The following is a 60675-nucleotide window of genomic DNA, read 5'->3' as shown; positions in this document are numbered from 1 at the left end:
ATTTGTGAGGAATCGAGAGGAGGAGGGGTGGATCCTCCACAAATAAACTAAGAACAATGACGGGTGGATCAAAAAAACTGAGGGAGAGAAGCCCAAACATGATGATTGACATCTTTGGCCTGAACTGACCCGAACTTTGTGTCAGGCTTGGACTTAAGATCTTAACTAAAACTCGAATATTTCTTTCAAGACGTTTGTTTTTCTACAGGCATAGAGTAAACAAAAGTATTTTTACAAATTAAAAAAACACAAATTTAGCACTCTTTTACGTAAATGATGTGTGCACGTTCTCCCCATTGAATTTTTAATTCCTGTGTAAGCCACGCCTCCTTCCCCGTGTGCCGCCTACTATTCGCTACTAGTGACACACAAACAAATATGCAATTAAGATCTGACGCCCTGATTTCAGTATTTTATTTTATAGTTGCAAATACTTGTAGTCGAGTACATACAGTAGGGAGAATATGAGAGTATCAGTAGGGAGAAATTACTATGGGCTTGAGACATTGCCACAGTTACTGTATTCTGTTCTATTTTGCAGGTAGCTATAAAAACGCCGTCAGGGATTGGAGCCTAATTTATTAATTTTGCAATTTATGATCCTCTATTAAAACTTAGTGGAGTAACGCACCGAGTAGTAATGTTCTAACAACAGTTGAGTGACAACATTTTATTACAGACGCGTTACGGTATTCTTCACCGTGTAGATTAATTGCGTTCTGCGTTATTCCCAACAATGATGGGAACTCGTCAAATTGTGAACTCATTTTCCTTTTAGATCATGAAGTGTCCTGATGCACGTTTTCTTTAAGTTATTTTCAGCTCTCAACTCTTTTTTACTGCCACATCTGGTTTCCATAGAGCAAAGATGTCATAAAGAGGTGGATTGGGGGGCTGGAGGAGGCCCAGAAACAGATTTTTGATTGAGTCCCCCTTCTCATAGGGCACGCAAGTCAAACACACGGCCGGAGGGCCAGATCAGGCCCACCAACGGATCGAATTCTGCCCGCGTGACAACGTGTCCAAAAAAATGACCAGCAGTTTTAAATATGTCTGTTAGATGTTGCTAAAGTGTATACTCACAGACTTTTCATTACTTTATGTTCCCATCTGCCACTGAATATGCACATTATTACTACATATCATTAATATATTATATATTTTAAACGTTTATCTCTTTGTAAATTTTTACCTTCTTAGTTTGTTTAATCTGCACTTTGTTTTACTTTTTCATAACCTTAAGTACTTTTCAATATGTTTGAATACTTTTAGAACTTTTGATATGTTTGAGTCCATTTTTAACTTTTTTACTGTTCAATTTTTTTAGAACCGTTCAGTGTCATGAGCTCTCTTTCTCTACCGGTAACAAGCAGCAATCATCTCCCTGCTCTGTCACTGCACCCTGATCTGTTCCACCTGTCTGTTCTAGTTTACCACCAGCTGTTTTGAATTCCCTGCCAATAATGCTCTGTATTTAAAGCCCTGCCTTACAGCCTACCTTTGTCAGATCGTCTGCAAAGCCTACACCCGGAACTTCTTTGTCTGCGCTTCTGACTCTTAACTTGGACCTGTTTGACCTTTCTGCCTTCTCTTCTGCCCCGGTCTTCCAGACCCGTGGTGAGTGAGCCCGGACCCATCTCCTCCTACTACCCCCAACGCCACTCAGCCACTGGGGAACACACACACACACAGACACAGACATTCTCTCCTGTTTCCCCATCCCAAAATAAACTTTAACGTGACAATTGTGGTGGTCGTCTGTGTGACAGTTCAGTACTTTTTTCATAGTTTCTACTACTTTTCAGTACTTTTTCCATAATACTTGTGTGTTTCTTTTCAAACGTTTTATTGTTATTACATATATTTGAATACTTTTCAGAACTTTTTCTTACTTTTTGAAGCATTTTTCTATTTATTTTATACATTTCATTTTGGTACAATTAAGAAATGTTTCATAGTTTACAACACATTTTATACTTTTCCCATAAATTTCAGTACTTTTTCATACTTTTCAACACTTTTCAAAACATTTGAATACTTTTAGAAGTTTTTAGTACTTTTCAGTAAAATGCTCACTATTTACATTTCAGTTTTTAGTAATTTTTCATACTTTAGAGTCAATTTATACCTTATTGTATACATTTTTCACTTTTTTACATTTCATTTTTGGTACTTTTCAGGTTTTTTTTTGTACTTTTCAGTTTTTTTTTTCAATCTTTGTTTTTTTACTTTTTCTATGCTTTTTAGTACGTTTTCATACTTTTAAGTTTTTGTAAGTCATTTGTACTTTCCATACATATCATTACTTTTCATATTTTTTTACTCCTCGTTTTTTTCTTTTAATGTGTGGCCCCTGAGCAAAAATGAGTTTGACACCCCTTTGATAAGGGATGTACAGTATATGATGTGTGAGGAAAAAGGAGAAGCTGCCGGGAACACGCTGAACCCTGAGGAAAGTCAACCAGACGTGCCGAGATCAGAAAGGCCGCATGAGAGATTTTCTTTGAAAGAGGAGCCGAGAGGGTCTGCGTGTTGAGTGCCGGACACAAAGACTGCAGCGGTTTTATCGTGGGAGGAAGGGGGAAAGGAAACTTTGTGCTTACAGGGCGAAAGGATATTGCTTTTTCGGATAACTTCTTACCAGGTGTGGCCTTGTTAAGCTGACTGGTCAGTCCCCGTTGACTCTGAATCTGGACTGGACGCAGGTGGGCCGATGTGGTCCTCCAGCTGCTATTACGGTTTCAGTTAAGTAAAAAAAATAAGCAAGGTCAACACTTCAGGGTGTGAGGTCAGGTCGTCCTGCTATGTGACCAAGGCACAGTAATTTCTCCGGTCGCTGTTATGGACCCAAATGCCGGGAAGCAGGAACCGAGGCAGGGTCCTCAAAAATAAAGGTATTTAAGAAATTAAATCACCAAGAAAGTAACAAAAAAATGGTCAATAAAGAAATACCAAATCTGTCAGAAACTAGGAAACAAAAAACCAAACCTCACAAACCAGGATGAAACTGGGAACAGTGTGATGGTGATAAGAATGATGACCCAACCCACTATTCTTTCCAACCAGTCCTTATATAAAGTCATGGTAATCACAACCCGAGATTAGTCAAAAGTGTGTCTTGCTCCACATCTGGTTTGATCCCTGTGGAGGAGAGTGGCGTGCCAGATCCTGCCGATTCCTTCCCTTCAAGGGCCGGATGCCAGATGGATCAACAAAACTGAAAAAAATCAACAACCATGGAGGCTGGAGCACACAGTCTTTAGCCAGAACCCTAACCCTCGCTGGAACAGAAGCCAAAGCGTCGGGGACCTCTCTTTGCAGCCAGGAGGTACTCTTGCAGCCGAGGCACAGGGGCCAAAGCGGCCGGGGGCTCTCATTGCAGCTGGGGCAGGGAGGGCGAAGTGTCCGGGGGCTCTCCTCGCTGCCAGGGCAGGGGGGCCAAAAGCGGCCGGGGGGTCTCATCGCAGATGAGGGCTCTCCTTGCAGCTGGGGCAGGGGGGGCAAAAGTGGCCAGGGGCTCTTCCTGCAGCCAAGTAGAAGACATAGGACGTGGAAACTACCCCCCTGGTCCTTTGTTGGTCGGTTCATTACTTGATAGATGATTTTGCGGGGGAGGTAATGTCAGGATCTGACACGCCACCAACCCCTGGAAGGCACGGTGTTGTGTGTTGTGACTAACACCTCATATCAAAATTTATAAGATGTTTTTCCACCATCATCCATGTTCCACTAATGGTGGGATGACATACTTGTCAACCACAGGCAATTGCTCCCCTTATGATTTGTAATTTACCTTACTTAGTGATAATACACCTTGCAAACACAATGCATTGATTCACAGAAAAAAAGGTTATGTAGAATAGCGCAACAATATTATCAATCTACAATGACGTTGTTGTCTGCTCCCAGGAAACGAGACGGCCCGCACAAGATGTTAGGTTTTCAGGTCGGACGCAAATGCGGGAAGCATAAGGAGACTGTGGTGCTCAAAATGATGATGTTATTAATTAACAAAACCACGAGCAAAGTATCAAACGAACAAGGGGACACAGAACAAATGACATGTCCAAACAAAATTAAACCTGACAAAGTCCAAACCAGAAACAAAGACCTAAAACGGAAATGGAATATGGAATGAACAAAGTAACGAACTAAATAGGTGAGCACTAAACTACTAACAAATGTCCAAACAGGAAACCAGAAACAAATAAAAACAAACTGATGTAGCAATGACAGTGGAAATGAACAGTTTGTTTCCTATACAAAAAAATGTTACACGGCGTACACAATTTGAAATGATCCAAACCGTATAAAATAATCAGTCGACAGGTATGGGATGAGAACATAAACCGAGTTTTTAACTAATTTACTACAATTGATGGCTAGAGACGTTAAATGTTAAAATCTCCTGCTTTTTTTCACAGTTAATGGGGACCAGATGATAAGATTAAAATTCTCTCTCTCTCATGTACATTTTTTTTATCACTGATGTTGAGCTGCTTTCAGAACTTAAACTATGTGATTTTTTAATCTTTATGTCAGTGCCCCACTTACGAGGTGCAGAAGCACAATGCAGAAACCAATTAGTTTATGTCGGGCAGGGTTCTGTAAATGGGCAGTCAGGTATTGAGGCAGCAGCATCTACACCACTAGAGGCATTCACTCATGGTCCAAGAGGCAAGCGAGGGGTCAGTGATCCAGCAGGCAGCCAAAGTGGAAGCCCAAGAATTCAGCATGCGGCACTCGTGATCCAGAAGAGCAGGCATAGGCCTGGTAAAGGGACTATGACTAGGCTTAGGACATGACAAGATGGGAAACAGAGGGTTTAAATAGTGAACAGAGAGGTGTGATTTGAAGGTATACGGGACAGGTGGCACCAGGTGCGGGGCACAACCAGAGAGTGAGTGACCGAATAAGGTAAGGACAAGTGAGAAAAATACAAACTTGCAGGTGCAGGTGCAGGTGGGGCGGCAGTAGCTCAGGAGGCAGAGCGCTCGTCTTGGGATCAAGGGATCCCAGTTCGAATCCCGGCTTGTCCGTGTTACATGTCGAAGTGTCCTTGGGTAAGACACTGAACCCCTAATACCCCCAATAAGCAGGTTAGCGTCTTACATGGCTGCAATACAAGGCCGCTATTGGGAAATGTGGCGCACATTGCAAAGCGCTTTGGGAAGTCATTGACTTGAAAAGCGCTATATAAATGCAGATCATTTCATCATTTCATTTCAGGTGAAACAATCTGGTTGCATACACTACATTGTTATCACTGACAAAGATGATTCAAATCTTATTATAGATTGTCATTTACGTCATGAAGAAACCTTTTGATTTCATTGTGTATTTGACATATTTCAATTGCACCCTGGTCATCCTGGAAGGGGGATTAAAACTTGTGAGGCCCCTACTCAAGGTTTCTTATTCTCCTCATGCTGAGTTTTTCCTTGCCCGCGTGTTGGTTTGAGATCAGGGGATAGTGTCATTGTAATCCTTCTTGTGAATAAGGGACTTGTAAATAAATGCTTTTTATTCTGACACGAGTATGAGTGTTGGTAACAAGACATGCGTTCAGATCTCTTTTAATCTTATAAGAATGTTAAGACGGGGAAGTTGCCAGGGTGGCGTAGAGGATGCCGCAGGTACAGAAGGAACACAGTTATCGGAAGTTGTGACTGTTTTTTCCTCTTCGGCATGGATATGCAATCACACAGTCAATACAGTTGCTTATTCCCAGTGCGAAGACTGTTATTGTATAGTTGTGGCCCCTTTGTTGCGGACTATTCATCATGTTTGAAAGCATGGTCACAAAAGCCACTAAAATCTAACGCGTAAAGAGGTAAAGTTGGAGGGTACATATTATATTGGTGGGGACAAAATAAAGATCGCTTGACATCGGTGGGGTCACGTCCCCTCCGTCCATGCCAAAACTCTGCCCTTGGTTCACTGTACTACATAATAGGCAGTAAATCCGTTCTTTCCTAGAATGTGTACCGTCACTTCAGTTCTGAACAATTTCGGTCAAACTTTGAAATTTTCCTAGGAAGGGTTAATGAGGCTTCTTGTAGAACAGTGCCAGAGAGGCTGCGAATGCACTTTAGGCCAGAGGAAAAGACGAAACCTCTGCATTGCACATTTATGACAGTCAGTTACATACACAGGTTTTTTTTCCTTGATATTTGTCCGACAACCCCCACCCTACCCCTTTCATGTCATCTTTAAATAAGACTGTATCCAAACCTGTCAGACGTCCGAGCTGTCCTCGTTTTTTGCCTGCCAAGATTAGATGGCAGAGACTTCACCAGTCAAGACACGTGGACTTGCATCAGGGCACAAAAATGTCATGCTCAGCGACCGATGGGCTGTAATTACACGGCAGCTCAACTGTGGTCTGCAAGATACGTCAAACGCTGACAAATGGGGCAGAGAGGACAAAGACCGGGTAAGGAGATGGGAAAAACTCCTTACATAAAATACTATTCTAATCCCTCGCTAATTCACACATCGTCCCTTGCAGGCTCAGAGCATTGCGGCTTGAAAAATATTCTGCAATCCATGGTCCCTCATCGCATATTTCTGCGAGCATATTTTGTTGTTGGCTGGCCGCTTTTTTCATGTTTTGTTCACCCAAAAGTGAACTGCACTCGTGCTGCCGCGATTCATAATACCCAATCGCGTATTGCTGCAAGCAGGGACCGGTAGAGCGCACTTTTGTCAGGCGTGGTGGCTGTTTTTTTGCTGTTACTGTATATCCGCTTAATGTGAATTGCGCTCATGTGGCTGCAGTCCATTATCCCCATATCCCTGCGAGCGGGGACTGACACAATATACTTTTGTCAAGAGGTATAGAGTTCTGACATGCTTAAAATGTTACGCAGTTGTGCCCGGGATCAGTGCATTTTTCTTCACTGAAGCACTCCACTGTGGACCGCTAAAATAAACCACACAGTTTGTATTATCCCTTATCGCATACTGTTACGAGCTGGGCTCGGCTGAGCAACTTTTTTATTTTTGTCAGCCCTATAAGCTCTTTTATGCCATTCTGTTTATCCAAAAGTGAACTATCCTAGTGCGGCCGCGATCTACTGTCCCACACCGCATTTTGCTGCGAGCGGGGACCAGCAGAAGGGACTTTTGTCAGGGGCTGTGCCGTTCTGGCCAAACTTAAATAAAAGGCGCAGGTGTGGTTGGGATCCAATATCCACAGTCAACTAGTGCTGAAAGAAGGTGCTGGCAGCAATCCATTATCCTTGTTCGACTATTGCTGCAAGTGGGCCGGCAGGGACACATGTTAAAAACGGAGGGGGACCACTTTGCGGATTTTTACACATTGGTGCTTATAAACATAAAGCGCGATAAACGAGGGATTACAGCATTTACAGAAATTTACCATATTCAATTTAAAAACGTTGGAAAATATCATGACCCTTTCAAGTTTCACAATAAGTATGAATTTGATCACGGGTGCTTTATGGTATATGTTGATATGGATGACCAAAACTGCCCAAAAATAATAAATCAATAAATAAGAGAGAAAAGTAAGAACGACCTCCCAGTTATGGAACATTTCCTGCTGTCAGGGCGTATATAGCAATAAACAAAATCTTTTGGCCGAGCGTCTTGTTCTGCTGACTGATATTTAATTGCATTTAAGAATGATTTGCATCCATTTATTTCCACATTTGATTTTCTTTAACATTTATTTATCATTGTTTGTATACACAATTATTCATATTTAATTTCTAAATGACTATTCTTGCCCGTTTTCTTTTTAATTTGTTTTTATTTCTGTATTTTTAATTTCGAGTTTTGGTACCGACATGTACTGTATATGTTGAGGATACTCAAACACAGAAAGTACGCTATCTTGTGGACTGCTGGTGTATGACACTATAACCCGACCTTTGGTGAACAGCACCTTCCAAAATAAAACAGGGTGTTTCACAAGTCTTGGACATGTCTTTACATTGAATATCTCGGAATCTATTAAGGATTTAAAAACACATCTTGTCAATTGTAAAAGCTTGAAATCCCAATTTTTACATAGAATGTTAAATGATGTTCAACGTGAGCACCATTGGTCAGTCGGCACACAAGCTGAAGATTTTTGCCAAACGCGTCCCAGCATTGCCAATGGTTGCAACAGCTTGTTAATCGTGCCTTCAGCTCATCCATCTCTCTTGGAATAGGGGGCACATAGAGCAGTACTTTCATAAATCCTACAAAAAGAAATCACATGGTAGGAGACCTGGGTGACCAGGACATGAGATTGTGATCATTCAGAATATCAAATACATCTGTCTGGCAGTGTTGTGTTCAGAAACTGTCTAATCCTGAGGCTCCTGTGAGGAGGTGCCCCCATTGTGTATGATAATGACATCACCACTCTTTCTGATTCAATTTATCTATGAAGCAGTTTTCCAGCATATAGAGGTACATCTTACCATTGACTTGCTCTTGTAAAGGAGAATGGTCCGTAGACATCTTTTTCAGACAGCACAAAACACGGTCATCTTTGGGGAATCTCGCAGAGGCACAAGAAATTCCTGTGAGTTGATAGTACCCCATATGCAAGGTTTCAATGGTTCACTTTGCCATTACTGTGGAAAGTCGCCTCATCGCTAAAAACAAGGTGTTTATCAAATTTGTCATCTTTCATCTTCCGTTGCATTCCAATGCAAATGTCACAATGAGCTGGTTTATCAGTGTCCTTCATCTGTTGGACTAAGTGTAGCTTGTAAGGCGTCACGTGCAGTCATCTTTATAAGAAACACCAAACAGTTCCCAGTACCCAAACTTTTCAAAAAGCAGGCACGATTTGGTTAGCTGAAAATATGTGAGGGCCGACTATTCAACCCAGCATTCTTTGAAGAGTCTTTAATAAATCCAACAAGACATTTCCAACAGTTGATATTGCCCGGAACCTTTGCCTACCCAAATATCCGAGACGCCCGTCACATTTCAGGAGAAAATGAGGAACCCCCCCCCCCCAAAAACAAGCAGATATCTTCATTTACCAATTTGGTTTTTATTATTTTTACATTCACCACTGATGGGCGTAAGCAAAGAAGCAATTTAAAATAAATTCAAAAAACAAGTTATTTGTACTAAAATGATAAAACAATATGAAAATCAATTGTGAGAAAACCAAATAATACAAGTTCCCTCGATGACCACTGTAGGGCCCCAATATGGAGAGAGCGCTGCGGGACATCGAAGGAAGAGAATGCTCATAGATGATATAATAATAATAATAATAATGGAATCCCGCTCGACAGAAAAAGTGTCGACTCCAGGGTCCGAGTTGATTTTTTTCCCCCTCTCCAAACAGCGGGAGAGAGAAACACTGCATTGCCTAAGATCAAAATACTCCAAAGCTGCCTCAGTTAAAAACGTATGATTACAAGTCTGTACAGAATGCCGCAACGTTTGCCACAATTCAACACATCTGGCCAGAGTCGATTTTTCTCCTCCTTGGTCTCGCTCTCTCAGCAGGACGGCTGAGAATATTGTTGCTTTCCGCACAGATAAGAGTCCTCCGAATCGAAAGTGTGAGCATATTACCGTATTTCCCGGACTATAAGGCGCACCTAAAAACCTAATTTGGCCAGAGATTTAAGAGTGCGCCCTATAACCCGATGCGCCTTGCATACCGCAGAAAAGGGCGGAAAAGATTGGAAATGCAAAATAGGTATGCGTTATCATTCAAAGTTCTACAGTAAATTACTGTACCTGAGCAATGATTGTACAATGATTGATCAAATGGATAGACATCGACGACCTAAATTGCAAAACATTGTATGCAAGGGGAATCGAACCCAAACAGTAGCAGTGAGCGTGCCGACACTTGATCAGTGATATATATATATATATATATATATATATATATATATATATATATATATGTCAGACAAGGCATTAAACTTTAACTCATTATTACACTATTTTTACTCTCGATACCAGGAACACTGATTTGCAAAGTGCATTCTGATAGACAATGATTTGTTGGTCACCATATTTATCAATTACAAGCAAAATGGCTCAGAGTTGCTTGGGCCGTTAGAAGATTGTATTCAGCTGCTTGGAGGGGTCTGGAGCTGTAGTACCCAATTTGGCAACTGGAGACCTCACGAAACAGACCCCACCAAACAGACCCCACCAAAGCAGATGTTCATCCATTTTGTTGGTATTTATTCGGGATGCCTTGACATGAATCCTAGCTTAAAACATGACTCAATTTTCACGAATTGTTTCAGCTGTTTTAGAGCCTATAAATCACATACAAACACGAATGCACACAAATCGTGATGTATAAAGTAACTTAGATATGTTAGCAGTTCGTCTACTTTCTCATGAACACTAGATGCTTATACAACAACGTGGCAGAGTTAATGAAATTCTGACAGCTATTGCCTGAAAAAGATGCTTTTGGCAAATATTTAGTGGAGGGACTGTAAATTATCAGAATGCACTATGCAACTCGGCACTAATGAATGTTAGATAATGGAAACAAAGTAATTCAACAAAATATAATACAAGCGCTTTTGGTCACAAGGAACGGCAATGGCTAATTTCATGGAGAGAATATAGCATCTTCATTCTCGTATAACGCGTTTGTTTAACCGATAAAAAAAAATAGTTGGGGTTCGCGTAATAAACAGGGTTTTGACATATTTGTGCAATGATTGATCAGTCGAAAAATATCATTTCACATGTTATAAACTAACAGAGCATATTACTGCTATGATTGATCAATTGTATAATGTTGCTGACCATAATCGCACGACATAGGATGCAACGACAATTGAAACCTTATCGCGACAGTTAGAGTGCCGAATCCTAACCACTGGAAACCTTGTGATATAGACGACATATGAACAGCAATATATTTTTATTTTATTATAAAAGTATTTTTAGTTGCGGGATTAGAGACGAATGTTAGAGGATCAAGAAAACAGATCGTTGCCCTGAAACATGCAGTACAAACACATTAACACTAGGGAAGCAAATCTTTGGTATATCTGATGATCAGCGGTTTCAAATATGAGGCCCGCGGAATGATATTGTGAGGCACCTGCCTTAGTATGTAACTTTAATGTTAAGCGTCTGATATAAATCCTCCCTCAGAGCAAGAAATAGTCACCACTGTTAAACTGAAGCTGAAAAAACTGAATGCAAATTGCACTTAACTTTGAGGAAGTTTCTGCCTTTGAGCCAAGTTTGTTAAACATGTTCTATCTGCTTAAGCATGGTTGTAAAACATAACTTGGTTGTATATTGTATGTGTTTCTGTCGTGTTGTCATAAATGACAAGAGTCGAAAGTTACATCACATTAGTTTCCAAGAAACCAAGTTCACAACAGTTCATGGGAAAAGGTTAAAGGCACACATAAGAATCTGAATTATAATTAACTCTCATGAGTATTTGCTAAAATGTTTTATTTATTACTGATTGATTTTTAAAATCATTTTTAGAGCTCATTTTGTGTAGAAATGTGGCTCAACCTCACCCAGACCCAAGCTCCAGCATTTTGAGACCACTGCTGATGATGAATCTGACTTTAAAGAGCAAATAAGTAAAATAGCACATTTTATGTTGGTATCAAAATCGAAGTTATCGGTGTCAATAAATGAGTTTGATCATGGCCTCGCGTATTCAACATCATTTGCTGTTTACAATGCTTAGGAAAAAAAAGTAGAATAGAATTTAATGTCCTTGCAACATGTGAAATGTACAAAAAAATTAATATGATTCTCTGGTACTGTAGAATAAAATGGTGTGATGATAAAATCTAATGCATTTTTTATAAAATTTATATCAGTGGTTCTTAACTGGTTTAAAATTAGAACCCACCATTTCACATTAATGACAAATAGTGAGCCAAAAAGAAAAAAAAATCCACTTCTCAATTGTATCCAATGAAAGGATTGTGCAGTTTAAAGCAGAGAAAGATAGGGCGCACTCTCAAATCTCTGGCCAGACATTTACCTGAAAAAGAAGACCAGCAAAACATAACACTTCAAGTACCGTGTATACTTGCATATAAGCCCACATCACATATAAGCCCTTAAAACGGCTCTGAAACATCCAGTTTTCCACTTTTGTTACCCCTTAACACTAACTTTCTTCTGACTCATTATTATGAGCAGAATAAGGAAAACAAACAAAATCACACTAAAATGAGATGTGGTCCCTCTCAAAAAACCATAGGGACGGACGGTGCCTATTGACTGAATGGGAAGAAGAGAACGAGTAGGGCATTATCGCCATCTACTGTGTAATTGACCCTCTGTTTTTTCTTTTAAGCAAAACGGGTCTTTTGGGTCCGAACCCATCAGTTGAGAAACACAGATCTATATCATTGATGGTCCAGTGGTTAGGATTCGGCACTCCCCTCGCCACGACACGGGTTTAATTACCATTGCATCCGACCGCAGGGTTTGAGCTAACAAAAAGGGAAACCAAATTTTTTTTTACCGGATTTTAATCCAAAAAATTAGGGGTGCGCTTTATACACGAGTGCGCGTTATACACAAATAAAAACCGTAAAACAAACCTTGAACGGGAGCGACACGTACGATGCTGCATGTTCGTTCTCTGGTCCCCTTTTAACGCTTGTGTGAAAAGAGAGTTGGCGCGACGACACGGGTTGGTCCTCTGCTGGGTGGAAATAGCGGAAGGCAAACGGAAGAGGGCGGCTGGTCTGCGGAAACAGTCCCGTCCGCCGATCAGCGCCGCCTTTCTCGGGGGTCGCTGCGACTTCGGGATCTTCTGCTCCCACCTTCGCCGCTTCCTCCCGGCCTTCGGTAGCCATCCCTGTGTTTGTCAGAGTCCCTGTCTCTCCCTCTGTCTCTGTCTCGCTCCTTGTCTTTCGCCGACTCGCTTTGGTTGCCCGTCGCCACGCGCTCCTTGCGTTCCTCTTTCTTCTTTTTCTCCTCTTCCTCCTGCAGCTGCTTCAGACGTTTCTCCCGTTCTTTCATACGCTCCGCTCTAGCCACTTCCCGCTCTGCAAACTGAAATGGAGACGGATAATTGAACGCGTGACTTCTTAAGCGGGCTCTTCTCAAATACAGTGGTACCTTTTTATACAAGCACCTTAAGGCAAAAGAGTTTGTGGAACAAAAATCTGGCTCTACGTACAGGGCTAAATCAGAGCTACGAGCAGTCCCAGAGACTACTGATGGGGACCACCAAGACCACTCACAGTCAGCATTGCCTAGTCCGAGTTTGCGCATGCGTCTGCCTGATCCCACCCACTTGTTTATATTTCGCAGTTTTTAACATACCGCACCGCATCTCCTTTTTGTGACCCTAGCCATGAGTTCTGGAAAGGGAAATGGTAAGGTGTTTCGGAGAAACGAATTGAAATGAAGCAGGAAATGGCCAGGATTGGTTTTCGTGTGAGTGAACTAGCTAAAGACTACAATCGCTCAACATCTTTACTTGTAGGCTATTGATACAGAAAGATGCAGTCAAGGCTATAAAACTGAGCAGGGGTGTGACTGTTTTTCAACATTGGGAACTACTATTCATCACGAGATGGAGACTTGTTACTGTGGATATACGACAATAAGCTAGTGGGAGATAGTTCAATGCCCGCAATGGCTAGTTTGAGAAATTCAAGAAGGCGATGGACTCTGTGAATCTGTGGTTTGGCATGAGGAAGCAGGGAATGCGGGCTAAAAAGCCGCGGAAGAGTTTTTGCAGCGCTTTGCATCATTAAAATGAAATGAAGGGAAAACAGTATGCTGTAAAATAATGTCAGGTTGTACGTTTATTTAAAGTTACAGTAACTTTAAATGTGTACAGTACGTGCTTACGCATCATCAAAAGTCTCTCCTGCCACCTGCCCTACTCCTGAACCTCTACACTACGCACCCACTTTTACTACTCCCATATAATAAACTTCTATTTTGTCAATATCATCTCATTTATATTATTATTTATTTTTTGTTGAATTACTATTTAAATGTGGTTTTAGCAATCAGAAAGATGTTTTATAGCTGTTTACAGTTAATGTGGATGCTTTTGGGAGGTCTGGAACGGGCCAATTGTTTTTTATTATTATTTCATATTGGTAAAATTTACCGTATTTTCCGCACTATAAGGCGCACCTAAAAGTCTTAATTTTTTTTCAAAAGCTGACTATGCGCCTAATAATACAGTGCGCCTTATATATGGCTCAATATTAAATTGCAAAGTCTCGCAACTTACACGACAGCCGCCGACTCGATTTTCCCCCGAACGTGGAGTAGTCCGCAGTGTATGCTGGGATTTATATACTGGCGTTTCATTGGCTAACCAATGTGTCAATCATCATTTGAATCGATCGCTATTGGCTAAAGTTATTTGGAGCCTCGGATAGGCTAGAGCAGGGGTCGGGAACCTTTTTGACTCAAAGAGCCATAAAAGCAAAATATATCAATTTTATTTTGGGAAAGAGCCACACCATATATTATGAGACAAATTTACTAAATTGCTAAACCCGCGCCCCAGACAAAAGCTTAGTCTTCAGCACATTTACTTTTGATGATTTGATAAAAAATTATGAAAAGAGAATAATGCCAGAGCCCGTGTCCCAAAATCAACAACCATACCACTTTAAACTTGTCTCTTTCTTGCAATTACTCAAGATCGGTTAAACTCATTTTGACCCTTTTTTTCATACATATTGGTTTCAAAACCAGATGTAAGCAGTTATTTTGTAAAAACGTCACAACATTCTGCAAACAGGGAGCCTGATGTGCTTATCTATGGCGCAGACGGCGTAGGACGAGAGATGGGAGGGAGAGCTTGCACTTTTTGCATAGCTCCACCCATCGCTCCCACTCACCCAATCAAAAAACTTTAAGTTATCTTCCGGTGTTTTGGCGTATTCATAGTTTGTTCTGTGGATTCATCATAAGGTATCTGAACACTGAAGACAGATAATATAGTGATGTTTTATATAACGGATTATTTAGCGTTGTACTGCGATTGGCTGGCAACCAGTTCAGGGTGTCCCCTGCCCACTGCCCGGAGATGGCTGGGATGGGCTCCAGCCCCCCCGCGACCCTACTGAGGATAAGCGGTACGGCTGATGAGATGAGATGAGATTTAGCGTTGTACAGCCAGAACAAGGTTTTTTTTTTTTTTTTGTGACACCTTGACTGTAAATTGTAGTGAAAAACGTGCCCTATATATACTGCGAAGTACTGCTCCATTGTTAGCTTTGGTTTGGCTCTGCGTGTATCTGAACAGGATTCATAGCTTATGTTTTAGACGAGATGGAGAAAATTTGCATGCAATCAAATTTGTCTCTGAGCCACAGGTACTCATAGAAAGAGCCATATATGGCTCGCGAGCCATAGGTTCCCGACCCCTGGGCTAGAGGGCCGAAACAAACCCTGCAATTGGCCGAAAAAGATGTGTCAATCATCCGTTAAATCGATCGCTATTGGCTGAAGTTATTCTGAGCCTCGGATTGGCTAGAGGGCCAAAACAAACCCTGCAAATAGCCGAAAAAGATGTGTCAATCATCCGTTAAATCGATCGCTATTGGCTGAAGTTATTCGGAGCCTCGGATAGGCTAGAGGGCCAAAACAAACCCTGCAATTGGCCAAAAAAGATGACTGAATAGCAAGCTTGCTAAACTACGCCATAAAGAAACATGTTTCATTAGTCTGTATTTGTAAATATTTTACTCTCCTGGATTTACTACACTCATGGTTGTAAGAAGACCAAAATTGCGTATCATTATTGAACGTGAGAACTTAGGTGAGCTACGCGGCTTTATATTTTCCCGGTATCTTGTTTTAGAACGATCTTGATGTTGCTGTGATGAGTTGAGTGAATTAAACTCAATTCCAAGTGTTTATTGTCATATGCACAGTAAAGTTGCGAGCGAAAAAGAAAATAGAAACTAAGGAATGGTTGGCATTTCTTGAATCCCAAGACTTTAACCTTCCGAATGATATTTGAAACGATGCATTTGAGTGACATCGTACGGACACCGCATCCGCGCACGTGTCTACGACACGTATTTGCTTCTTTGCAAGCTTTGGGAATGTTAAGGGGGTAATCAGTTTGACTGAATCATCTGACTGTTTTGTCGACGTTCCCATTGTAGCGCCTTATAATCCGGTGTGCCTATCTATGGAAGATATAGGACCAGAAACTATTTTTTGGGGGTGCGCCCTATAACCCGGTGCGCCCTATAGTGCGGAAAATACGGTACTTGTTACAAAAGCAATTTGACAAACAAGCACAATCCTGGAACTAAGTAATATCGTATGAAGGGGTACTACGATAGTGGACGCGAGGCTCCGTCAATGGGGGGCGGGTTTGACCTAGGGAACATGCTTTTTCTTCTGAAAAATAAGTTTCACTTCCACTAAGTTAGGGTGAAGTGGTGCTCTTATTGGTAAAGCGTGTGCAGGGAGCGTTTTTATTTGTACTGTGCAAACACAAGTGTAAAAAGATACTCAACTGACACCATGGAAACATATTTAACGGGGAAGACAGGCAGAGAGAGAAAGTAGAAAAACGGAAAAGGAGAAAAAACGAAGTCTCTCCAAAAGGAAAGACAAGGAAGTATGAAGAAGCGTAGGTAACGCGACAACGACGGGAGACAAGCAAAGGCCTGTTTGCTTGCTTTAAAAATGTTGGCAACAGACAGCGTGAAGCCAAAAATATGAATGCGCTACTTAAATACATTACACCCCAATTGAGTATGAGCTGAAAGCTGCTGTCTAAGGCTGTGTCCTGCTTCAAACGTCTTGATAAGCCGTCCATCTGGGTATTATTCTTTATGTGAACCAGTAATCAGCACTTTTTGTTTTGCAGGTTGAAGTTCTTTTTAATACTGAATAGTTCTGCCCAAATAATGTTGGTTAGTTTTTAATGTCTTATTTATTGATTTTATAATTATAGTATGCCTTTTTTCCTTTCTAGAGGGGACATAACAAAAAAATTTGAAAAGCACTGCCCCAAGTCGAAGACATTAGCAGAGGTCTGAAGTGCTGTTACCTGTTCATCTGTGAGTGGAAGCCAGTAGATGCATGGGACTGCTTTAGTTTTCCTGAAAAGATCATCAAGGAGTTTGGCAGGTGGTTCCTCGGCAGCTTTCTCTGCAGAGACGAACACAAGTCAGTCTGGCTCGACTCGAATATAAGTATTTCATGGGGTTAGATTGCAAAGAACTTAAACATGAATATGATGTCAAAAAACTGAAAAAGTGTCGGCTCCTTCTCGTCTAGTTGCGTAATACGCGTTTTTCTTTTTTTCTTTGTAACTCTAAAAGAATCAGTTTGGGTGCGCCTTATACACGAGGTATAACGGTAGTATAGTAACATATTTGGGAGAAAGGCGGACCATTTGAAAAAAAATGTTGACCACAATAGCAAATCATAGGATGCAAAGGGAATTGAACCTCATTGCAGATGGAAAGCAGCAAATTCTAAACACTAGTTCACCACTCATATAGATGACCTACGAAGAGTCATTTGATTTGATCTCATCATCACACTATGTCTTCTCACGGTGCCAGAAACAAATGTTAGAAAATAAAGAGAAAGTCGTCCTGTTTATGTATTGTTTGTGATTTAAATTCAGAGCCTGACTGCAATATAAAGAATCTTGTTTTGTATCAAAGAAAAATATTTTATACTCAATTTAGGTTTAATCTTATTCATATAATTTACCTTCCGTATTTATTTGTGTATAATGTCCATTTTTTATCTTGACCAGAAAAGAACTTTGGGTTTGAGTAATAAACGACGATTTACCCGCAAAACATTGGTTGTGAGATTCGAACCCATGTCGCAATCGATGGAGTTCTGAACTCTTAACTCATTGACTTTTAGTCACGGTACCAGAGGCAAATGACAATTTTGGTAAGTTAGGTTCCGGACGATCGTTGGTAAGTTGAATTTGTTCGTAAGTTGCTTGACTACTATATTTTGTATGCTTAAGGTTTATATGAGTATGTTTAAGGCTTGTATAAGTAACCTGTATTGTTTTGTATTATAAAATAAATGTTTTATAAAATAATATGCTCTTTAAAGATATATAAAATTGAGTTTAACTTGCTTTTGGAAGATGCGCTTCAAGAGGTCCTCCTTCGTGGTAAAAAAAAAAATGGCAGAAAAAAAGCGTTCCGACAATTTTCTCAACCACATCAAGCTTTCTTATTCCACTTTCGTTTCAAAAGAAACGGCTCGCCTCTTTACACTGTACACCAACCATATTGAATGGATGCACGAGATATTAAACAATAAAAATGTCAAAGTTCTTAGCGTGCTAGGGATAGTACAGTATGTTTACACACGAAGTAGGAAGTAGAAGCCGGATTTCTTCTTCGGGGTGGATGCTGGGTGACCTCTCACAGCTCCAACACATGCCGGTAGCAGCGGAAAGCACTACAGTAATGTCCATTAAATGGAAAAAGGTGCACACGATACAGAACCTAACTTACAGCAATGCCCTGATATTTTTCGACATCCTGAAAATTTTTGCTGTATCTACTGAACGGTCGTAAGTAGGGGAGTGTCTGTATGTGACAATTACAATAGATTGAACACATTGTGTTGTGTGGAAGACTCGAATTTATTGTGATAGTAACATGTGAAACGCACTAGAAAATTACCATTTGTCTCTGGTTCCGTGACTGAGAACAGTGTGATAACAAGATCAAATCTACTGCCTTTTCGTATGTCATCTATACCACTGGTGGTCCTGTGGTTCAAAATTGGTGCTCCTACCGCCGCAACCCGGGTTCAATTTTTGCTGTATTCAACCGCAAAGTTTGATCTGAGAAAAAGTGGAACAAAATGTAATACCAATTTCTATTAAAAAAAAAGGGTCCTTGGGTCGCACTTTAAAACATGCACATTTGCATGATTTCAATTATTTAAAAGTTCATGTTCATAAACCACATTTAGGTTTAATGTGTGTTTTAGTTAGTTTAACAAAAAAGAAAAACTGTCAAAAAGGCATAACTTAGTAAAAAAATACAAAATAAAATAAAACCCACACAATTTAAAAAGAACAACCCCTCGATATATTTGTTAGTTGATATCTTGGCCTTTTTGGCAACGCTGATTGTGTCTTGTGCCCATTACCTTTCTTCTCGCTCTTCTTCTCTTTGCTCTTCGCCCTCCCTTTGCGTCGCCTCTCCCTGGAGCGGGACCTCCGGGCAGCTCCCTCGCCGTCGTTTCCGGATTTTCGTAAGTCTCGAACTTTGTCGCGGTCCCACTCTCGCTCTGATCGGGCCTTCTCCCTGCGGTCCATTTCCCGTTCCCGTTCCGCCCACTGGTCTCGCTTGGGGAGGAGGGCAGGCAACCCTGCTGCTTGAATACGGTTGGAAACCAACCACTGGTCCTCCATGATGGGTTTCTCCACTACAACCAAACCTTTGTGGAAGTCCAGCTACAAAGCACAAGCACAGTCAGGGAAAATCTTGTTGACATATTAAACAAACAAGAAGAATGTTGAAATTGAAAGACAACCTCATCCTGTTGGCTGAAGTCCACGTTCAGAACTTTTGGGTTACTTAGAGGCCACTTGACTCCATGAAGTGCTTGACGTGTTGCCATTGCCTCTTCTGAACTTGAGTACTGAACAAAGCAAGGTGTTTTCTTTATGCTCATTGCAATTGTTCAAGGGGAAAACTGCACGGGATTTAAAATGAACTCACAGTTACGTAGCAGTGAGATTTGATTTTGTCAATCCAGAAGCCGTCCTCTACCAGTGTGCCGGTTCTGCTCAGCAATTCCTTCAATTGCCCAAGCGTAAACGGCCTGACCTAAAATATAAAAAAAAAAACATTGCAATTGTCAGAGTAAAACATTTCCTGAATTATAAGATCTCCTTATAATCTAGACTGAATAGAATAGAATGTACCTCTACCTATACTGAAAGACTACAGTAAGCTAAACATTTTAAGTTGACATCCTTTTTCTGATCCGACCCGCCTGAGAACAGAAAATAGTCTAGATCCGGTCCCAGAGCCACAGTTTGTCAGCCCTGTGCCTAGGGAAGGTAAATGCAGTATTCCATATCGTCCTCATGATGGCGACAAAGTGTCATGTAAAGTAAAAATGTATCCTATCATTTCCTGCCCTTTCTGCAATACACGCAGCAAGAATATTTTCTAATTAGAATTTGACAGTACAGAAATTTTAAATACATTACCTTAATTTGTTAAACAAATGCTTGAGTCTGTAAATTGAGTTTGTTCTTTAGGCAAGAAAATGGGTCATGGGTGAAAGAAAAGGTGAGAAACATGTGGAGAATAGAAAATACGTTTCCGGTACACTATACAACCTAACTAAATATTGCTATTTTTACTACCATGGCTCAATTTAGCCTCAGGTTGGTAGCATGAAAGCATGTTACATTTAGCTCAGTGGCGGTGATTTAGTCACTACAGCAAGCCTGCTCCTGACCAGGCTAACAACCAGCCTAAGGTTATCACAAAGATAAAGTCGTATGCAAAAATATGTGCATCCCTGATCATTTTCAAGATTTTCTTTTATAAATCATTGGTTGTTTGGATCAGCAATTTCAGTGAAATATATCAAATAGCAGACAGACAGTGATATCTGAGAAGTGAAATGAAGTTCATAGGATTTACAAAAAATGTTCAATAATTGCTTAAACAAAAGTAGGCAGGTGCATAAATTTGGGCACCCCAACCGAAAAATTACATCAATATTTAGTAGATCTTCCTTTTGCTGAAAAAATAGCCTCTAAACGCTTCCTATAGCTTCCAATGAGGGTCTGGATTCTGGTTGATCATTCTTCTTTACAAAACATCTCCACTTTAGTCGGGTTTGATGGTTTCAGAGCATGGACAGCTCGCTTTAAATCACACCACAAATTTTCAATAGTATTCAGGTCTGGGGACTGAGATGGTAATTCCAGAACATTGTACTTGTTCCTCTACATCAGACCTGGGCACTCCGGTCCTGGAGGGCCGTATGTTCTGCATGATTTTTGAGGCTTCTCTGATCCAATACAGGTGATTCCAATCACCAGTATCGTTAACAAGCACTTGCTAGCTTGCTAACGAGGTTATAATTTGTATCACCTGAGTTAAAGAAGAGCAAACTTCAAAATCTGGCAGGACGTATGGCCCTCCAGGACCGGAGTGCCCATGTCTGCTCTACATGGATGCATTAGTAGAATTTGAGCAGTGTTTGTGGTCGTTGTCTTGTTAAAGTATCCAGCCCCGGCGCAACTTCAGCTTAGTCACCGATTCTAGAACATTGTGAGCAAAAATCTGCTGATACGGACTGAAATCAATGTAACCTTCAACTTTAACAAGATTTCCAGAAGCTGCACTGGCCACACAGCCCCACAGCATGATGGAACCACCACAAAATTTTACTGTGGGTAGCAAGTGTTTGGCTTGGAATGCGGTGTTCTTCTTTTGCCATGCATAGCACCCCTTGTTATGTCCAAATAACTCAATTTTAGTTTCATCAGTCCACAGCACCTAATTCCAAAATGAAGCTGGCTTATCCAAATGTGCTTTACCATACCTCAAGCTACTGTTTGTGGCATGTGCACAGAAAAGGCTTCTGTCGCATTACTCTCGCATACAGAATCTCCTTGTGCAAGTTGCGCTGAATAGTTGAACGATGCGCAGTAACACCATCTGCAGCAAGATCATGTTGTAGGTCTTTGGAGCTGGTCTGTAGGTTGAGTTTGACTGTTCTCACCATCCTCTGCCTCTGCTTATCTGAGATTTTTCTTGGCCTGCCACTGTACTGAACTGTGGACCTTCCTTTTTCTCACTATGTTCCTCACAGTGGAAACTGACAGTTGAAATCTCTAAGATAGCTTTTTTATCCTTCCCCTAAACCATGATGTCGAACAATCTTTGTTGTCAGGTCATTTGACAAGTGTTCTGAGGCTCCCATGTTGCCACTATTCAGAGAGGATGCAAAGAGGAGAACAACTTGCAACTGGTCGCCTTAAATACCCTTTCTCATGATTAGCTTCACCCGTGTATGTAGGTCAAGGGTCAACGGGCTTACCAAACAAATATTGTGTTCCAATAATTAGTGCTAAACGTATTCAAATCAATAAAACATCAAGGGTGACCAAATTTATGCATCTGCCTACTTTTGTGTAAGAAATTATTGCACACTTTCTGTAAATCCTATCAACGTCCTTTCACTTCTCAGATTATCACTGTGTTTGTCTGCTATATTATATATTTAAGAAAAAAAATAATTTAAAGCAGAATTGGAAAACGTGCAACCGATTAAACCAAAATGCACCGGCCAGACGAGTTCAACCTGCGCCTTATCAGTTAGTCTGGATGTCTTTATTCCAGTTTCGTGCAATATCCCCCTGGGCAAATCCACAGCATCTCACTGAAACACACTCTGGTTGCTATTGTAACGTCGCCAATTAGATCCGCATTCCAAGTAATTAAAAAGACAAACGCACCAAATAAATCAATCAACTCATTCAGTGCCAGACGTATCTCTTAAATGCCAAGTGCCTGTGCCATTTTGAAAGGCCAACAGAAAATTTTGCTCTGTAGCTATATAGGGCAGAGGACATCAAAAGAGAGCTTGAACCCTCATCTTTCATTCAAAAAAAGTATGCTTCTAGGTTTTAATATTATGTAGTAAACAATTGTTGATCATTGCTAAGATTCTTGAAAAAACTCATTTCCAAAAACACTTCTGAGAAAAACAGCTTTTTGTGTGGGGATGCATTTCAAGCAGAATGTTCACTTTGGTGTTTTTATGTAGCTTTGTGATACCTCTAATATCTAAACATTGCTTTCCATTAACACAAGGGCACCCTCCTTGCAAAAAAAACTTCTATTTCAAGAACACTGAACTATTTTCGATTGTTCTCAATTGTTCTCAGCTCAGGGATGCTGCTGGAAATGTGAATTTCCCTTCGGGGATGAACAAAGTATCTATCTATCTATCTATCTATCTAATGCATGAACAATGTAGGAACCTTGCAAGATATTTTCAGCCCCCTATTTTTCCGCTGACGTGATCACATAATTTGGGCCATCATGGCGATTGCGGACATGCATGAAATGTCTTCCTCTCAGCCCAAAGAATAAAGATTTGAAACGTTAAAACTGTCTGTACTAATTATTTCGCTTTTCTTGTCACACTGCGCGTACATGGTTTACGGGCCACAGACACACTGCCGTACGGTGTCATATGGTATATACAGGAAGCAAAACAAAGGCACTAAGTGTCTTGACAAAGATCTGATCAAAGCCAATCCTGTCATCTAGTGGTGATTTATCAAAATGAAATTATTCCCAGAGGCTTGATATTTATTGAAGGGCTTCACCAAAACCTTAAGAATAATTTATAAAAAACATGTTTAAGTTTTGACACACGGGGACAAGTCTTCTGAAAAGGTAATAACCACGAAGTTCCAAAATTTAAGTCTCTCCGGAGTATAAGTCGCACAAGCCAAATAAATGCATGATTAATAAGGAAAATACATTTATAAGTCGCACTCAACATATAAGTCGCATTTTCGGGGGGAAATTTATTGAATAAAATCTATCACCAAAAACATACGTGTCATCTTGAAAGGGAATTTAAAATAAAAATAAGTGAACACAACGTTACACGTACATGCATATTGTAGAAAAAGTTCCAATATGTCAGTAACATATTGAGTTATTAGATAATTGCAGCATGAAGAACATGCTTACCAAATTATCAGCTTCTCTCCAAATCACTAAAAACAATAAAATATATTCATCCTCTGTGTCACCTCTACCGGTAGACAACTCCTCCAACTCGGGAAGAAGACAATAAGCCGCTTCGCTTCCTCTTTCTGCTTCAAAAAATGTCCCCCACACATCATGGCAAGGTTGAAATTACCAACACAGGCCTAGAGCGCCCTCTTGCGGTTTAGTGTGAAAATAAAGTGTGAAGTTATATATATAGAACTGGTAATAAAAACGTAAAACTCTAAGATATAATAGTGTATTCATGGAGTTAGAGTGCTCGTCTTGGGATCAAGAGATCACAGTTCGATTCCCGGATCCTCCGTGTTACATGTCGAAGTGTCCTTGGGCAAGACACTAAACCCCTAATGCCCCCAATAAGCAGGTTAGCACCTGACATGGCAGCACGGCCACTATTGGGAAATGTGTAGCACACTGTAAATCGCTTTGGGAAGTCTTGACTTGAAAAGCGCTAAATAAATGCAGATCATTTCATTTCACAATCTCACATATCAGTCTCAACAGAGTACAAGTCGCAACCCTGCAAACTGAAAACAACTGTGACTATTAGTCCGGAAAAGACATAAACGTATTATGTTACTCTATGGGTTAAATGTGTTGGTGTTTTAGTTCTCAAGTTAGGGCTTCCATGAACAGCAATGATCAATCTCAGCAATCACAATCTTTCTAATTTGTTTACGATCTAATCTATGTATCATGACATATGGGCTGCAATTGATGCATCTTTCTCGGGTGGTTAACAGGCAATTTCTCTGAAAGGTGAGACTTACATGCCTGCAATGTATAAAAGAGTAATTAATATATAAGGTTTATATATATTTTGTTAACCATAAAAAAAAAATAATTCTGAAAGAGGTGGACTACGATGTGAGGGGATGAGCACACTACCCCGATTAACACTGTGCAACATATATTGTGAATATAAAACTTTTTGTTAAATGTTTGATTTCTCACCAGGTTGCTGACGTGAACAATGCTCGAAACTTTGCCACGTGGCGGAGAAGGTTGTCGACTGGTGCGTACGGGGTCATCGATGGTGATGGACACGCCTGCTTTTTGCTGACTGATGGAGCGGCGAATGAGGTTGCTGCCTGAAGCCACTGAGAGACAGATGGGAAAACAATCCATAACAACACAGAATTTAATAACAAGGTTTCATTGTCACTTTAAAATATATCAAAAATCTCTAGAAGGCTTACTATATCACATTATTTTTAATATACACCGTATAAAGATTGCTCATGGAGAGAACAACAATGTAAAAAACCTAACCTTTATTTAATTAAAATAAAATAGGGAAATTAGGGCTTTTTTATCCATATTTGGTTGTGTGTCACCAGTAAAAAACTGGAAGCAGTGCGTGGGAAGGAAACAACATCAACAGAGGAACAACAAAAAAACAGTAAATCTGGGCTGAATTCTGATGCCATTAATTGTCAAATTTATCATTGCATTACACCAAGCTTTGAGAAAAAAAGAAAATGCCTATGCAGCTGACTTCTAGCTAAAAGTGATAATAGGCTGCTGAAGAAACAAGAAAGATGGTAGCAACAAGAAAGTTCAATATAGTGAAAAGCATCGTCAGACGGAGGAAAAAGGATACATCATTGTAAATTGCACTTATGGCCAAACATGCTTATGTGCAAGCACCGTATTTATTTGTGTATACCGCGCACTTTTGTTGTACACAAAAAATAACTCAAAAGTTGGGGGCGCGTTATACTCAAGGTATTACGGTAGTACATTACTGTGTTTGAGCAATGATTGATCAGTCGAAAAATTACGCTGACTACCGTATTGCGGTGGTGAGCGAGCACACAGATTATTCGCCGATACAGATGACATAGGAAAAGGCTTTAGCTTTTATCTCATCATCACACTATTTTTACTCATGCTACAAAAACATACATCTTTATACCTTACCAGTACTGATTTCTTTATCTGGGATGGGCTGAGTTGATGAATGGGTTTCCATGTTTTCCACGGGTTTCTCTTGATGAGAAACAGGCCTACTAATGGCTCCCCGAGTATGATTCGCCTCTACGTCTTCCCTTTGTCTGCTCCTTGGCTTCTGTCCATTCTCTTGGTTGTCCGAAGGCACCACCTACAATTGATAGGTGTTATTTATCTACTCAGCACATGGGGACATATTAAAGTCGCTGTAAACTCCACCTGGGTTACAGTGCGTCGGATCTGAACGTCCTGCTGTGAGGTTACATGATCTTCTTCCTCAGCACTAGACAGAACCAGTTCTTCAGGATGCAGGTCGACAACGGCATCTTGGCTCCCTCCCGTTCGGATGTCTGGGATTAGAGACTGGCAACAAAAAAGATTTTAGTCAAAACACGAAAGTGTCAGTCATCGAATTATGCTTATACCTTGAGTGAATCTGTGGTGATGCTTATGGAAGGTTTCTTAGAAGTGACGGCAGTGCTGGCACCCCACCTCCGCTTACGACCACTCGCTGCCCCTAAATCCTGATCACCATCTGTACCGCCTGTGCCAGGAGACGACTTAGTGCCTGCCGTTGCAATAACGAATTGAGGAAATTATTATGGAATTTGATTTACTCTTTACATGATTTACTCCCAAGAACAATTATGTTACGTGGGTGTTCAGCAACGACTGCAGGTTGTTACCGGGGCGCACATGACGAAAACAATTTGCTTATTTTTACTTTAAACTTTGTTTAACCACACCCAAAAAACTCAAAATATTAACTGCACGACGTTATACTAAGGTTTTACGGTAGTGTATCACCCATAAGCAATGATTGATCAGTCGACAGATATCGCTGACCACAAGTGCTTAGCATTGGATGCAATGAGAATCGACCCAAATCGCAGCGGTGAGAGCAGTGAATCATAACCACTAGGTCAGGAGGATTGTTGATGACAAAGGCATTAGATTCGATCTCATCATCAAAATATTATTACTCACGGTGTCACGGTGTACAATGTTGCAATGGAGTATTATTGGGAAAGGTTTTCAAACATGTTATGTAACATTATTTTGTTGTTGACTCATTGTTTTCGTTCGGTTTTTATTTTAATGTTCGAAATAAAGTTTTCAGGGTTAAACCAAAACAAATTTGTACAACGTGGTATCGTGATTAAAAATAGTGTGATGATGAGATTACATCAAATGCCTTTTTTATGCAATCTACATCCCTAGGGGTCTAGTGACTACATAGTGGAACTTTGGATAAACCGGTCTATGGTACGGTGACAGGCCAGTGTGTTATGTAGCACACACCAAAACAATGTATAGATAATAAATATCAATATATTGGTAATAAAAATATTGTAAACAATTTACTGCACCCTCAACAAGCTCTTTGATGCAAGACACTTGAACACTTTCCCCCTACCACTTTCTTGGGAATTATAATTAAGGGCAAAACAAAACAATAAAAGACACTATATCTCAATAAAATGAGATGCGGTCCCTCTCAAACACAATCGCCAATAATGGAAACAGGAAAAAAGAACGGGCAAGGTGGGAGCATAAGGATTACACCCTCTTTGTGATTATTTTGTTTTATGCGGATATAAGCAGACCCAGATTTTAGCATTGTATTTTTAAGTTTTAGAATTGGCTTATATACAAATATTTAAGGAAAATATTCAGACATTCTCATTGCTCAACACTAGCTGCCTTTTGTAAGCAATGTATAATCTTTCATATTTTTTAACTAATCACAAAGTTATATTGTTGACTAAATTGCATGCAAACAGCAGGGATCAAACGAACAAATTCACTGAGAAAAAATACTGAAGCTTGCTCTTTAAAAGGAATTGGCCGGAAAGCGGTGGTAGTCTATCCTGTAGGATAGGAACATACATAAAAGATATTTGCTTTGGGAAAAAATAGCAGATTATCTTGAAAAATGCATATTTTCAATCCGTACAGAATTACATGACAAGGCCTGTGGCTAAACCTAGCCAGGGTTTTTTAAATGTCACAAGCACAATAATCTGGTATGTGACAACCCTGATAATGCCCCTTGATTTAAAAAGTGCAATAAAATTCCTTGTTATTTAGAGATTTAAAAAAAAAAAAAAAAAAGATTTACGTACCAATGAGGGAAATCTTACGTGCCGAGAAAGCCTTCTGTCCCTGAAAAACAAAAAGAACTCAACATATGAGTTTGGATGGGTGAAAAACAATTGTGCGCGATAGATAAGTTTAAGGGTGGAAAAAAATTGGTCAGTAATAAAACTATGCATTCATAGGTCAATTCTTTTTACTGCAAATATACAAAAACAACATAAGTCAAATCCGTAGTTTGCAGACAAGTTTTAATATAATTTAAATTTGAAACCAAAATTTTCGTTGAGAAACCCCCCGCCGCCTTACCTCCTCGCTGGTCTCCGGGAGCTTCTCTGACTCCAATATTGCAGATTCAGTCCCCTGTCTTCATTGTAATACGTTCAAATTAAAAGAAAAAAAAAAAAAACAACAAGATGCATGATAAGTTCAAATTTGAAGCACAATTAAAATTTGAAGGTCATATCAGAAAAACTAGAGCGAAAAAATTGTTGTTTTTGTGTACAGAAAAAAATCTAAGCAGGTACTCAGGAGAACATGCAAACTCTGCACAGGGAGGCCAGTAGCTGGAATTAAATCAAAGACCTCAGGATTGTGAGGCGTAAGTGCTAACCAGTCATCTACCGTGCTGCCTAAATTCATGTAAATACATGGTCAATCCTTTCAAAAATCTATTATCTTGTGTGAATATATATATATATATATATATATATATATATATATATATATATATCTCATCTCATTAGCTCTACCGCTTATCCTCAGTAGGGTCGCGGGGTGCTGGAGCCCATCTCAGCTGTTTTCAGGCAGTGGGCAGGGGACACCCTGAACTGGTTGCCAGCCAGTCACAGAGCACACAGGGACAGACAAGTCACTCGCTCATTCACACCTAGGGACAATTTGGACCGGCCAATTAACCTGACATGCATGTTTTTGGAATGTGGGAGGAAACCGAGTGCCCGGAGGAAACCCACGCAAGCACGGGAGAACATGCAAACTCCACACAGGAGGTTTGATCTCATGGCCTCATAACTGAGCTGCACAAATGCCAACCACTGCGCCGCCGTGCTGGATTAATATAATTATATCAAAATATAAATGAGGTTGACCTCAGGAAGTGGTCAACTGGACATTCTATCATCTCATCTAATTGCTGCACCGCTTATCCTCAGTAGGGTCGCGGGGTGCTGGAGCCCATCCCAGCAATCATCGGGCAGTGGGTAGGGGACACCCTGAACTGGTTGCCAGCCAATCGCAGGGCACACGGGGACAGACAACTCACTCGCTCAGTCACACCTAGGGACAATTTGGACCGGCCAATTCACCTGAAATGCATGTTTTTGGAATGTGGGAGGAAACCGGAGTGCCCGGAGGAAACCCACGCAAGCACGGGGAGAACATACAAACTCCGCACAGTAAGTCCGGTAGCTGGATTTGAACCCACACAGGAGGTTCCCAAGACCTTAGAACTGTGCCGCACACGCGCTGACCACTGCGCCGCCGTGTTGCCCCATTCTATTATCATCTACAGGGAGTGCAGAATTATTAGGCAAGTTGTATTTTTGAGGATTAATTTTATCATTGAACAACAACCATGTTCTTAATGAACCCAAAAGTCTCATTAATATCAAAGCTGAATATTTTGGAAGTTGGAGTGGGGCTTTTTTAGTTTTAGCTATTTTAGGAGGATATCTGTGTGTGCAGGTGACTATTACTGTGCATAATTATTAGGCAACTTAACAAAAAACAAATGTATACCCATTTCAATTATTTATTTTCATCAGGGAAACCAATATAACAGCTCAACATTCACAAATATACATTTCTGACATTCAAAAAACAAAAAAAAACAAATCAGTGACCAATATAGCCACCTTTCTTTGCAAGGACACTCAAAAGCCTGCCATCCATGGATTCTGTCAGTGCTTTGATCTGTTCACGATCAACATTGCGTGCAGCAGCAACCACAGCCTCCCAGACACTGTTCAGAGAGGTGTACTGTTTTCCCTCCTTGTAAATCTCACATTTGATGAGGGACCACAGGTTCTCTATGGGGTTCGGATCAGGTGAACAAGGAGGCCATGTCATTAGTTTTTCTTCTTTTAGACCCTTTCTTGCCAGCCACGCTGTGGAGTACTTGGATGCGTGTGATGGAGCGTTGTCCTGCATGAAAATCATGTTTTTCTTGAAGGATGCGGACTTCTTCCTGTACCACTGCTTGAAGAAGGTGTCTTCCAGAAACTGGCAGTAGGACTGGGAGTTGAGCTTGAGTCCATCCTCAACCCGAAAAGGCCCCACAAGCTCATCTTTGATGATACCAGCCCATACCAGTACCCCACCTCCACCTTGCTGGCGTCTGAGGCGGACTGGAGCTCTCTGCCCTTTACCGATCCAGCCACGGGCCCATCCATCTGGCCCATCAAGACTCACTCTCATTTCATCAGTCCATAAAACCTTAGAAAAATCCGTCTTGAGATTTTTCTTGGCCCAGTCTTGACGTTTCAGCTTGTGTGTCTTGTTCAGTGGTGGTCGTTTTTCAGCCTTTCTTACCTTGGCCATGTCTCTGAGTATTGCACACCTTGTGCTTTTGGGCACTCCAGTGATGTTGCAGCTCTGAAATATGGCAAAACTGGTGGCAAGTGGCATCTTGGCAGCTGTACGCTTGACTTTTCTCAGTTCACGGGCAGTTATTTTGCGCCTTGGTTTTTCTACACGCTTCTTGCGACCCTGTTGACTATTTTGGATGTAACGCTTGATTGTTCGATGATCACGCTTCAGAAGCTTGGCAATTTTAAGAGTGCTGCATCCCTCTGCAAGATATCTCACTATTTTTGACTTTTCAGAGCCTGTCAAGTCCCTCTTCTGACCCATTTTGCCAAAGGAAAGGAAGTTGCCTAATAATTATGCACACCTGATATAGGGTGTTGATGTCATTAGACCACACCCCTTCTCATTACAGAGATGCACATCACCTGATATGCTTAATTGGTAGTAGGCTTTCGAGCCTATACAGCTTGGAGTAAGACAACATGCATAAAGAGGATGATGTGGTCAAAATACTCATTTGCCTAATAATTCTGCACTCCCTGTATACTTAATATGATGTCTATGTACACTGTTCATTCTCCTTATGCTGAGGTCTTTATACTTTCCCTTGCCCTCACGTAGGTTTTAGATCAGGGGACATTAGTGCAATAGTAGTCCCTACAGCCCTTTGAGATTTCTTGTGAAGCGGCTGTACAAATAAACATGACTTGACTTGGAACGCAATTACTCTTCTCTGTAATGAGTACTGTAATGCACTATTAATAAAATACTGTAACTCAACTCTCGTTTCAACATGGTGTGTTGCTTATCTACTTTTAAAAGCAAAAACTCAAAAACCAAACTTTTTGGACTGTTATCAAAAACGTTCTTTCCCTAACAGATAGCTAAGTGCATCACATTTTTTTCGAAATGTTCAAACCCCTCTTTAGTATGACATAAAAGCAGACCTTTGTTCTTCCTTTTGCTCAACGCCTTTGGCTTCTTTCCTTTTCATCTCTTCACTTGGTGTTTCGAGGAATGGTTTCTGGAATATTAAGAGAAAACCAAATGTTCGATAAACAGCAAAAGGGAATTAAAGTTGATGGATGCATTAGATGTTTTGAATGCTCGGTTGATGTGAAGACGGATTTGAGAAAGCCACAAACCTTCGCTAGACTAGCTTCGTCATCTGCTGTGCCTGTCTTTTCTACAGATCTCTCTCTTTTGTAAGGAGTTCCTACGCTTAGCTTCCGAGGTTCTTTTGTACTCGCATCTTGAGCTGTAGACTTAACTTGAGGTAAAGCACTTCTGTTGCGTTTTTCTTCCTACGAAGAAACAGCAAAAATATAGGGATAAATATTTCTTTCTAGTCCTACACATGCAGTTAAAAGCAGTTTTATGACCTTCTCTACATACCGGTGCCATGAAGTCCAATTTTTAGAGCAATATTAAATACTTTCAATCTTAAATAATAATACTACTACTACTACTAATAATAATAAATAAATAAATGAATAACACAACGCAGTCTCATAAGACTTTCACGTGTATGACATATGGAGAGCTGCTAATGATATCATCGGGCTCAGCGAGCAACCACTCAGGCAGTAGAAGAGTTCGGAGGGACCAGGAAAACTGCTCTACACTAACTTCCCATTCGTATAACGGTTTCAGTTAATTTTGTCGTTGGTCGCAAAAAGCCATCAGAGGAGGTGGTGATTAAGTACTGGGTTTTTTCTGTGCTCGATGTTTCCAGTGACGTGATCTCTGATTTCGGTCAACATGGCGATCACGTCCATGTAGACGGTGCATGGAACATCATCTCTCTGCATGGATGATGATTAAGGGACTTTATCGCCTTTTTCAGGAAGAAAAAAGTCCTGTTGAAGCTAAAACTACCTGTCTGTACCCTTTTCTAATCATAATTCATCAGTACATCTACCCGCCACATGGGCCGCCTGCACACTCTCAATCGCTGGTTACAGGAAGAAACACTAGGCAATTGGGCTTCCTTGATGAATGGACAAAGATCTGATCCAAGCCACTCCTGCCACCTTAAGGTGATTTTTCATACTGAAATCGTCCCTTGAGGCTTGATACTTAGTGTTGAGCTGTGCCAAATCCTTTAGAATATATATACATTTTTAATAAAATAAAAACAAAATTTTACGTTATGGCACTCAGGGACAATGACATATTTATACGTTAGGCACTGAATGAGTTAAAAGACAAGACAAAAAAGATTGGAATTTCCTACGGTTTTGTTTCTCTGGGTGGAGCTTTTCTCTCGAGAAGAAGACGACGAAGAAGACTGGGATGATGAGGACCCAGAATCAGATTCGGAGGAATCATTGGAAGATGAACGTTTTCCCGTTTTGTTGTCCTTCCTCTTTCCATCTCTTTTATGCCGCTGTTCAGCATTTACCGGGGATGCTGGAACTTCGCCTTGATCCGAATCTTTTATTTGAGACGTTGCATTTGCAGGCTCAAAATGCTTCATTGAATTCTCTTTCATGATATTGTCTAGATCTTGATTGGTGATGCAGTCTTTGGAACTTCTTTTTTTAATAAAAGATGACTTTCCCTCAGAATAGCCCCCAGTGTTACCTAGCACTTTGGTACCAGATATGTGTTCCTGATCAGCAGAGGTTTCAGTTGTCTGTTTTCCTAAGCTGCCAGGGGAGGACAAAAGAGGCACTTTGGTCGAGGGTGTATCGACAAAAGATGTGGTAGACTGTGTCTGACTTGGGGGGTCCCTTGAAAAATGAAACTTCTTTGAAGACTGCACAGATGACAGTGACAACCTTGATTCTAGTGCTTGAGATTCACTCTGTGGCATTGGGGAATTGGCATCTTCCTGGAATCCTGCTTCTGTTTTTCTATCTGGTCCTGTGGAAAGGGGAAGGGTGGGAGGTGTAAGATCATGTGCACCACCACATATGGATAGTGGGAGTTCAGTGTCCAACTCCTTGGTTGATTTCTTCTCTAAAAGATCTTGTTTAATCGCCCTTTGCATTGCATTTTTCTCCTCAATTTTGTTTTCAAGAGCTATATCAGAAGTCCCCTTGTCTGGTTCCTTTCGAGTAAGCTTTATTCCCCCTTTCTTCTCCGTTTTAGCTCCCTCCAACCTCTGCGTTAGTCTCTTATTTTGCACCCATGGTTGCTTCATTTTTTCTGTCTCTAATTCCCGTTGTTCTTCACTTGCTTTATCTAGACGGTCTTTCTTCAGGAGCTCTTGCTCTAGGCTGTCCTTTCCCAGGCACGCTTTTTCTTCCTGCCGTAAGGCTCCCTGTTTTTCCGAACGCTCCTGTTCAATGGATTTTACCTGATCTAGAAGCTTTTCCTTTTTCAGTTGCTTAATCTCTAAAGATTTCTGCATCTCTTGCCGTTCAAGTTCGATTTTTTTTTCTCTTTCCAGTCGTTCTAATTCTAAAACGTTTGCTTGTTCTTTCTGCTTTTTAAAAGCTTCCTCTTTTTCCTGTCGGTCTTTTTCCATTGCTTCTTGTTCAAGTCTTTCTTTTTTCAATGCTTCTTGTCGCTGTTTCTCCATAGCCTTTTCCATTTCTAGTCGTTCTTGTGCTAAAGCTTTTTCTTTGTTGACCCTCTCTTGCTCTAATCTTTCCCTCTCCAATCGTTCTTGTTCCAGTGCCCTTTCTTTTTCAATCCGTTCAATTTTTTTTCTCTCTTCTTCCAAAGCTTTCTCCCTCTCTATCCTTTTTTTCTCTAATCTTTCCTTTTCCACCTGTTCCTGCTCCAATATCCTCTCTCTCTCCAGTCGTTCTTTTTCTAGTCTTTCTGCTTCCAAGGCTTTCTCTTTCTCTATCCTTTCTTTTTCTACTTTTTCCCTTTCCAAACGTTCCTGTTCTAAAATCCTTTCTTTCTCAATTCGTTCTTTTTCTAGTCTTTCAGCTTCCAAGGCTTTCTCTCTCTCTATCCTTTCTTTTTCTATTTTTTCCCTTTCCAAACGTTCCTGTTCTAAAATCCTTTCTTTCTCAATTCGTTCTTTTTCTAGTCTTTCTGCTTCTAAGGCTTTCTCTCTCTCTATCCTTTCTTTTTCTATTTTTTCCCTTTCCAAGCGTTCTTGTTCCAATACCTTCTCTCTCTTAATCCGTTCTTGTTCTAGTCTTTCTGCCTCCAAAGCCTTTTCCCTCTGTAATCTCTCCTGCTCTATTCTTTGCCTTTCCAAACGTTCCTGTTCTAAAATCTTTTCTTTCTCAATTCGTTCTTTTTCTATTCTTTCTGCCTCCAAAGCCTTTTCCCTCTCTAGCCTCTCTTTTTCCATTTTGTCCCTATTAAGGCGTTCTTGTTCCAATGTCCTCTCTTTCTCAATCCGTTCTTTTTCTAGTCTCTCTGCCTCCAAAGCTCTTTCCCTCTCCAGCCTCTCTTTCTCTATTTTTTCCTTTTCCAGGCGTTCCTGTTCCAATATTCTCTCCCTCTCAATCCGTTCTTTTTCTAATCTTTCTGCCTCCAAAGCCTTTTCTTTCTGTAGTCTCTCTTTTTCTATTCTTTGCTTTTCCAAACGTTCCTGTTCTAATATCCTCTGTTTCTCAATCCGTTCTTTTTCTTTTCTCTCTGCCTCCAAAGCTTGTTTTCTATCTAACCTTTCTTTCTCAAGAGCCTTTTCTTTCGATTCTTGTTCCAACGCCTGGATTCGTTCTAGCTCCATTTCCCTTTCTCTATTTTCAGTTGCCTCTCTTTCACGCTTGAGACGCTTCTGCTCTAGGGCCTGTTCCCTCTCCAAATTCTCTCTTTCTGAGGCAAGTGTTTTTTCTATCTGTAAGGCTTCTGGTTTTTGATCTAAGTTTTTAAGTTTTTCTTGTGTCCTGAGCTCAAGGGTATTTGCAGACTCTAGTTCAGATTCTATTTCATCTGTTGCTGAAGACTTGAGTACACTCACAGAAATATGACTATCAGCTGAATGTGTTCCACTGATGCCCTGGTTGATGCTTGGTACCATGGAAACTGGCACATGCACTGCAGTGTTTGCCGATATGAGACCCTCAGTTTCTTTAGTAGAGCATTCTGTAGAGGGTTTAGATGAACTGCTCCCTTTCTCACTCCCTTCCACATTACTACCATGCCAACCTGTCCCAGAGAAAGCGCCTTCTGATTCCATTTTACGGGCCAAAAGAGTCAAAGGGCCAGGTTTACGTTCCACAAGTCCACTCCTCTGTGGCTCTGGGCTACTACTCCGGCTGCCACTGCTAGAGGAACCAGAGCTGGAGGTACTGGGTGAGTGCCTTGCAGGAGCAACATCAGGACTAGGGGGGCTTTGTTTAGGGGTGTCAGGCAAAGGGAATAATAACTCTGGCGGTGGGGAAGGAGGAGGAGTTGGCTGGCGGAGTTGAGGAGACAAAAGGGAAGGGATGAGCTGCTGTTGCTGCTGCTGTTGCTGCTGCTGCTGCTGCTGCTGCTGGCGTTGACGAGATGCTCCACACCTGTTCCGAGTTGTGAGGTTTCTGGTAGGTTGTCTCTGACTTCTCCTGCGAACATTACTCCCCCAGTCATCATCATCATCATCATCTTCTTCAGCGCCATCCTCGCTATCATCGTCACTGTCAGCGGGTAAGTCACTGGCTGCAGCATTCTTCATCCGTTTCTCACGAATTTGCATGGTTATCGAGCCAGAAGATGGAGTAGCAGCCATTGGAGCTTCCTGATCGCTATTATGCTCGCCCTCATTTACAGAAGCAAACCGGGTCGCTTCGTCAGAGGGACCGGGTGGCTTATGCTGTTCGGCCAAGGCCACGTCCTTTTAAGAAAGTGGAAGATAAAACATTTAAAATTTCAGGATTGTAAATCTGAGGAAGTTCTTGGACAGCCAAGTAAATTTGTTTGTTTTTAATTACATCTTGGAAAGTAGTTGCCACAGAAATGTTAACAAACATGAGTAAAAAGATGAGAAAATTCTGACCTGAGCTTGTGAAGGACACGGAAAACTGTTATTAATATCATTGTGTTCCTCTTGTTCTGTGTATGAAGGTAGAGAAATTAAATTTGGCATCATAGCGAGTGCCCTGACAAATTGTACCGCCACTTACCGTTAGTCTCATTTGCTTCCCTGGCCTCCCTTTCCTGACGTTGCCGCAAGAGCTCTTGCTGTTTTGCCAGATACTGCTGGATTAAACTATTCTGGCTTATTTCCTCACCAATCTGTACACCAAAGAGTTAATGTTGCAAGTCACTGGGTGATAATCATAAAAAAATTCAAGAAACATTTACAGGGAACAAGCAAAGAAGAATTAAGCAGCACTTTCTAACACAGTCCAACAAATCAGTTTGTATGTCCAGTAAAATTGTTTTGTCTGAAAATGACCATTTTAAATATGTTATTATTCTTGTTTAACCACCTTATTTGAAAAAGAAAATCAAACTATAAATCATATAGTTATAGAGTAATAAAATAGAATAAAGAAAAAAACATTCTGTAGAAATACATACAGGGAGTGCAGAATTATTAGGCAAGTTGTATTTTTGAGGATTAATTTTATTATTGAACAACAACCATGTTCTTAATGAACCCAAAAGTCTCATTAATATCAAAGCTGAATATTTTGGAAGTTGGAGTGGGGCTTTTTTAGTTTTAGCTATTTTAGGAGGATATCTGTGTGTGCAGGTGAGTATTACTGTGCATAATTATTAGGCAACTTAACAAAAAACAAATGTATACCCATTTCAATTATTTATTTTCATCAGGGAAACCAATATAACAGCTCAACATTCACAAATATACATTTCTGACATTCAAAAACAAAACAAAAACAAATCAGTGACCAATATAGCCACCTTTCTTTGCAAGGACACTCAAAAGCCTGCCATCCATGGATTCTGTCAGTGCTTTGATCTGTTCACGATCAACATTGCGTGCAGCAGCAACAACAGCCTCCCAGACACTGTTCAGAGAGGTGTACTGTTTTCCCTCCTTGTAAATCTCACATTTGATGAGGGACCACAGGTTCTCTATGGGGTTCAGATCAGGTGAACAAGGAGGCCATGTCATTAGTTTTTCTTCTTTTAGACCCTTTCTTGCCAGCCACGCTGTGGAGTACTTGGATGCGTGTGATGGAGCGTTGTCCTGCATGAAAATCATGTTTTTCTTGAAGGATGCGGACTTCTTCCTGTACCACTGCATGAAGAAGGTGTCTTCCAGAAACTGGCAGTAGGACTGGGAGTTGAGCTTGAGTCCATCCTCAACCCGAAAAGGCCCCACAAGCTCATCTTTGATGATACCAGCCCATACCAGTACCCCACCTCCACCTTGCTGGCGTCTGAGGCGGACTGGAGCTCTCTGCCCTTTACCGATCCAGCCACGGGCCCATCCATCTGGCCCATCAAGACTCACTCTCATTTCATCACTGCATAAAACCTTAGAAAAATCCGTCTTGAGATTTTTCTTGGCCCAGTCTTGACGTTTCAGCTTGTGTGTCTTGTTTAGTGGTGGTCGTTTTTCAGCCTTTCTTACCTTGGCCATGTCTCTGAGTATTGCACACCTTGTGCTTTTGGGCACTCCAGTGATGTTGCAGCTCTGAAATATGGCAAAACTGGTGGCAAGTGGCATCTTGGCAGCTGTACGCTTGACTTTTCTCAGTTCACGGGCAGTTATTTTGCGCCTTGGTTTTTCTACACGCTTCTTGCGACCCTGTTGACTATTTTGAATGTAACGCTTGATTGTTCGATGATCACGCTTCAAAAGCTTGGCAATTTTAAGAGTGCTACATCCCTCTGCAAGATATCTCACTATTTTTGACTTTTCAGAGCCTGTCAAGTCCCTCTTCTGACCCATTTTGCCAAAGGAAAGGAAGTTGCCTAATAATTATGCACACCTGATATAGGGTGTTGATGTCATTAGACCACACCCCTTCTCATTACAGAGATGCACATCACCTGATATGCTTAATTGGTAGTAGGCTTTCGAGCCTATACAGCTTGGAGTAAGACAACATGCATAAAGAGGATGATGTGGTCAAAATACTCATTTGCGTAATAATTCTGCACTCCCTGTAGTCTAGCAGGGTTCGCTGCTGCTCTGGTGCGACGATCTCACGGAGTCCAAGAAAGTAGATGTTGTGATGCTGATAGTCATTTTAAAAAAGCGAGCCCAAAATTTGTTATACATAGCCCATTGTGTTTACTTAAAAACACATGATATGAATGTTAGGTTCAGATTTACTTAGTATTACTTTAAGTAAGGGGTGCAACGGATCAGAAAATGAATAGTTTTGTTTGGTCCAGTCTATAGACCAGTTCCATTAACCCAGGACAACCACATGATAAGATGGCTTGTGGCTATTACCTAGCGACTGGAGTACATTGACAGGGCTCCTACTGCTTAAGGCAGGTAAAATTCAAAACTTTAAGAAAAATGAATGCCTTTTGAAAGCAAACTAAAGATCAAGTTGACAAAAAAAAAACGTCAATAAGGGATTGTCACACAGCCACTTCTCATTAAATTGACACATTCCTAATGTCCACGGTAATTATCTCTGTCCAAAGTTGTTATGTGAATAGTGGGTAGACCCAAGACTACCTGAAAGGCCTGACTGAAACCACATCACTGTTTTGATAGTTCCGTTATTGTGCCACAAAAGTAAATTGGTGAATTATTACAAAAAAAAGATAATATTGCCAAAATCTTTTAGTTCAAACAAATACAAATCTTACTCATGTATTCACTTTTAATACTTTCAAAAATAGGATTTAAGACCTTTTAGTGACAATCAAGGGCTTATTTTTAGAATAATGAATTCAATGGCTATTAAGACTTTTCAAGGATTGGCAGGAACCTTGACTGATCTCTCCCGCAAATAAATTGTTTTGTAAGGAAAGTAATTTAAATGATAATAATAATAAAATACTCCAAACCTGCAACAATTTTATATCTTTAAAACACTTACATGAGAGTTTGGTTGCCGTCCATCATGAGGAGTGGAGGTTTTCTGCAGATTCTCCAGCATGAGAACCTGTTATTGATAAAATGTACCAATGAGTTTTCTGAGACACACTGCCAAAAGCAGAAATAAAAAGCACAAATGGAAACTACTATTTTTCACCTTTTAGGAATATCCTGGAACATTTTGTCAAGAACTGGTACCTAGGTCGAAGCAACATCGTGCCACCAAAAAGACTTCAAACATAATTACTAAGATGCCTGCCGTGAATGTAACCAAGGATACATTAATTCAGTGGTCGGGAACCACCGGGCCATGGACCGGTAGAAGGCCGTGGGTAGTTTGGCCACAGAGAAAGAAAAATAAGTTCCATTATTTTTTTACCCATTGTTTTCAACTGACACTTCTACATTTCAGACTCAACTTGAAATACGGCTTTGAGGTATTACCTTTAAAATAAAATCAATATGGCTCGAAAGGGGAGAAGCAGTTGCCTGTTACATCGGAAACGAGGATTACCAGCCGCAGAAGATACAGTGAAGGATGAATCAAATCAAACTTTTGCGCTTATAACCAATCACAAAGTTTGTATACCTTTTTAATCGCCAAATTCAAGCACTTTTTAAGGACCTGCAAAGCCAATTTTTCAATTTTTCCAGTACCATTAATAGGAGAAATTCAGTGTGAATCATGCAGCTCCACTAGTGTACCTGCGATTCACATATGCGATTTTTAATATTCCGTGTGCTTTTATTAAGACATATGATTTTTAGATCTTGAGTAAATCGGGAATGTATTGGTTATTGAGATAACTATCTCCCCATATAGGTGTTGGGTAAAGTAACAATAATATGTACCTTACATTTTCAGTTGAAGGAAGTTCTTTCCTATAACAATTTGCCACTTGGAAACACTACCTTAATTTTTTGCATGGCCCATAATAAAAATTCATCAACGATACATAATCCTTGCACTAACACACTTTTCATGGTGCCCTTGTTTCAATGTAGCATCCCCCTGTCCTCTTTATAGGACACTGCCATACAGACTAAATCAACTTCTGTTTTTCACGAGGGAAGAAATGCAATGGCACGTCGGCATCATTTTTAAGCACACTTGTTTCGAATCATGGCAGCAATTTTGATCATTTACAAGTAAATTATGTTCAATGCAGCTGTTAGCTTCTGACCTTTTGATTGACACTACTCTCAGCCAGTAGCAAGCCTTTATTTACGGTGCACAACCCACATTTGCCAATAAGGGCTTGTTTGATAAAACAGATTGCCTCCTTTAGCTCCAAATATCTTCAGCCAGTGCTAAAATATTCAAATGATGATTTACAGATTGGAATTATGTGAAAAATTCAACAAAATTCTGAACAGAATGGTGCACAGATATTCACTGTGTATTTAAAATAGACTCCAAAATCAAATTTTGCAACACCACTCGTGATTCATTTTTACGTAGCATTGCTACGCGCTACAAGTACAAGTTTTCTACAAATATTGATTGACTTCTGGAAAGAAAAGTCTTTCAATTCTTTCAAAATGTCTAAATAATTGGCTAAAGTAAAATACACAGTTGCAAAACTTAGTGCTGTTACCTGGTAGTCTCCAAATGGCCCATTTTGGAAACGCCTAGACCTACCGTTAGACAAATGTGTAAAATACAATGTTTCGTTTATCAGATTGTGATCAAATTTGACAAGGTAACAGGTAAGGCTTCAAGCTTTTGTCCCACCTGTTACAAATAAACATGACTTGACTTTTCCAGCTAAGATGCCCATGCTACACTCATTGGCAGGCATTTGATTACAAAATCAATCCAAGTTAGAAAAAAAAACTTCCATTCTGTGTGTTCCACCTTAGATTACTTAATATGGGTAGCACTTGCAGTGATTGTTTCAGTTTTGGATCAAAAAAACAATAATAATAATAATAATGATGATGATGATGATGTGGGGAGCACAGCGAAGCAGTGGTTAGCGCGTGTGCGGTCCAGTTCTGAGTTCATGAAATCGAACCCCCTGTGTGGAGTTTGCATGTTCTCCCCGTGCTTGCGTGGGTTTCCTCTGGGCACGCTGGTTTCCTCCCAAATTCCCCAAAACATGCATGTTAGGTTAATTGGCCGGCGTTATGCCGAGAAATGCATCCCTGCCGAGATTTGCATCCCCGGGCTACTATAACCACTTTTACCTCGTTTTATCTCACTTTTATATCACTTTTCGGGAATGTAATGGCGAACATATAACAAAAACCACTTCGTCTTGCATTTGTTGGGAATGTAATACAACTTAAACCATTCCGTCTTTGTATTTGTTGTGAAAGTAATCGAACGGCAATGCACACCGTATACAAATCACTTTTGAGCAGGTAACATGTTTATTTTGCCCTTTTCTATTCAAATCGCTCGTATTGAAACTGTTATGCACTCTACCATAAAACTTAATTCAGCATAATAAGCTTTACGTTGGAGTGCATAAAAGTTCTCAAAAGTGATTTATATACGGTGTGCTGTGTGTGCATTACCGTTCGATTACATTCACAACAAATACAAAGACGGAATGGTTTAAGTTGTATTACATTCCCAACAAATACAAGACGAAGTGTTTTTTGTTATATGTTTGCCATTACATTCCCGAAAAGTGATATAAAAGTGAGATAAAACGAGGTAAAAGTGGTTATAGTAACGAGGGGATGCAAATCTCGGCAAGGATGCATTTCTCGGCATAACACCGGTCCATATTGTCCCTAGGTGTGAATGAGCGAGTGAGTTGTCCGTCTCGGTGTGCCCTGCGATTGGCTGGCAACCAGTTCGGGGTGTCCCCCTGGCCGTAGATAGCTGGGATGGGCTCCAGCACCCCCGCGACCCTACTAAGGATAAGCAGTACAGATAATGGATGGATGATGATGATGATGATGATGTCACATTCCGTAAACAGTTCAAGAACAGCTTTCATTTTCCTCCTGATACGTCTTGGACTGGGATTTTATTAAAACTATAAATGAGTGTTAAGGGGTTAACCTTTTTCATGCTGGAGCTTTTGAGTTTTTCCTTGCCCTCATGTAGGTTTCAGATCAGGGGATGTTACCAAAACAGTCTGTGCACCCCTTTGTGACTTCGGGAAATTAGCGGCTGTACAGATAAATATGACTTGACTCAACTTACTGCGTCACACTAGACATCAGGGCACAGAGGTGTTCCCCAGCACACTGCTTAACAAACACTACTAAAATCAAAAACTGTTCAGTTATTTGTCTGATTTCTTTCCTTTGAATTTAACATATGAAAATGGTCAGAAATCAGCAAATTAGTACACAAAAAAAAGAATTGTGATAAAATAGATCAGGATTTTTCCCCTCGAATTGCCCCTTCGCCTAAGACCAGACTTAAACAATTTGGATGTATACATTCGTAACATCGGACACCAGTAAGTGTTTTGAGTATAAAATTCATACATTATTTATGTGAAGTATACGTACCTGTCAACTTATACGTTTCCCACAGATTTCCTACATTTTATGATCATTTCATATTGTGTACGCCTTATAGCAATTTCTCTGCGGGAATAATACAGTTTAAAAACTTGTTTTTGTTAAACCGATCTCGTCTTGCCCACTTTGGCTCTAATCCAGATCGTTTCCGTCACTGGTACCAGAAAACAACGTCAACTCGGATTTTTAATTGCTAGTAAACACATCGGTTCACGGATCCCTTAACCGCCTAGGTCGTAGGGGCACCACTGAGGATGCAACTTTGGACAGCTTCCTGCACTGCTGACAGTTTCTGGCCTGTTTTTAGGTAGTGGCAAAGTAGACGAGTATTTAAATTAAAAAATGTGTCTGTGCAAGTTTTCTTTCCATTGATGAAATGGATTTATGAAGTTCTACTCTGTGTTCTTCACTCTAATACAACAGTGAGAACATTTTCAGCCATGTGAGGAAAGTGATTACAGAGTATAGGAACAGAACAGGAATTGTTACACTGTAATATTTGTTGCAAATTAAACTAAATTGTGACTGTTTCATTTACAAAGTAAAAACATCGGTCCCAGCACTGCTACATGTAATAAGCAACAGTAAATTTTCTGCAAGTGGGAAAAGAACTAAGAAAGATGCTGAAATAATGGTTTGTGTTGTTTAATTGGTAAATAAAACAACAAATAACAATAAACATTCTACAGTCTTTCTTGCTGTGAGTAAATATGTTTCACATTCAGTTTATAATTGTCTAATAAGGGGAATTTGCACTCATTAATAAGGGAAGGAATTAGCTGAGGTTGATAAGTATAACCGTGTGATATTTTACGGGCGTAAAGCAACATAAAAAAAACACGTGTTCTGACATTAACACCTACGGTGCATCCGGAAAGTATTCACAGCGCTTCACTTTTTCCACATTTTGTTATGTTACAGCCTCATTCCAAATTGTATTAATTTAATCTCTTATCTCAAAATTCAACACAAAATACTCCATTATGACAATGTGAAAAAGTTTTTTTTTTTTTATACTTTTTTGAATTTATTAAAAATAGGAAACTAAGAAATCACATTTACATAAGTATTCACAGCCTTTGCCATGAAGAACCCGATGGTCACTCTGTCAGAGCTCCAGCGTTCCTCTGTGGAGAGAGGAGAGCCTTCCTGAAGGACAACCATCTCTGCAGCAATCCACCAGGCCTGTATGGTAGAGTGGCCAGACGAGAGCCACTCCTTAGTAAAAGGAACATGGAAGCCCGTCTGGAATTTGCCAAAAAGCACCTGAATGACTCTCAGACCATGAGAAACAAAATTCTCTGGTCTGATGAGACAAAGATTGAACTCTTTGGTGTGAATGCCAGGCGCCATGTTTGGAGGAAACCAGGCACCGCTCATCACCAGGCCAATACCATCCCTACAGTGAAGCATGTTGGTGGCAGCATCATGCTGTGGGGATGTTTTCCAGCAGCAGGAACTGGCAGACTAGTCAGGATAGAAGGAAAAATGAATGCAGAAATATATAGAGATATCCTGGATGAAAACCTGCTCCAGAGCGCTCTTGACCTCAGGCTGGGGCGAAGGTTCATTTTTCAGCAGGACAACGACCCAAAGCACACAGCCAAGATCTCAAAAGATTGGCTTCAGAACCACTCCGTGAATGTCCTGAAGTGGCCCAGCCAGAGTCCAGACTTGAATCCGATCGAACATCTCTGGAGAGATCTGAAAATGGCTGTGCACAAACGTCTCCCATCCAACCTGATTGAGCTTGAGGCTGTGAATTCTTATGTAAATGTGATTTCTTAGTTTTCCATTTTTAATAAATTCAAAAAAAAAAAAAAACAAAAAAAAAAACTTTTTCACATTGTCATAATGGAGTATTTTCTGTAGAATTTTGAGATAAGAGATTAAATTAATACAATTTGGAATGAGGCTGTAACATAACAAAATGTGGAAAAAGTGAAGCGCTGTGAATACTTTCCAGATGCACTGTATATGAGGAGAAAACACAAAGTACTTTTTGACACTATTCTGATGTCAGGTAACTTTATGACCGGTCTCATGAAAACAAAACCAATTATCAGATTGATTGGACATCTTGCTCAGTAGAAAAATAAAAAACAGCTCACAGAGACCTACGGTAGCTCAAAGACCTCAAATACATTTCAAGAGTGAGGAACTTTTTTGACACAAAGAGCCGTAAAAGAAAAAATATTTTGAGGGAGCCACACCATATATATTAAGACAACACTAAAAAAAAAATCAAACCTGCTCTCCAGACAGGCTATTTTTTCCTGCACTACTATTTTTTAAATTTTGTGATGTTTGATTTGGTAAAATCTATCAAATAATCATAATGCCAGAGCCTGTGTCCCATAACAACAAATATACCAACTTAAAACTTGCCTCTCTCCTGCAGTTACTTAAGATCAGGGAGACTCATTTTGACCGTCATATTTGTCGTAAATAATGGTTTGAGGGTTCTTTTGTATTAGAAAAAAAAGTCAGAAAACACTTTAAATGAAAAGGATATGGATGTGTTTAGATGAGTGCGCTATGTGGACAGAGATGTGCCCACACCTACCACTTACTCATATGAAATTGCTCTTGGTGCATGGCTGGCGTTTCCAGGAGTTTCCAGTTTGTTCTGTCAGTTTTCATCATAAAAAACACATTCAGACAAATAGGCTGGATGATTTAATCCAGTCCGCCAAAAATGTATGAGTGTCTAAAAAAAAAGTGAATCTCTAGGTCAATACCATCAAGAGATATTTTTTTAAGAAAAAAGCAAATGCTCTGTCTGGCCATTAGAAGGCAGTGTTGAGATTCTATAGCGTAAAAGTGTAAAAATGCATTACTCAAATGTTGACATTAACCAGTTAACACAATCAAAGCCAAAAATGAAAATGTTTTTTCTTTGTTATTAGTAAAAAAAAAATAATTAAAGCGATTTTGACATTTAAAAGCAGTAAAAACAACCATGCACTCCTTTTACATGCAAAACCCAATCCATCTACAGATTAAAAACAACAGCAGCTTGTTTTAAACCCAGTAGTGGCAAACCTTTACCAAAACATGAATATACAGTAATGCGATCATTGGAGCGGTTTATTCACGCAGCAAGACATCGATTCACTTGAGAATAAAGCAGCAGTAGACTAAAGTAATAGTCTCAAGTCAAGATTTTGTAATGGTTTAAATTTGAAAGAGTGGTAGATTTTTTTTAAAAAGCAAATAGCATTTTTAAGAAGTGACAAACGGTAGTGTAATTAGTAAAGCGGTACTGATGGCAGTAAATGATTTGTGTTGAGTAAAGATCCCTCCTCATCCGTGATTATAATATATATGGTGGGTTATTAACGTAGGCTGGTTGATAAAGCTTAATACTGAATACCAAGGCAAAAAAAATGGATCCGGCCCGCCTGAGAACAGAAAGTCTGGATCTGGACCAAGGGCCAAACTGAGTTTTACATCCCTGTCAAAGTGGCTCAACAGTGAACATAAGATTGTTTGTTGGACTTCCTTATAAAGCAGCCCTGGGCACTCCGGTCCTGGAGGGCCGCATGTTCTGCATGATTTTTGGGGTTTCTCTGATCCAATACAGGGGATTCCAATCACTAGTATCGTTAACGAGCACTTGCTAGCTTACTAACGAGGTTATAATTTGTATCACCTGAGTTAAAGAAGAGCAAACTTCAAAATCTGGCAGGACTTGCGGCCCTCCAGGACCGGAGTGCCCAGGTCTGATATAAAGTATTCCTTGGGACGTGAGGCATAAACATGTTTGTGGGAGAAACACCACTAGTGAGAACTGTCGTTCAAACTTTGCCATATATTTGATATACATACTAGACTGGACGAGCAATTTTTGTGATACTTCGGCTTTGCATACACTAAAATTAGAAAGTCACAGAAAATGTACTCAAGACAAAATCCATATCTGGCTCGCGAGCCATACGTTCCCGACCCTTGCCGTAAGTCCTCGGGACTTCAAATTTAAAACGTTAGTGACTTAGTACCTATAATTATAACGTTGAAATTGCATAAAAAAAACCTAAAACAATAAATACAAAGAAACATAAACTAATATCAGAAGACTTCTGAAAACAAAAACATAAATAAAAAAATCCAAAGGCCACTGCTAGATACACGGCGTTAGCCAAAATAGCTAATGAGCTAACGTGAAAAACATCAGCCATAACATTTTTAAACGTACTCTTAAGTTGACTCAAGTCTGTCTTCTTCAAACCAGTATACTGGCCAACCACTTTTAAAGACGAATCAAAAATTAAATAAGAATAGAAAATACATTAGAGCGGTAATGATTGCACGCCAAACTCCAGCTACTACGCTGTTGAACGATAGTGGCTCGTCGGCCCTCGAGAAAGCATCAGGCATCGTTCTCCTCAAACTCTGCAGCGGTAGGCACACAACTGGGAGCAAAACTCACCCCTTTGAGTCTTTTGACGAGAGCAGTCTTTTGTCCACTTTTTGACAGTCCTCGTTCCTCAAGAGCAGCTTTTAAATCGGCTACACGAAGAGACTGAAGCGGTCTCCCGTCCAGGGTTACGTCTTCGAGGTCCGCCATTTTCCGATCCTCTGGACTCATTCCAGCGAGTAATGATGTGTCGTTCGCGAACGAGACGACTCTTTGAGCCAACTCTTGGTAGTGGTCGATGGGAGCCGGCTCCCCCCCCAATTAAGAGCCGATTTTGGAAGAAAATAGTTTTTCCACAGCATTGGTAGTGTCACACACCGCTACCCGTCAATGCTGATAGCGGGATGGGACTTAAAACAAAAAAAACGACGGCAACCAGATGATGAATGTGCTGTATCTGAGTCAGATCAGGAGGCTTCTCCTGCTGCTGGTAACCATGGAAACCAGTACGATCTGTGTCATACGGGGGACCCAAAAACAGCCTGGAGAGGGACGAGTGCCAAGACACACCATAGGAAGTGGTGCCCCTACTACCCCGGGCGGTTGAGGGATCCGTGAACCGTGATTGGTCATTATGTTTGATTTTTTTTTTTAGAGCTTCTGTGTTGTTGACTCTAAATGTGTTGAGTACAATATACAAAAATGTTTAAATTCTGATGTATTCTATATCCTTTTTTCTAGTATTTTTTATTCAAGTATAATGAAACTGGTGGGTTTCTCCTTTCAGTGTGAATAAAAAAGATTAAAAGGTAATACATTCATTTGCATGTCCTGTGTTTTTCAGGGAGAATGTGTTTTACATGAAAAACAAAAAAAAAAATCAATCCAGTGACTGGGTTTCATAGAGCAAATGAGCAAAAAATGTGCAGGTTTTTTATCTAGCTATCTCGCTACTTTTTTGGATTTGTTGCTACCTATCTTCATACATTTTAACTATTTAGATAGCTATTTACTAAGCTTTTTACATTTTCTGCATGCTATCGCGCAAACATTTCACCTATTTTTACTATTTTGGCTAGCTATCTCGCTACTTTTTTAGCTTTGTAGCTAGCTATCTTCGTACATTTCAACTATTTAGCAAGCTATCTACCTAGCTTTTTACATTTTCTGCATGCTATAGACCTAACATTTTCTTTTTTTTTTACTATTTTTGCTAGCTATCTAGCTACTTTTTTTAGCTTTGTGGCTAGCGATCTTTCTACAATTTAACTATTTAGCAAGCTATCTACCTGTTTTTTTACATTTTCTGCATGCTATTGAGCAAAGATTTGATCCTTTATTAAAATATTTTAGCTAGCTATCTCGCTCCAATTTAGTTTTTATCTGAGTATGAACTTTACATTACAATATTGTTATCATTTATATAATCATATTTGGCATTTGCATTCGGTGTAAACCAAGTTACACATTTAATGTTTCCATATTTCGCTTAAAATATTTCTGTTCCTACAGAAATATTTTATATGGCTGATGTTATATGTTACTAATTATTTTGTTGTTGTTGTGCGATGCACAGCCCTTTGAGACTTTTTGTGATAAAGGGCTTTACAGACAAATACTACTTGACTAAAGTTAATTCTTCTATTTCATAGTTTATTTGTTGTTGCACTGAAAACTCAATATTTTGAATTTACTTTTTGTGGCGTGTTTTTCTGAGATTCGGAGTTGCCAGACTTAAAAGTTTCCTTATATAAGAGAGTTTGAATGAGTTAAAACATCACTGTAGAAGAGGGGTCTTAAAATCGGGGCCTTGGGGGCCATTTGCAACCCTCAGGATGATAGTTTGATGCTTAATGAGAATGTTAAAGGGACAGTGTGTGTTAATTGACCACTAAATGTTGTAGTATTCTAAAACAAGTGTTAAATGAAAATGACAGAGATTCATAGTGAGCATAAAAAGAAATGTTTCTTTTATTTTTTTGCCAGGCATTTGGCCAGCTTTTTTTTTTTTTTTGGGTACCATTAACAGTAAGATGCCGGACAATTATGTCAGCTCCCTATAGGTGAGACTCCTGTTATATAAAATTAATACATATATCTCAACTGTATTTCAACAATTCACATTTTTAAGATTGTTCATGGGCAGCACGGCAGCGCAGTGCTTAGCACATGTGCGACACAGTTCTGAGGTCATGAGGTCGAATCTTCTTGTGTGGAGTTTGCATGGTCTCCCAGTGTTTGCTTGGGTTTCCTCGCGGCACTCCGGTTTCCTCCCACATTCCAAAAACATGCATGTCAGGTGAAGTGACCGGTCCGAATCGTTCCTAGGTGTGAATAAGCGAGTGAATTGTCTGTCTCTGTGTGCCCTGCGACTGGCTGGCAACCAGTTCAGGGTGTCCCCTGCCCACTGCCCGAGGATGGCTGGGATGGGCTTCAGCACTCCTGCGACCCTACTGAGGATAAGAGGATAATGGATGGATGATTGTTCATGTATTTTTTGTTAATTATTTAAATCAATATCGTTTTTTGTAAATGAGTAAATTTTTTACCCTTAGGAGGCACTGATTGATACACACTGTCCCTTTAAGTGCAGCGCTAGTGTATCATTGACCAATACATTACTGCTAATAGATTTTCATATGATCTTTTTTCTTTAGATCTTATTTTGTGTAGGGAATGAGGAAAAAAATGATGTTCAAAAACGGGTTAATGTCTATATCCGAACTTTTTGGCCCAACCTCACCCAGACCCTAGCTCCGGCGGCCCCCAGACTGATGGAGTTTGAGAAGCCCTGCTGTAGAATGAAAAAAGAATGCTTTTATATTCAATCGAGTAATAGATTTTTAAAAAAATATTAATTCAGTTCGTGCATAAATGTTATATTATTATCGGTAATATACCTTTGTTTTTTTCTTTTTTTTGTCATTTCCTCTTTTTATTTTGTCTTATTTTTCTCACTTGATTTCATTGTTCCTAAATTTTTACTTCTTTTTTGTCTTTTTGTATTGCCTTTTCTCATTTTTTGTTTTTTAATTTTGTTTTCCTTCTTTTTTCACTTAGCTTTTTTCTTTGTTCTTTTATTTTCTCTCTCTTTTTTCTTTTGTGTTTTCTTTTTTCTTTTTTTTCTTTTTTTCCTTGCCTTTTACTTTTTTCTTGAATTTTTCTTTTTCTTCTATTATTCCTCCCTTTTTTGTTATAATTTTCCTTCTTCTGCTTCTTTTTCCCAAGCTTTTTATTTGTTTTTCCCTGGATAATGGATGGATGGATGGATGGATAATATTTTTTGCTTTATGCCTCCCCCTTTTTTAGGTCATTCCGTGCATAATGTTACGTAATAATTAGTAATGCATATGGATCAAAGCATCAAAAACACTTCGAAGAGCTGAGTGGAGGCCATAGGGACGGCTCTTTTTAGTGAGCCGGGCTAAAAAAGCCTGTTCTCCAAAATAAAGCCGGAATTTCCATCTCTACGAGAGAGGGCGTCGAAATACGCCCTCCTACTAGTGACGTCATCGCGACAACTTCCTCCAACCGAAATTAAGAACATCTTTCAATTTTAATGGTTCTGAAATTGTATACCATCTATGAGGTTACGTTTGTGTACATTCTATGAAGTTACAATTACGGAGTTTGATTTTTGCAATCGGGAGATGGAATAAGAGCTTGCTCTGTCCACTCCACGCATCGGCCCGGTATTGCAGTACCTCCAGGAACGGTGCATTCGCACTGATCGCTGCTTGGCCCTGTGGCTAGGACCTTTACTCAGCCTCTTGGCTGGGAGCAAGTGTCTCGGCCCCTTGGCTTTGTAGTGTATTATGACTTGACGGATAATGGATAATTGATAAAGAATATAGAGCAATAAACCTTACAACCCCCCCCCCCCACTCCAATACATATCAGGTTTTTTACATTAATGTTGCCGTTTTTTACATTTGATGATATACTCAACGTGGGTCGAGAGAACGTTTATGCGTAATTTCTGTGCAGTTTTAAAGGTAAAATTAAAGTCCCAGACAAATTGTATACGCTTCACGGATCCCTTAACCTCGTCAGAGCAAGACTCACTGTGGTGAGTCCTGGGCAAGTACAGCTTGGCAGTGCCCATTCCTCTCCAGGTTGTGTTTCTTTAGTAGGGCTTTCATACCTGTCAACCTGTACGTTTTTGCTGTACAAAGTACGTTTATTATGCATTTTAAGATGTGTACGACGTACGAGAAAATCTGTACGGAAAAACGCAAATTTGTCAATTATGGGTACCACCGACTATCACAAAATGGCAAATCAATCGGGTTCGCCGCGCTAGCCTCTATCTCGGTATCCTTTTTCGTTGCAAACGAAGCGAGCGGTTTGATGCTACTCTGCGCATGCGTCTGCCGCCTCGGATTTCATTTGGTAGTTGTGTAGTGAAAGGAAGTCCGTCTCTTTTTAGAGAATCTGCTTTTTCGGCTAAACTCATTAAAGAGAGCCGGCTCTCAAGCGGCTCACTTGCTTTGATGCATTATACTGTATTACGAATGATTATGTTGTATAAAGAAGTTAAGCAAAAAAGGAAGTATAAAAGGAGAAAATGAAAAAAAGACAGGTTTGTGGTTATCCCTTTAATCAGTATATTACCAACAATAATTTAATGCAGAAAATGAATAAATAATTTGAATAAGAAAATGTATTATTCTACTTAATTATATTTGCATGTATTTTTTCCTTCTACAGTGAACGTCCAAGCTACTTAATTTTTGAACTTTTTTTTAATAAACCTCATTCATGTCGAGCAACTCAGGATCTCACAACAAAATGTTAATTAACAATATATATGGTATAACGAAACACATGTACAATTTAACATGTTAAACTACATAGATAAACACGTTTAAAAAATATATATGGTGTAAGATTATTTTGTATTTTGTAAGGGAAAACAAGACAGTTTGTAAGGGCATGAAGCCGTGGAGGTTGACAGGTATGGGCTTTGCTCCCACACATTAAACGGATAGTCAAGAGGTCGCAGGTTCGATTCCTGATAAGCCCTGTGTTATATGTCGAAGTGTCCTTGGGCAAGACACCGAATCCCTAATGCCCCCGATAAGCAGGTATTTGCCTTGCATGGCTGATGCTGCTGCTATCGGTGTGTGTGTGAAGTGTTAAGCACATTGTAAAGCGCTTTGGGAGGTCTTCATTGACTTGAAAAGCGTTATATAAATGCAGACCATTTACATTTACGTGCAGTATTATGCAAAATTAAAAAAATAACTTTAAAATAAATAATAAAAATTCAAAAGCTTTAATAACGCATCGAAGGAAAAGGGGGGATTTGAAGGCAGGAGCTGGATTACTGATTGGACCGTGGCCCTAAACCGTGCGCATATTGAACATTTGTTAAATCGTTCACATAATCACCATGCTTTTGAATTCCTCATTTGGATTTGGAATAATAAATAGTATGATCTTAAAGATTTATTTTTATTTATTTATTGTGCCTTAATGGTATACCTTTGAGATATATACATTTCAAAGGATATTGGCGTTTTTGAAACACTCAAAGCCATGCAGTAACGAAGGTATATCAATAGGGGGCGGTAACGCAACATTAGTTTCCAAACCGCAATGAACACAACAAAGAAGAAAGGGAAAACACAACTGACGTCTTAACAAATTGCGTTTCCCCTTTCAGCCGACCATTTTAAAGCGAATAAACCGTTGCCCGCTTGAAATTTTCTCATGTTGAAGCTTCACAGCCGGTTCAAAGATGTCGTGGTTCAACTCTGTCAATCACAACTCGGGCCACCAGCAGCAGCAGTTTCCCTTCGGCAGCCGAGCAATGTCGGCCACGCATGGCCTGCATGATCCTTACGTCTCCATGCATCGAGAGACGGCGCCGAGTCCCACCATGGAAACACAAAACGCGCCTCGCATGAGCAAAGTTTTCCCTTCTACCCCGCAAGGAGTCTCCTGTCCCCCGTCTTTGGAGACTCTTACATGTGGGTCTCCAATTGGAAGCCGGGTGAGGGAACCGGCGCCCAGCTTCTACATGGGCTTCCAGGAGCAGACTGTCTTGAGCTGGTTTCAACGCTGGACTTCCCCGCAGCGGGAGACTTTTCTCCAAGATCTGGTGGGCAAAGCAGTGCCAGGGAAGGTCTGCACCCTTCTCGACTCGCTCAGTACTCTTCAGGTAAATGCAATGCTGCCAGATAGAGTGGATATTACCCTGGATCGTAAAACGGTAGTACCTCTATCATACGAGCTTAAATTGCTCCAAGAGTCTGCTCGTAGCTCGAATTTCTCGTGTAACGAGCACATTTTCCCGATGTGGAATAATTGAAATCTTATTGGTCTGCTCCTGTCCTCCCAAGAGAACCCCAAATTATGGGTGGGTGATACTGGGAATCATGCTATCCAGTCCAAGTAAATATTGTGTAGTATTGATCAATAGTTTTTACTTGAAAATGTCACGATCACAAAAAATGTTAACGTCTACCTGTTGAGTTGGTTTATAATTACAACAAACACAGCTCAAATTAGTTTTGTTCTATTTTTATTGAAATGACTACAATACTAACTTTAACAGTATCAAAATAATACAGGGAGTGCAGAATTATTAGGCAAATGAGTATTTTGACCACATCATCCTCTTTATGCATGTTGTCTTACTCCAAGCTGTATAGGCTCGAAAGCCTACTACCAATTAAGCATATCAGGTGATGTGCATCTCTGTAATGAGAAGGGGTGTGGTCTAATGACATCAACACCCTATATCAGGTGTGCATAATTATTAGGCAACTTCCTTTCCTTTGGCAAAATGGGTCAGAAGAGGGACTTGACAGGCTCTGAAAAGTCAAAAATAGTGAGATATCTTGCAGAGGGATGCAGCACTCTTAAAATTGCCAAGCTTCTGAAGCGTGATCATCGAACAATCAAGCGTTACATCCAAAATAGTCAACAGGGTCGCAAGAAGCGTGTAGAAAAACCAAGGCGCAAAATAACTGCCCGTGAACTGAGAAAAGTCAAGCGTACAGCTGCCAAGATGCCACTTGCCACCAGTTTTGCCATATTTCAGAGCTGCAACATCACTGGAGTGCCCAAAAGCACAAGGTGTGCAATACTCAGAGACATGGCCAAGGTAAGAAAGGCTGAAAAACGACCACCACTGAACAAGACACACAAGCTGAAACGTCAAGACTGGGCCAAGAAAAATCTCAAGACGGATTTTTCTAAGGTTTTATGGACTGATGAAATGAGAGTGAGTCTTGATGGGCCAGATGGATGGGCCCGTGGCTGGATCGGTAAAGGGCAGAAAGCTCCAGTCCGCCTCAGACGCCAGCAAGGTGTAGGTGGGGTACTGGTATGGGCTGGTATCATCAAAGATGAGCTTGTGGGGCCTTTTCAGGTTGAGGATGGACTCAAGCTCAACTCCCAGTCCTACTGCCAGTTTCTGGAAGACACCTTCTTCAAGCAGTGGTACAGGAAGAAGTCCGCATCCTTCAAGAAAAACATGATTTTCATGCAGGACAACGCTCCATCACACGCATCCAAGTACTCCACAGCGTGGCTGGCAAGAAAGGGTCTAAAAGAAGAAAAACTAATGACATGGCCTCCTTGTTCACCTGATCTGAACCCCATAGAGAACCTGTGGTCCCTCATCAAATGTGAGATTTACAAGGAGGGAAAACAGTACACCTCTCTGAACAGTGTCTGGGAGGCTGTGGTTGCTGCTGAACGCAATGTTGATTGTGAACAGATCAAAGCACTGACAGAATCCATGGATGGCAGGCTTTTGAGTGTCCTTGCAAAGAAAGGTGGCTATATTGGTCACTGATTTGTTTTTGTTTTGTTTTTGAATGTCAGAAATGTATATTTGTGAATGTTGAGCTGTTATATTGGTTTCCCTGATGAAAATAAATAATTGAAATGGGTATACATTTGTTTTTTGTTAAGTTGCCTAATAATTATGCACAGTAATAGTCACCTGCACACACAGATATCCTCCTAAAATAGCTAAAACTAAAAAAGCCCCACTCCAACTTCCAAAATATTCAGCTTTGATATTAATGAGACTTTTGGGTTCATTAAGAACATGGTTGTTGTTCAATAATAAAATTAATCCTCAAAAATACAACTTGCCTAATAATTCTGCACTCCCTGTATATATACAGGACTGTCTCAGAAAATTAGAATATTGTGATAAAGTTCTTTATTTTCTGTAATGCAATTAAAAAAAACAAAATGTCATACATTCTGGATTCATTACACATCAACTGAACTATTTCAAGCCTTTTATTATTTGAATATTGCTGATTTTGGCTTACAGCTGAAAAAAACTCAAAAATCCTATCTCAAAATATTAGAATACTTCCTCAGACCAAGTAAAAAAATAATTTTATAACAGCAAAACTAAATCAAACATTTGAAAATGTCCATTGATGCACTCAGTACTTGGTTGGGAATCCTTTTGCACGGATTACTGCATCAATCTGGCGTGGCACGGAGGCAATCAGCCTGTGGCATTGCTGAGGTGTTATTGATGCCCAGGATGCTTCGATAGCGGCCTTCAGCTCATTTGCATTTGTAGGTCTGGTGTCTTTCATCTTCTTCTTAACTATACCCCACAAATTCTCGATGGGGTTCAGGTCAGGGGAATTAGCAGGCCAATCATGGACAGTGATGCCATGGTCAGTGCACCAGTTACTGGTGGTTTTGGCACTGTGGGCAGGTGCCAGATCATGCTGGAAAATGAAATCCTCATCTCCAAAGAGCTTTTCAGCAGATGGAAGCATGTAGTGCTCTAAAATCTCTTGGTACACAGTTGCATTTACTCTGGACTTGATGAAACACAGTGGACCAACACCAGCAGCTGGCATGGCTCCCCAAACCATTGCTGACTGTGGGAACTACACACTGGATTTCAAGCAACTTGGATTTTGCTCCTCTCCAGCCTTTCTCCAGACTCTGGCGCCTTGACTTCCAAATGAAATGCAAAACTTGCTTTCGTCTGAATAGAGGACTTTGGACCACTCTGCAACTGTCCAGTGCTTCTTCTCTATAGCCCAAGTCAGACGCTTCTTCCGTTGTCTTGAGTTCAGAAGTGGCTTGACCATGGGAATACGGCTATTGTAGCCCATTTCCCGGACACGTCTGTGAACTGTGGCTTTTGATACCTGGACTCCAGCTTTAGCCCACTGTCTTTGAAGCTCCCCCAAATTCTGGAAGCGGCTCTTCTTCACAATTTTGTTAAGGCTGCGGTCATCTCTATTGGTTGTGCAGCGTTTCCGGCCACATTTTTCCCTTCCAACAGACTTTTTGTGGATATGCTTTGAAACTGCACTCTGTCAACAGCCTGCTCTTTGAGAAATTTCTTTTTGTGTCTTACCCTCCTGATGGAGGGTATCAATGATGGTCCTCTGGACAGCAGTCAGATCAGCAGTCTTCCCCATACTTGTGATTTAGTTTACTGAACCAAGCTGAGTGTTTTTAAGGCTCAGGAAACCCTCGCAAAGTGTTTCGAGTTAGATGATTCAGGTGATTAGTTGAATAGGCTACTTGTATACTTTTTCATGATATTCTAATATTTTGAGATAGGATTTTTGAGTTTTCTTAAGCTGTAAGCCAAATTCAGCAATATTAAAATAATAAAAGGCTTGAAATAGTTCAGTTGATGTGTAATGAATCCAGAATGTATGACATTTTTGTTTTTTTAATTGCATTACAGAAAATAAAGAACTTTATCACAATATTCAAATTTTCTGAGACAGTCCTGTATTTACTCAACTGTCTTAGAAAAACAACCTCAACAGGTCAAGAGAATCAAACAAAAAAAATAGAAATGTAAAAAAACCAAACAAAAAAAACCGATGAAATGAAATGAAATTATCTGCATTTATATAGTGCTTTTCAAGTCAATGACTTCCCAAAGCGCTTTACATTGTGTTTCACATTTCCCAATAGCGGCTGTGATCTGTGCAGCCATGTAAGGCGCTAACCTGCTTATTGGGGGTATTTAGGGTTCATTGTCTTACCCAAGGGCACTTCGACATGTAACACGGACAAGCCGGGATTCAAACTGGGATCCCTTAATCTTAAAACGATCGCTCTACCTCCTGAGCTACTGCCGCCCTAAAAACAAACACTTTATAACAATGTCAACAATACAACTAAAATACATGACATTGCACAATATCTTGAAAATAAAATTAGGAGTGCAAATAAAGTGTAAGCACAATTGGAATCTATTTAAAAGTTATGATATATTTCTAATCTAACCACCCACTAATAACATTATTAAACTGATAGTTAAAACGTGAAGACAGAATCAATCCCAAGACAATATTATCGATCCAATTCAAGTCCTCACTCAGTAACGACATTATTAATATTTGGAGCAAGTCACTTTTCCCCATATTTTAGATTTTTTTAAAAAAATAATTTCACATTCTATACGCCGTACAAATTTTTTTATAAAGATTTTCTTTTTCAAAAAACACAGACCCTGTCTTTTCCATTTTGCCTCTAATCTGAAACATGTCAGTCACACATAGCAAATGACATCAGAGATTGTTACTATTGGCCATGTTTTTCACATTGTCTGTTTTTTGAATGGTAAGGTGCTGCGTTGCGTTTGTAAGGTTTATTGCTTCATAAGGAGGATTTGCAATCATTAATTAGGGGAGCAGTTGGCAGGTATGAGATCGAGAGACCGTGTATTACACTAAAGCACTAACTGTACATTAAAATTTAAATTTACTGTAACTTTAAATGAGCATACACACAAACATTGTTTGAGGCAAAATTTTTACTTTTTTGCCGGTAGTTGCATGCGCAGTCTTCCTGTGGATCTTTGAAAAGTCTTAAAAGTCATTGTATTCATTATTTGAAAAATAAGGCCTTATTTGGCATTATTATGTCTTAAATCCAACTTTTGAAAGTCTTAAAAATGTGAACACATTAATAAGAATTATATTTGTTTGAATATAAAACATTTAGTAACATTTATCAATCCACGATGTACTGTAAACATCTTTTTTCTTTATTTTGTTCCATGTCTAAAACTTTGGAGAGTGCTGTTTTTATAGATAGAACGTTTTAAACTTGACCAAAATGCGAATAAAAAAAAAAGAAGAAAAACATTTGTTTAAAATTGCTTTATAATTCATGTTGTTTTTGAATTGTGGTTTTTGTTGACCTGGTCTTAAATTTGATATCAAACGGCATTCAAAAACTCTTAAAAAGTCTTGAATATAACTTGCCTTAAGATAGGAACTATGAATCTGGACAAGCTAATACTAGTGGTAGCATGTCACGAGCGGAGAGCAGTCTCTAGTGGTAGCTTCTGGGACTGCTCGTGAACTGGAGTTTCCTTTGTATAGTGAGCAAGATTTTTTTGCAAACAAAACCCGGATACCAAAATTGTCGTGTTTAGAGGTACTCGCGCAAAGAGGTACCAGTGTTTCAGTAAATCATTTTGATAACTAAATGAGGACAGCAAAAAAACAATCATTTTGTTTTTTGTAATTTAAAAGTTGAAGGTGAAATATTTCATACCTGTCAACATCAGCCAATTGCCCCCCTTATTAATAATTGCTATTTCCCTTATCAAGTTATTATAAACCTTAAAAACACAACAACACAGCACCTATTTACTTACAACACAACATACTTTGTAGAATAAAAACAATAATAATTTGCTTAAGTCAAGTCATGATTATTTGTATAGCTCTTGATCACAAAGTCTCAAAGGGCTGCACAGACCACCATCTCCTGATCTGAGACCTACATGTGGGCAAGGAAAAACTCAAAAACCTCAGCATGCGGAAAATAAAAAAACTTTGAGGTAATCCCCGTTCCAGATCACCAGGCTACAATGGAATAGTCCTGACATTTAGACAAACCTCTTGGTCACAGTTTCACATTAAATAAGCTCAGCAATCCATTTATCGTCTGTGTTTGGCTATTCACGTTCTTGTAATTGCATGTCTATTGTTTTAATTTGATATGGGGAACTTTTTTTGTGACTTCGTTTTCTTTTTGTACTTTGTCCAGGTTAAAGACAGATTGCCAAACATATTCGAATGCCAGCTGCGCCTGTGGTCACAGTGGTTCGAGTCTTGGAGCGAAGAAGAGCGCAATCATTTCTTACACTTGCTGGAAGAAAGAGATCCCGCATTCGTTGCCCACTTCTATACTTGCGTAGCAGGTACGGCATGTAGGGACTGAGTCGTGTTTCAAACTCGTGCAGGGACAATAACGCAAAAAAGATTGTACATTGAAACGTTCAAGTCTTACAAAAGAGAGATGAATGTGTTAGTAGTAAACTTTTTGACGAATAATTTCCGGAGCTTTACGACCTACTATTTTGAAGTCTGTTTCTTTAATTATTCTTCAGGGAAATATCGCAAAATATGTGTATTTATTATATCATACTTTCGGCCATCTTTTTTGTGTGTTTGTGTGTGCAAACTAGCAATTTTGTTTAATACTGTTCTCACTGGAAACTCTTGAAGATTGAAGCTTTCGCTCTTAATAGCTCATGTCATGTACCCTGATTTCTATTCCAGCTTTTGGGTGGACATTTTTTGTAATACTTTCACAAATAAATAAAACACTATTGTACCATTGAGTTTTGTTTTATGTATCTTATTAAGTTTGCACGTTAGTGTGAAGGTAAAACTGCAAAAGACTGAACAATCCAATTTTAGGCATTGTTTTGCTATGTTTTAACCCTTTTCAGTGTGTATTATTTAGTGCTTCCTAGTGGCAAATAAAAAACTCCTTTTAAAGTAACTTTTTGAGTAAAACAGTCGGTAAAAATATATGAACCATCATACAAACCATGAGGTTTTTTTGAATACTTACACGGTGAGAAATTTGTAGTTCAAATCAACTACAAAATCCTCCTCACCAACAGGGCCATTCATAACCTTGCCCATCTCTACCTCCCCGACCTCCTTCGCATTACCGCGTAATCACGCACTCTCGGATTATCCTCCTCCCTCCATCTCACGATACCCGCCTCCCGTCTCAGCTCCATGGGGAGCAGCGCTTTCAGCCGCTCTGTCCCCCAGCTCTGGAACTCATTGCCGCCTGACCTGCAGAACTCCGCCACCCTGTACACCTACAACTCCGGTTTCAAACCCCAAATCTCCAGACTTGCCTTATCATCATCTTCCTCACATACCGCCCCCTTTTTAACTACTGTGTTTTTATTTGCTATGTATTGCTTACTTGTTTTATTCTTGTTTTATTGTTGTTTGATACTCTGAATAGCGACCTTGAATGGCGCTTTGAAGTAGAATATTAATATTATCTTACATAATATGAGCCTCAATTAGTCAGTGACTGGTGTGAGTTGAAAATTGCCTCAAGGGTTAATTGAAATGGTAGATATTACTGAACATTTTACAGTGGACATGTAACAAGTAAAATAGACATCAATTCAGGGATTTTCTTGGTTTAACTTGAAGAATTAGTGGTACTAACCAAGCAAGAGCACATCAAGGTGTCTCCATGGATTCCGGCCAAAAAGTCATCATCCTGTCGCCAATAAGACACTAGGACTCAGATCTTATAGGAATTGAAACCCTTGATAATTTGACAAAATGTAACGTAAACTACTGTCTGGATTTATAGGACATAATTAAAATGAT

General features: G+C 39.9%; 2 protein-coding genes and 1 pseudogene across 3 annotated transcripts; 2 read left to right on the top strand and 1 right to left on the bottom strand.

Moving 5' to 3' along the window:
• Positions 1-9002: 9002 nt before the first annotated feature.
• On the bottom strand, positions 9003-47283 carry acin1a (apoptotic chromatin condensation inducer 1a). 2 transcript variants are annotated; one of them, XM_088351028.1, is made up of 18 exons: positions 47117-47283; positions 39197-39262; positions 36344-36455; positions 36217-36272; positions 32560-36054; positions 31469-31627; positions 31271-31347; positions 28086-28143; positions 27806-27845; positions 26105-26247; positions 25899-26042; positions 25650-25830; positions 24681-24826; positions 19671-19778; positions 19483-19590; positions 19096-19402; positions 17003-17103; positions 9003-13008 (listed from the first exon to the last, which is right to left on the bottom strand). In XM_088351028.1, exons 1-18 carry the CDS (start codon positions 47273-47275, stop codon positions 12724-12726), a joined length of 5745 nt encoding a protein of 1914 aa, XP_088207154.1. In that variant the 5' UTR covers positions 47276-47283; the 3' UTR covers positions 9003-12723. The 2 variants fall into 2 exon arrangements, with proteins under 2 accessions (XP_088207154.1, XP_088207236.1); XM_088351110.1 differs by having other exon boundaries at positions 26105-26223.
• Positions 47284-50619: 3336 nt separating this feature from the next.
• On the top strand, positions 50620-50770 carry LOC148373360 (U2 spliceosomal RNA; annotated as a pseudogene).
• Positions 50771-52636: 1866 nt separating this feature from the next.
• Positions 52637-59648, top strand: c1h14orf119 (chromosome 1 C14orf119 homolog). Its single transcript, XM_088353094.1, has 2 exons — positions 52637-53210; positions 59072-59648. Exons 1-2 carry the CDS (start codon positions 52788-52790, stop codon positions 59243-59245), a joined length of 597 nt encoding a protein of 198 aa, XP_088209220.1. The 5' UTR covers positions 52637-52787; the 3' UTR covers positions 59246-59648.
• Positions 59649-60675: the final 1027 nt, after the last annotated feature.

This window comes from Urocampus carinirostris, chromosome 1 (assembly GCF_059441175.1).
Source record: "Urocampus carinirostris isolate Australia breed hairy pipefish chromosome 1, RoL_Ucar_1.0, whole genome shotgun sequence".
In the NCBI taxonomy this organism is placed as follows: Eukaryota; Metazoa; Chordata; class Actinopteri; order Syngnathiformes; family Syngnathidae; genus Urocampus; species Urocampus carinirostris.
The sequence above is the reverse complement of the archived record's forward strand: the minus strand, read 5'-3'. Positions and strand labels throughout refer to the sequence as shown.

Excerpts from the sequence above, each read along its gene's own strand:
- acin1a (XM_088351028.1), bottom strand. The coding sequence starts at position 47,275 with ATGAGTCCAGAGGATCGGAAAATGGCGGACCTCGAAGACGTAACCCTG. Across the intron at positions 39,263-47,116 it reads TCGTCAAAAGACTCAAAGGG|GTTCTCATGCTGGAGAATCT; the intron begins GTGAGTTTTGCT and ends TATCAATAACAG. Across the intron at positions 24,827-25,649 it reads AGATAAAGAAATCAGTACTG|TGGCTTCAGGCAGCAACCTC; the intron begins GTAAGGTATAAA and ends TCTGTCTCTCAG.
- c1h14orf119 (XM_088353094.1), top strand. The coding sequence starts at position 52,788 with ATGTCGTGGTTCAACTCTGTCAATCACAACTCGGGCCACCAGCAGCAG. Across the intron at positions 53,211-59,071 it reads ACTCGCTCAGTACTCTTCAG|GTTAAAGACAGATTGCCAAA; the intron begins GTAAATGCAATG and ends TACTTTGTCCAG.